This window comes from Amblyomma americanum, chromosome 1 (assembly GCF_052857255.1).
Source record: "Amblyomma americanum isolate KBUSLIRL-KWMA chromosome 1, ASM5285725v1, whole genome shotgun sequence".
NCBI lineage: Eukaryota > Metazoa > Arthropoda > Arachnida > Ixodida > Ixodidae > Amblyomma > Amblyomma americanum.
The window spans coordinates 533,477,597-533,549,685 of record NC_135497.1 but is presented as its reverse complement, the minus strand read 5'-3'; the positions used below and the strand labels follow the sequence as shown (position 1 = coordinate 533,549,685).

At 46.9% G+C, this 72,089-nt stretch overlaps 1 protein-coding gene and 1 pseudogene across 1 annotated transcript; both read left to right on the top strand.

The window, feature by feature from the left end:
* Positions 1–22,789: 22,789 nt before the first annotated feature.
* Positions 22,790–57,252, top strand: LOC144129150 (uncharacterized; annotated as a pseudogene).
* Positions 57,253–57,303: 51 nt separating this feature from the next.
* LOC144129145 (uncharacterized) lies at positions 57,304–60,862 on the top strand. Its single transcript, XM_077663089.1, has 4 exons — positions 57,304–57,424; positions 58,805–59,088; positions 59,193–59,314; positions 60,149–60,862. The coding sequence occupies exons 1-4, from the start codon at positions 57,304–57,306 to the stop codon at positions 60,279–60,281; spliced, it is 660 nt and encodes a 219-aa protein (XP_077519215.1). The 3' UTR covers positions 60,282–60,862.
* The last annotated feature ends 11,227 nt before the right edge of the window (positions 60,863–72,089 follow it).

Sequence of the window (72,089 nt, the reverse complement as noted above, 5' to 3'; positions counted from 1 at the left end):
AAGCCTGGCTGTGGCCTAGGTCACCTTTAATTGTTAATAAGAGTGCCCTCCTTGTTTTCCCATGAGCATCCCCCCTTTACATCTCCTTGCTGTATTGCAATACCCAAATCCCACAAGTTGATAGTCTATAAAATACCTGGGTATTACCTTCGATCTGCAGTTAGACTGGTGACTACAAATTAAAAAAAAAGTACTCGAAGGTGAGTACGCCCTTGGCATGTTGGTGAGAATCAGCCACAAAAAATTCCGCATGTACCGTGACACTTCGCTCTTTTTTTTATAAATCTTATGTAAGGCCACTACTTGAGTCTGGCTTTGTTTTTTTTTTCTGGTTGTCCAAGGTGCAAGCTTCAACCTTTGATTCTTTTAGAGAGACATGCTCTGCGTCTTTTCCTTGGATGACCAAAAACTGTGGCCAATGCTGTGCTGCTCTTGGAGGTGCGAATACCTGGTTTAAACTCATGGTTTCAGCTTATTACTCTGCAAACTTTCCTTAGAGCTTTAAAGCCTATTCCAGGATTGGCTAGCCCCATATATTTACGATATCCCCGACTCTGTTCTCCTGTAGTATTTGGCCTAGCTATAAGCTCCCTCAGATTAGGTTCACAAATTCTCTGCTATCAAAAATTTCCGTCACATTCAGTTTTGTAGTAAAGGTTCACAACCTGTGGACCAATGCTGGTATATACTTTGAGAACACCCTCCTAAGAATTAAATGCAAAGAATTTTCCTGCAAATGTTTTAAATGGGCTTATAGAAGAGTGTCTGGACAAATTTCCTGCTCATACTGCAATTTTCACAGATGCCTTTCAAGAAAAGGAAACGGTAGCTATTAGCTCTAGATTGCAGTTATTCGTTTCGGGCCTTTGATTATACACCTATATTTGCTGTTGATCTTCTAGTGATTCAGTTGGCCCTAGATAAGGTCCCTTGCATCGTTACTAATGTCATAATACTTGCTGACAGCATTTCTGTCCTGACTGCACTCGAATGCTCGAGGGACGCTCTTCTGGGCCATTCTCTAAGATTTTTCATTCCACTACATGTTAAAGAAGTGGGCTTTCACTGGATAACTGGACACTGCGGCAAAACAAAATCTGCCCTTTGTGGGCCTCTGGTACCATTTACTCCAAACACTGTGCATTGACAACAGCCTGCTTCCAATGGTTCCTGCATCTGCATTCCTTCAGTCATGAACCTCTCCTTGCTGCAGCGGATTTTCAACATTCCCTTGGAGTGTGCGCTTATGTTGTTCATGGCAGTGCGAGGTGTCTATCAAGTGGGATTCCAAACGGCCCCACTTGTTTTCAAGTGGTGCCACTTCAAAGCAAGTGGTTTCGCTATGTGGTCTTGTGGTCTCACTATGCAGATGTTGTTGAGCATCTGTGCAGGCTATTGCGACACTACGTTGCTTTCGCTTGGGACTCTGAGGCACCTGAAAGCTTTCATGAAGTGAAGCAACTACTTTCAACTTGTGAGGCAATGCACTTGTTTGATCCGGCTCTACCAGTGGCCGTGGCCACGGATGCTTCAGAGCATGGACTTTCTTTCCTTCTTTCTTTCGTTATCTCTTTCTTTCTTTCTTTCTTTCTTTTCATTTCAGATACTACAAAACGTTTGCAAAAACTGCTGGGCCAATAGTTGAAGCTAGTATAGGCCCAATGTACACATCTGTTATTACAAAAGAAAGTTGCCAACATGAAACTTGGTTGTAAATGATCTGTGAACAAAGCAACAGCAAACAACACTCAACAGCAGACATAAAAAGATTGACACACATAACCCTCAACCTTCGAAAAGTAGAACTTATTAACAAACAGGAAAATGTTAGCCATTTTGATATCAAGTGGTACACTATTCCATATTTTCGCCCCGCAATATTGAATTAGGTGCTGACCATAGGCGTTTCGAGATACAGGGTAATTAAAATTATTATTGCTTGCATTTCTAGTATTCCTGTTAGGCAACAGAAAAATATTAATTGCGGGTAATTATTTTTTATAATGTTATTTACTACCATTTCGATTCTCATTTTATATAACAAAGGAAACTGCAAAATCTGTAACCTATTGAACAAAGGAGCACTGGGCTGATACCTGTTCGAGTATATTATTATTCGCAGTGCTCTTTTCTGCAAAGAGATAATTTGTTGAATCTAAGATCTGTGTGTACTAGCCCATGACTCGCAGCAGTAGGTCCAATGACAATGAGGAAGAGAAAAATAAATGATCTCCAGCACAGATATTTTCCTCGTGTTCTATATAGAATGTAACAAGCTGAAGCAAGCTTGGAGCACAGGGGATCGATATGTTTGTGCCAATTAAGGTTCTAATCTAAGATTACGCCGAACAATTTAATGGCGTCAACTTGCTCAATTAATACGTTATCGAGGCAAATATGTAATCGTGTATCTGTGATGTGTTTTGCCTTGACCTAAACAGGATGTACATTGTTTTCATAGCATTTATTTTCAGCTTGTTAGCCTTAAACCATGCAAAGATGTTACTTGACTAGCGTGTCTTAGCCTCAATTTCAGTTAGTGTTGCCTGTAAAAACTATTGCAGTGTCATCAGCGTACATCACCGTTTTGAATTCTGCAAACAGAAACGAAAATTGTTAACATAAATAGAAAACAGCACAGGACCTATAGAACTGACCCCTGGGGGCACTCCAGCACAGACTGGCTGTTGAGATTATTTTAAGTGTTTTATGTGGACAAATTGTTTTCTGTTAGTAGCGTAGCTTGTAAAAAAATCAAGGACAAATTATTTTCTGTTAGTAGTGTAGCTTGTAAAAAAATCAAGAGTGGAATGCGTAAAACCATAGTGCTCTAGCTTCTGAATTAAAATGTTATGACTGACAGTATCAAATGCTTTGTTTAAGTCGAGGAACAAGGCTACAGATATTTCATTATTATGCAAAGATGAACATACTCTTGATCGAGACAATTCCATTACTGCTGTAGATGTAGACCTCTTATTACTGAAGCCTTATTGGCAGTGAGATATGATTCTAGTTCTCTCCAAGTAGTCATTTAGTTGCTTTGCGACAAGTTTTTCGAACACAGTGTTAATGATACTCAAAACCGAGATTGGACGGTAACTGCCTGGATCATTGCTATCCTTTTTTTGTAAACTGGTATAGCTCTAGCAATCTTGAAAATATTTGGATAAATACCTTCGTAAATTGTGTGATTCATTTTTGTTGCCAGGAGTGGTGCAAGATAGTGAATTTTCTCTTTTAATGCTCTTACAGTAATCCCGTCATGTCCGGTTGCCTTGTTTGCGGCGAGAGTTTTCACGATTGCTGTGATGTTGCAATCGGCAATGGCTTGCGGTAAGAGCTAGGTGTCATGAACACGTGGGTCATTAACAAAGCACAGTAGATTAGGGATATGAGCGGCAAGCTCAGGGCCAATGGTTGTGAAGTAATTATCAAACTTATCAACTGTGTTTTCATCAATGTGTTCAGGAACTATGTGCTGTTTTAATTGTCGACCAATTACGCTATTTACCACGTCCTAGATTTTACAGGAGTTTCCTTGTGCTTTCTCTATTAGCATACAGTTGTCTTCTTTCTTTCTAATCTGTATTAATGCCACTCCATAGTTTCTGGAGGACCTGAACTTGTTTGAATAATAAATGTTTTCTTTTTGACGTTTCCACTTATGGTACCATTTATCCTTCTCTTGTATAGCCTCAAGTATGTTCTGATTCATCTACAGGAACAAAGATTGTTCGTACCTACGGGTAGTGTATAATGTGCATTTCGATATGAAATACTCAAGAGCCTCAACAAAATTTTCAAATTGAGTGTGAACATTGGTATGATATGTGCTGCTGAAATCTAAATTGTATATTTTCTCCTGCAAGAGTTGATAATTAATTCACACAATTGGTGCAGAACTCATTCAAGCTGTTTTGTAACAAAAATGCAATGGACACCTGCGTACTGCTGCATTCGCATCTCAACTCTTCCAGGCTGAGTGTAAACACTCTGCTGTACAGAAGGGAGCACTTGCATGTGTATGGGCATATGAATATTGGTATTACTTTTTATGCGGGAGGAAGTTCGAATTGAAGCAGGTCATGAAGCACAGTTCACCCTACTTTCATCACATGGAACAAGTCGTTGACCGACACGTAATGCAAGATTGTCTGCACACCTGCTGTACTATGACTTCGATGTGCATTACCATCACGGATGCGAAAATGTACGGTGGCAGATTCGCTGTCACGCTTACCACTGCCTGCATTACAGGAACAAGAAGAGATTGGAAGAGATTGTCTCCGTCGTTTCATTATGTATCACTAAAGAACAACTGCAGGAAGCTGTACAAGCAGACCCAGTGCTGCAACATGTAATTTTGTACATAACAACCAAGTGGCCTGCTAAAAGTGCCCTCTGCTCTGAGCTGTTGCCATTCTTCAATGTATGGGAAAAGGCGGCAGTAATGAAAAATCTGTTCTTACAAGACGAATAAGAACATTGACGCCAGCTTAGCTGACAGCTGAAAATGAGTCACGCTGTGATATTGTTCAAACAAAACAGAGACTATGCAACCAGTACTGGTGGCCAGGACGTGATAAACAGGTGGAGGATCTCGTTCACTCTCGCCATGGTGCGAGTGAACATTTGTACATTTGCAAATGTGCACATTTGCTAAGCTGCAGATAAATCTGTTAAGCCATCGGTTGCATGGCTACAGCCAATTTCACTACCAGAACATGCCCAGCAGAAATTGCCAGATTGTTGGTCTATTTGCAAGGCTAAGGATCGAAAGTTGCAAGTTTGCACTGACCGTGACTGACTTCTACTCCATGTGGCCAGAGGTCTGCTTTGTTAGAAACGTAACCTCCGAGAGTGTTAAGCTTCTAACTGCGATTTTCAGTCACGAAGGATACTGTGATGAGGTACTGACTGATCATGGGCTATAGCTTACATCTGAAAATTTTGAAGACTTCCTTCAGCAACAGGAATCAAGCACACTTGCTCATCTGTTTACCACTCCCAGAGTAACAGGCAGGTAGAGCTCTCCAACAGAGTACTCAAGGACTTTGTCCAACTTGCAGCAATGGAACAGCGTTCTCTTGCGACTGCAATCTTGGAGTACCTGGCTGTTTACTGCAGCGCGCCTCATGCGACAACTGGAACTGCACCAGCTGTATTGCTGCACAGTTGCACTGCAAGAACTATGATGGACATTGTTGGTTGCCCGAGTACAGGGTTCTCCAATCCAGGACCACAACTGACAAAGCTCCAGGAAGGAGTGAGAAGCAAAACAGCATTTCAGCGAGAAGTACACTGACAGAAAGAGGGGTGCAAAGACTCCATCCTTTTGTCGTGATGACTGTGTGGGTGAAAAAGTCTCTCATTGCTAATAAGGGTGATCTGGTCTACAGCAAGGCATTGAAGGTTGTGGGACAGAAGGGGCCTGGTTCATTGCTCCTTGAAGATCACCATACATGCAACGCATCCAAGTTGTGTCAGGTGCTGGAGACATCGGCCTGATAAACGTGTTGCAAACAGGTATGCATGTCAACTCTCCCAGTTGGTATTCCTGGGAAGCTATAAGCCCTTCCAACTTCCAAGGACTAGATGAAGATAGCGCAACAGGCTGAGAGTTTGGAAGCTGAAGATGGGGCATCAGAACACGCAGAAAAAGGTGAAGTCCAGTAGCCAGACAGGTGTCCACTTGAGTATCACGACTGCCTACATGATTGAATGATTATGTTGTGAAATAGGACTTTCATTCTTAGCATTGTCCAATTTTTTTAAAGGTTGAAGAATTAATATTTGTACGTGACGAAGAAAAATAAAAGGGAAGCGGGTACAAGATGTGATGCCATAGCATCACGCATCCGGTTCGTCATTTGATCTTATACTTACTATACAGCGCAGCACATTATGCACGGTGGCGTCTAAGCAGGAATCAACTTTTTCCCCTAGTATCACAGTTGTGCACAAAGTTCTTGGGGTTCATTCTGCAGATTGGTCACTGATGCTTGCAATAAAAAATTACTTGTCAAATTTGTAATGCCGTTTTTCTTTGCACAGTTATTTTCCTCTCACAGTTACCTTTGTGAATAATACATCCGTAATGTTTTGTAAAGACCACTCACTGGAGTGTTCTTTTGAAAAAGTGCGTACTGTCTTTTGAGCACAAAATGTGCCTAAATGCATAAATATCACCTGAAAGCCACATAACACGTCACTAATCATACTGAATTTCCTTTGGAGAAACTAGTAGCATAGCAAGCAATTTGGCTGAATGGTGACTTTTTGGTTAGCTGTGATGAATTGATAACACTCAGCAACAGACTATTAGGTGTCGAATTAACCTGTGATATTATGGATCTTGCAATACAATTACTTGAAATAGAGTAAAAAATTATCCTGACAACTTCTAGAATGCCATAAAGCCAAACCCCTACATGGACATAATCGCTTTGAATGCCTACAGCACACCAGCCCCCAAGTTTCAATGTGATCATCTACTCAAAATTTTTGTAGCAGTGTTGACTTATATGGACATTACTTCTCCTCCATTAGGTGCATTGCACAGTACAAAAACACAAAGTAATCATCACCTCCATTTCAATGAAATTGTAATGAATACATCTTACAGTGTGCATTCACTGCTTTCATCTGCGCTCAGTCAATATCAAGAGGTCTAGTTCATCTTAACCAACACTAGCAAGCCTGATTCTAATCTTAAAATTTAGGGATGATTTATCTACACTCAATCATCACCACATCTCATTATTGAGCACTGTTTTAAACTTCAGAGCATGGCATACATATGCAAATAATTAACTACCTCACGGAACACAGTTTCTAAGCACCGGCTTTTCATAATTGCTATGTGTGTAAAATGCTGCTCACCAGAATTGTTAACGGCCGGGTATTAAATACATCTTAATATTATTTCTGTCTACATTTCAGTTCCAAAGCTGACACATATTTTAGATTTTATGGCATTTGACTGTGTTTCCCACCTCGGGCTGTTTTTACAATCACCCTGACGCCTTTGCAATGATACAGTTTTCTATCATTTCAAATTACTTTAATTATTTTAGTTCTTCCCAGGAAAATTAACATGTAGACTCTTTCAAGGTTGTCTGAGTGAAATTGGCCTTTTACTGTTTTTAATCTAGATATGAACAACTTACTCATCTGTATGAAGTCACGAGCTAGATTATTCACTGATGATGCTTTGATTTACCTCAGTGTGATTACTCATATGGACTGCTAATATTAAAAGTCACATCTCGAGGTAACAATTTCTTGTTCCTTAATGTCTCTAACTGTCACTGAAGCTGAATTCATCATTCACACTGTACCCGAATATCCACCAGATAGTTTCCAGATAACAGTAGTGTGTACTTATCACAAGATATGCATATCTTGGTGTTTATCTTCAGTCATATACCTGTCATGGAATCAAAAGAATAACTGTTCTGCTAACACCTCTCTGGGATTTATTGAACATCTAGAATAAGCTCCTGTAAATGAAAAAAATGACTTGCGTACATTACACTATAATCCTAGCCCAAAACTAGGACATGCATCATCATCATCATCATCATCATCATCATCAGCCTTACTACACCCACTGCAGGGCAAAGGCCTCTCCCATGTCTCTCCAATTAACCCTATCCTTTGCCAGCTGCATCCACCCTTTGCCTGCAAACTTCTTAATCTCATCCGCCCACCTAACCTTCTGCCGCCCCCTGCTCCGCTTACTTTCTCTTGGAATCCACTCCGTTACCCTTAAGGACCAGCGGTTATCTTGCCTTCGCATTACATGCCCTGCCCAAGCCCATTTCTTTCTCTTGATTTCGACTAGGATGTCATTAACCCGTGTTTGTTCCCTCACCCACTCTGCCCGCTTCCGATCTCTTAACGTTACACCCATCATTTTTCTTTCCATGGCTCGCTGCGTTGTCCTTAACTTAAGCTGAACTCTTTTCGTTAGCCTCCACGTTTCTGCCCCCTAGGTGCGTACCGGTAAAATTATGCTGTTGTACACTTTCCTCTTGAGGGAAATTGGTAAACTGCCACTCATGATCTGCGAGAGTTTGCCATATGCGCTCCACCCCATTCTTATCCTTCTAGTTATCTCCCTCTCATGATCCGGATCAGCTGTCACTACCTGCCCTAAGTAGACGTATTCCGTCACAATTTCTAGGCTCTCGCTGCCAATTGTGAACTGTTGTTCCCTTGCTAGGCTGTTGAACATTACCTTGGTTTTCTGCATGTTAATTTTTAGACCCAGCGATCTGCTCTGCCTGTCTAACTCATTGATCATGATTTGCAGTTCACCTCCTGAGTGACTCAGCAAGGCAATGTCATCAGCAAATCGCAGATTATTTAGGTATTCTCCATTTATTCTTATTCCCAACTGTTCCCAATTCAGGCCTCGAAATACCTCCTGTAAACATGCGGTGAACAGCATTGGCGAGATCGTGTCTCCTTGCCTGACGCCCTTCCTTATTGGAATTTTATTGCTGACTTTATGGAGGACTATAGTAGCTGTGCAGTTGCTATATATATCTTCCAGTATTTTGACATAAGGCTCTTCTACCCCCTGCATCACACATTTAATTTTGGATCATGATCAATGTAACCTAATTAGTGACGTTGAAGGCTTGCAAAGCGTAATGCTTGTTTAATCTTTTCTCATTATTCAAAACACTTCAGCATCTTAGTACTAAAAAACTTGGCTGAGTTGCATAAACTGGCATATCACTGAAAGCTTGTATAAATTTAACCCTTCATACATTGTATCATTCATGTTTTCCTGCAGGTTTCTGTCGGCTACCACCCCTCCCCCCATCCCCCAATTCATCTTTCTGCATAGTGACCACCCCTGCAAAGTTAAATGCACCATTGTGTCTCGCAACTTATTTTGCAAAATCATTCGATCATGCCGGCCAGTCATACACTAGTAAAACTTGATGTTACACATCACAGCAAACACAAGCCTAACTAAATTTTAAGGTCAAACAGATTCAGACATTGCCATGTGAACTGTATTCTTTATATTGTGGGAACAATTTTCGTGGCTTATGTTTACCTTAGTAAACTGTTCTTTGCTTGTCTTGGTGCCTTTACATGCCACATCCCTTTGTTCCGCACTGTGCTTAACCTTCCTCTTTTATCAGCACACCACTTTGTTTTGCAGCTTGCAATTCTGTTCTATTGACGTTACTATTCCTTTGTCAGCCGGCTTTTTACTGCATCGCATGAATGCGGTTTCTTTGTACCTTAAATCTCTTTTTTCAATTTATTTTTCGTACTTTTACTGTATATAATATTTTAGTCGTTTTTGTGCTTCAGCTACCGCCTCCCCCCCTCCCCACGTGAAAATCATTGCAATGAGAACCTTCGGGGATACTTTGAATGAATGAACAAATAAAAATGAGCAAAATGGCTACTGTGCAAAGCTGTCTTTGTGTGCCATGAAGTTCACATCAATAAAACTGACAGAATGCCTCCATTGCATTACTCTTAAATGAGAATGGGTCAGAAAGCAATGCTAGATGCGAACAAACTAATCATGCCATGACATACCATGAAAACAACACGGATACGTACTGCACCAGCCTTCTTGCATACAATGAAACATAGCTGGACTGAAAGCAAGTTGTATAATATATGGATATCATCTTGAATACTGAAAATATGCATCATGCCAATGACACATTAATGAAGCCTTAAGCAGTGCCTGTAGCTGCTGAAACAGCATGCTCCATTAAGCAGTATTGTGAGGGGGATAAGATTGTGATGCATGCTTCTGTTTCACTGAAATATTGGCTTTCTGTGTTGCGTAGCTACTAACCTTTTAATTTTGAAGCAGTGCGGGCATCAGATTTTTGCGTTTTAATATTTCAAATAATGTGTTGGACATTAGTATAGATGAATAACCCTCTTGTATTCCCCTTCCAGCTAGCATAATTTATAATTGGATTTCTTCTTGATGAATTTTTGGTTCTGGTTTCAGCTACCCAATGATGGCGATGACATATGTAAGGTGTGTTTAGGTCATGTCAGGAATGAAAAAAAAAGTACAGTATAAGCACTAAAGTAGACTTTTACTCCACTACAACGCTTAAGCCAGCCTGCTTCAATAGCTGAAATTACAGCGAACAATGTATGAGCAATTATATTACTTTTCTTTCATGCCCGACGTAACCTAAATGCACCTTAAGTGCCGGAACTAAAACGTTGTCAGGAAGAAATTTGTTGTAAATTATTTAGCGGCCGTAGGCAAAAGTCAAGTGATGACCCGTCTATACTGATGTTTGATGCATCATTTCAAAGATCCAAGCAAAAATTTTGTGTCTATACCTCTTTAAGCTCAACTCTATACGCATATCAGAAGATGATCATCCAAGCTTTTGTTACCAATGTAGTCTATTGTAATGTAAACAGTAAATATTTGTGCAGTGCTAATGCAATAATTATTTCATAAAAAAAGGCTGTGACAACTTGCATGCATTCTTAAAGAGTTTGCCATGCAGCTGTTCTAATGACTGTCACTATGAATGCAGGCTAATCCATCTTACCTATTCACTCAGTGAAATGCTGTGTGGCCCATTCGGCAGATTCTACAGTACTGCAACAACATAGCATTTTTAACAGTGTTATGCATAGTGTTATTGTGGTCCCTTTGTCTATTTTGTGCGCTCACTTAACCATATCTCAATTCACACATCAGTTCAGTTGTCACACCTCAGTGTATCTACTTTCATTTATATGGGTGCTTAAGAGAATAGGTAAACAAAATCTACAATGCATCAATTGTTTTTATTGGAAAAAATAATTTACGAGAGCTTGCGGTGACAACTTGCATCTTTAAAATGTGTTGCAGCTTTGTTTATTTCTGCACTGCATGCCGGACAATGCTGGTGATAAATTCAAAACTCTGGATGCATATACCTGCAAAGAGATTGGACGACAACACAGCTTCAGGAACAAAATAGATATATGTTTATTTCAGTGCTATGACAAGCAGATTGCAATATACTAGAATCTGAAGAAAATGTAAGGCATAGTATATGTTGCGATCTTCTAATTATTTCAATAACTGATGATAATGACATCTTCAGTACAATCATGAAAGGCCACCAATGTTGTCTTCACGTCTCTCTTTGGTTGTTTGTCACCTGAAAGACATCACAACAGCACAAATTAGAACAGTCATGACTTTTAGCTCTGCACACACTTAACTCTTATTTGCCACCGCATAATAGTACCATGTGTCACTTAGAGAGTTGTTCAGAATATGTCTACATCAAGTTGCACCCGAACATCAACTTTGTGAATTGCCAGCAATGTGCAACTGTAGACCTGACGAAAAAAGAAGCATGTACAGGTGAGGAATGTGTCAAGGCAGTGAAACCCCTGTTGGTCCGCGGGTGCACGCACCACTCTTACCAAGCACCTTGTACTTATAAGACACACCATGCCAGAAGGTTCCCTCAATTAAACAAACTTATTGCGCCTTTTGCAAGCTGTACACTTCAGGTGCTTGGTTAGAGCCTCCCTATCCGCCACCTGGGAGACGCGCTCTCTAGCAGTCAGGTTCTGCCGAGAGAAAAAAATGGTCTGGCTTAGCCAGATGTAACAAAACCATTGTGCTGCAGTTGTTTCAGTGTGCAACACACTGCGCTGAAAGGAAAATATACTTACCTGCAGCATATATGGCCGGTATGGAGGTGCCTCTCGCGCTCTAACACACACACCATCCTACTGGTACCACAAAGCTGCTGCTGAAAGGAAAATATACTTACCTGCAGCATATATGGCCAGTATGGAGGTGTCTATCGCGCTCTAACGCACACACCATCCATCTGTTTCCAGACAGCTGCATACCTCATAGGTGAGGTCTATAAGTGCACAGATGAACTTGTAGAAGGGTTGTAAACCTGAAGAGAATGCCATAGAGTCGATCCCATTTTTCATAAGTAGTTGTGTCCTGGAGATGTTATTATAACAGTTGCCTCAGCATTGCTGTTAAGGATGTGCTTTTTTATGTTCTCCTTCTGAAGCTCAGTTGGCTTCGAAAAACTTGTACCTGAGCTGGAAAGCCTCTGCTTCTTAGTGGAATGAAACCTGACTTGGTGTTCGATTTTCTTGTTTGCTGGCTCCCTTGATGCGTGGGGCATTTCTTCCTTCTTAGTGCCTTCATAAACCTTCAGTACAGGGTCCAAAAGCTTGCTGGCCTTGTTGTGCACTTCTTGAGGAATTTCTTTCTCTGCGACATACTCTTTGAGCACTTCCATCTTGGCCAAGATCAAGTCAGAGTTTATCATGCTTGTGGAGGCTTGTGCTGTTTGAACACTTTCTAAGATGTGGAAGGCCTCGCTTGTCTTTGAATTGGATGACACTGCTTCAGTAGCTTTCAGGATCTTCTGATCTCTTCCTTCAGGTGTGCCAGCGATGACCACACAGTGAATGGGTTTGCAGATCGTCAAGCACATTCGGTGCTCCTCACAATCACATGAATAGCTATGCACACACACCATGCACTCGCTGCACTTCAGAGGGCAGCAGGCACTACCTTTCTCTTTTGAGGTCCTGTATGTGAGGCCTCTTGTGGACTGGGATTGCACAGTCCATGTCCCGTCTTCATTCCTCTTGGCAGGCGTAGTAATTGCCATAGCAGATCTGTGGTTCTTCTCGATGCGGCTCATCTTGCTCGTTCTCTTTCCTTTCACAATGTGTTCTACCCTCTTCATCAAAGACTCGTATGTCATGTCCATCAATGCAGTGATGAGCCTGTCAACACGATGATTCTTCTTACCTTCCAGGAAACTATGCTTTAAAGTCCTGTGCATCCTTTCAAGATACATGTTTGTGTTGATGCCAAGCCCAGTTCGAAAACTGTAGGCCCACATCTCCAGGCGGTGAGCATAGTTGCCTCTGAAGTAGTGAAGAAATTCCGGAAGCCTGGGGTCTTTGTTGGCCAGAAATGACTCGAGAAGCTCAGCCACCTCATCCTTTTCGGGGCACTCTAGCAGTGTACGAACAGCATGGTAAACATCTACTGCGAGTTATTTTCCTTTTATCTTCTCAGTAATCCTTCGCTTCCAATTTTTATCCACATGCCATGTGCAGAGTAGTCGATGTTGAGGTGGACCCATGACTGTTGACCAGGCCTTGAAGTATTCGGATGCATCATCTGTCATGAAAGTTCTAGCTGAGAGGGCTCCTGTGGAGGACTTCAGGGATTCAAAGAATGTTGCCAGGGTTTTCTCATTCATCGTGCTGCAGGAGAAGCCATAGGCAATCCTGCTCCATATTCATCCAGCACCAGAACAGTCACCAGTTCAAATTGGTACCCTGTTGTTCCATGTGTGGAATCAACACAGACTGTTCCTGTACCCAAAACTTTCAGCAGCTCTTCCTGTGGCTCCGTCATTAAGGCAAGAGCAAAGTCTTTTGTACTAAAGGTATTCGTTGGGTCAACAACTCCCTGCTCTTTGTACAAGCGAAGAACAGGTTGCCCCTTGTTTCTAATGCCTTGCACCCATATGGTTACACTCACAGCATCATTATCGTGACATCTTTCAGGAACTGTGAGGTTATATTGCCGCTGGATGTTGTGCAAGTCCATGCGATTTGTCAAATGCAGAGGAGTTAGCTTGCTTGTCACTGATTCCCTTATTTTCTTCAATATTGTCCTCATGGGCACTCCTTTCGAAAGGTCATCCGCAATGCTTGCTTTTTCCTGGTCAGTCATACTCAGGTGTTCAACATCTGCATCATGCCCATAATGCGTCCTTTGGTACGAGACCTTGACAGTACCCTCGTCTCTTGTAACGATCATAAAAGAAAGGCATGTCTTGCCGCACTTGCAGCTTCCCTGACTTTTCATCGCACGAGTTTTGTTGCCTCGGCCTGGTCGTGCCACTCCTGACCTATGGCAAGTGTAGTATGCCCTCGTACATCCGTTGGCGAGCCTTTTTTCACCTGTGGATATTACGAACTTGCACAGCTGGCTCGCTTCCTCCTGTCCATTCCAATCATGGAACTCTGTAACTTGCATAAAAATATACGTTAGAAAATATTGCTTAGAAAGGTGTTAAAACTGAAGGCACTGTCAATGTCAGTGACAAATGAACAATGCTTGAAAAATATTTGACAAACATTGAGGATTATGTGTAGCATAATTTCATGTTTACACTGTACATACCAAAAAGAGGAACTTTGTACCTTGCAGAATATACAGCATTCAAACGCCCAATGCAACTATATCACGAATGTTCGCGATACTTGCGCTATACGCTTCTGTTGCCATCACCTGGCTCAATATCTGCACGCGTGTTTGCTAGGTGGCCCTAGTTACCCACTCTAACGCTGAAGTATGCAATTGGGTGGTGGAATCCTGGAATGCGATCCCTTCGTGTTATCGTTTGTGGACGCGTGCGCCCCATTAAGAAAGTAATAACAAAAATATTAAAGGCAATGATATCAGTCTAATTTTAAGGGGGTGTGGTAGGGTAGCCCCCCCCCCCAAAAAAAAATCTAATTTGGAATTTTGGCACAGAAAAATCGACTGCGCTATGCGGAACAATCCTGCGGAAGCGCGGCCTCGAGCTCCCGCTCAAGGCAGTTTAAATGTCGCGCCGGAGTGTGCCGCGCGCCCTGGCGTTTAAAAATGACGAATGGAGTTCGGAGTCCGGTTTGTTTATCGTTGTCTTTGGCGGTTTTCTTCATTATGGCGTGTTTCTTTTTTTGCTTGTGTGTGTGTGTGTGTATGGCAAGTAAATGGTGCATACTAAAAGATAATATATTGTTGTAAATATTTACTTTTATAGCATATATGCCGATAGCGGTGCTCTTGTAGCGTGTTTCGTCTTTTTGTGTGCGAGTGTGTGTGTGTGTGTGTATGTATGTGTGTGTGTGCGCCTGTGTATGTGCGCGCGTGCGTGTATGTGTGTGTTTCGCGTGTTTGCATGACTACGGTCGTGATCGCTTCTGCTTCTGTTTCGAATCACAAATATAGTACTTGCCCAGAAGATGGAACGATCAAAAATGGCAGATGGCAAAGGGAGCATAAAGAGAACATTAAAAATAATCGCCTCACTAGCAAGAAGGGCAGTGATAAACCGGCACGATGACGCGCGCAAACTTCACGAAACCTGATCCTCTCGGTGGTGAATCCTACGATGTAGAAGGCTCAAGTACGACTGGCTACCGTCTAATCGACTTTTCTCTTCCCTGCAGCTTCTTGCAAGACGTTGCTGTGAGCAATACCTCTGAAACACGTGGGGCAGGGGATTCCTCCTTTCTGTTTTGTTCATATGCTTCGATCAGTGATTTGATGCTCCCCTGCTCCACGTGTTTTAGAAATAGTGGTGAAAATCGTACTCCAATATCACAACTTCGAATTCAACAATGAACACTGTTTACAAATTAACGGCACAGCCATTGGTACAAGGATGGCCCCCACCTACTCCAACATCATCATGCATAGTATTGAATCTAAATTTTTGAAAGATTGCCCCATTAAGCCAACCTTATACAAACGCTACTTGGATGACATCTTTTTAATTTGCACTGACACAGAGCAAGAACTCATACATTTTATTGAAAACTTCAACCTCGTCCACCTCAATATATCTTTCACTTACACGTACTCCCGCACTACAATTAACTTCCTACATGTTGAGATTTCGGTAAACGAAGGCTCACTTAATTACCACTTCTGTACATAGAAAAGCGACGGACCGTCAACAATGCCTACACTTCCAAAGCTGCCATCCTCGTCACTCTAAAACAAGCATCCCAAACTTCTCAGGCACATTGATTTAAAAGAATCTGTTCTCATGATGAAGACTTCGTAAAAAATTCCAAACGCATATGCGAGAAGTCCTCATTAAGCAACGATACCCCCCCGCCATTGTCGACGATGCCTTTGAAAAGGCATGCATCTAAACTCAACCGAGAGCAAATACTGGAGGGACGTCGATCGATACAGCGAGCAAACAGATCACCGGGAAAATCTCGTACTTGCCTTCACCAGTAACCCGCCTAACGTAACAAAATCCTGAGAAAACATTTCAACATTTTCGAACAAAGCGAGCGCCCCGCCGAAATTTTCACTACTCCCCTCACACAGTCTACACGCGACCGAAAAACATTCTAAACATTCTAATACACTCAAAAACAATAACTGGCCAGTTTTGGGGTGTCGACCCTGTGAAAAAAAGTAGATGCCAGGTCTGCAAACACATGCAAACATCAAGCTGTGCACAGCTTGAGGTTTCAAATGGAAAATTAATGGAAAATTTGATTGTGATTCCTGCAACGTAATACACCTTTTAGAGTGCAGTGTGTGCAGTATGCACTACATTGGGCATACCGTTAACCCTGCACGAATTCGCTTTAATAACCACCGCGCGCATATCTTATCCCTACCCAACCTTCCCTTGACAAAACATTAATGAGAAAAACCACCCGTTTGATGCTTAACAGTCTTACAGGGTGGGTTCCACAACACCCGAGAAAGAGAGCAACGCGAGTCGTACTTTATTTACAAATTTGAGACAATTCCTCACGGCACTAATGAAAATCCGGGCGTATTGACCTTAGGAGCGCCGACTTGACCAACCTCGGTCGTTTCTCGCCAGCGGAATCTTTTTTCAAGCTGCGCCGCCCATCCGCTTACTCAAAGCTGTTTAACCCCCCCCCCCCCCCCCAACCCCCCACCCCATCTTCCCAGTTCAACCACCTTGCCGAGCGGGGTGCAATTGAAGAACCCTTGACTAAATGCTCCCGCCATTCATATCCCCCCCCCCCCCCCACGATACTTTCCCGAGCTCGGATGTTTTGCCGCTTTTTTCTTTTGTGTGTTTGTGTTTTCATGCACAGTGCACATGTCTCTAGTTAAGCTAACTGCGCCGCTTTCCGCCTTGACTATGGGTGCCGATCGAAGAGGCTCCAGGGAAGTTCCCTGCTCTGTCTGCGTTTGGTTCTGTTAATTTGTTTACTCGTTATGGCCAGCGGCACCCGAGTACGTGCATCTATAATTCTTATCTGTTTCGCGTATCCGACACCGTCTGTTTCTGTTCTGTAGTCGCCGCCGCTGTGCCTTGAGAGGTGCCTTTTCTCCCCTCCCGCGCCTTTTCCTTTCTCTTCTTTTTCTGCCCGCTGCCCGCGGCTGCTTGGTAGACAGGGCCGGAAGCGGGAGGGGAGAAAAGGCACCTCTCAAGGCACAGCGGCGGCGACTACAGAACAGAAACAGACGGTGTCGGATACGCGAAACAGATAAGAATTATAGATGCACGTACTGGGGTGCCGCTGGCCATAACGAGTAAACAAATTAACAGAACCAAACGCAGACAGAGCAGGGAACTTCCCTGGAGCCTCTTCGTTCGGCACGCATAGTCAAGGCGGAAAGCGGCGCAGTAAGCTTAACTAGAGACATGTGCACTGTGCATGAAAACACAAACACACAAAGATTCCGCTGGCGAGAAACGACCGAGGTTGGTCAAGTCGGTGCTCCTAAGGTCAATACGCCCGGACTTTCATTAATGCCGTGAGGAATTGTCTCAAATTTGTAAATAAAGTACGACTCGCGTTGCTCTCTTTCTCGGGTGTTGTGGAACCCACCCTGTAAGACTGTTAAGCATCAAATGGGTGGTTTTTCTCATTAATGTGTTTTGACAAGGGAAGGTTATGTAGGGATAAGATATGCGCGCGGTGGTTATTAAAGCGAATTCGTGCAGGGTTAACAGTCTGCCCAATGTAGTGCATACTGCACACACTGCATTCTAGGAGGTGGATTACGTTGCAGGAATCACAATCAAATTTTCCATTAATTTTCCATTTGAAGCCTCAAGCTGTGCACAGCTTGATGTTTGCATGTGTTTGCAGACCTGGCATCTACTTTTTTCACAGGGTCAACACCCCAAAACTGGCCAGTTGTTTGTTTTTGAGTGTATTAGAATGTTTTTCGGTCGTCTGTAGACTGTGTGAGGGGAGCGCTCGCAAGCTTTGTGTACAGTTTCACCGCAAATGAGCCAGCGGCTGAGGCCGGGAAATTTTTGAGTCTTCACGATAAAAACGCACAATACTGTATATGCATTCGCACAAACTTGCAAAAAACATTAGAGCAAGACAAAAAATGGCCAAAGAGGCATTGCAGGCAAATTCATGCACGTCGCGTTGCATACATGTCTCATTACCTTTGTCGTTCCCAAAGGACAGTTGCAGATTTTCGGCTGAGAATTTGTGCACCACGTTGCAGTGATGAACCAAATTTTCGAGCGTTGATAGCTGGCTGCTGCATTGGTCGCAGGGAAGAAAAGCTCCTTCTGCCTCCAACTTGTGGACAATCCTCATATGCTGCAGCATGTTCTTCCGCTGAGTGAAGACTTTGTCGCAGACGCCGCAACGTCGACCATGATCGTCGTGATGCAAATCATGGTCACCGTGCTCAGGTTGACGTTCACTCTGGTTTGGAAACACTGACGCCATTCTGTTCAGAAGTGCGCATGCAGTGTGAAAGCGCAGCGCATCAGATGCGCGTTTTTTAATCCCGCGCGCGCTGTCAAAAACCTGGGGAATTTCGAGAAAACTCGTAGGGAAAATGTGTCCGTCCCCAACCAGAAATGACGTCATTAAAAGTCACGTGATTATGACGTTGCAGGCGTGACGTCACATTTTTTGTACCAATCAGCGTTTCCAGCCTACCGACCCGCAATCGCTTCTCCGCGCGTCACCATGTCAGCCATTTTGTTTGTTTACATTTTTCGGATGTGTGGTTGACTTTGTACTTGGCTTGGCTTTTGTTGGCTGAAGTGCCGCAGAATGGCCAGAAATATTATTTTAAGCTTATAATATTGCACAGAAATGTTCTGACCCGCTTTTAAAACACTACACAACAATTTGTAACATATTTTATGGGCGTTAATGTGTTAGAATTGTACTATTTTTTTTTCATTGATCGTCACTGCCATCATTTTCGAATGACTATTTTTTACCGTGTAGCACCGAAAGACACCGAATGACATTCGATTGGAATGACATTAAATTTGCTAGTGTGACAGGGGTATTAGTTTAGGCAAAGAAGGGGAAAGCAAGGAAGCTAACAATGCCGTATTTGCTGTCCGGCACACGGGGAGAGGAGTAAAGCAAGTGAAAGAAAAAAAGTTAAGTCCGATGTGAACGTGGGGGTGACCGCGGATATCGGTCCGGTTGCTCCCTACGCGATTGTTGTAGGGCCAGCCGTTCGGGTGGGCGAAATTATTTTCAAACGACCTTCTTGCATACGTGCTGTTCTCTCAGGCATGCTAAAAACTGCGGTAAGGCATGCGAATCCTAGCACTCACGCTGTGAGACGCTTTCGAGGGTGTGTTCCTGTCACCGACTGGTGCGGAGGATAAGGCGCAAGCACCGTGACCGCAACCGACCCCTTGGCGAGTTGCGCCTCTTTCGGCTAGGTCATTAGCCCCCCCCCCCCCCCCCTAAAAAATGCTCCTAAACGGGGAGAGGGCCTTGCCGGGGGGCGGGGGGGGGGGTCGTATGGCGGATGGGTTGATAAGTTTTTGTGACCTTAGGGCAGGGCGCTTTCAGGCGGCGCCAAGTTCCCGTCCTCTAGACGGCGCCGGGCGCTGACGGTAACATATTCTCTTCTGCGCAACCTGCCTGACGCATACAAAGAATCGCTGCTCTCCCACATAAAAAGCGCAGTGCCCAGTTCACTAATGGAGTGCCCGTGTGAAGCGGCAGCTGGTTCTTGTGTTTAATTTACATGGGTTGATCAGCCGTAGGGCAGCTTTTGCTACTGCTTTGTTCTGCTCAATGCTATCCAGAAAACATGGCACACAGCCTTGCTGCCCGCTTGCCTGCAGCTTGCTGTATTGTGTCTGGAATACGGTCAAGGCAAGGTTCCATATTGGTATGATGTATTGTCAGGGTATTTGGGCGCTTTTTTTGTGCGCTAGCACTTACAGTGACCATTGCCTGCATTTTGCCATTGTATGTCTGTCTGTCTGAAGCCAGTTTTGTGGCAGACTGCTCACCTGCCCACTGAATGGTGGGCAACCTGCCTATGTTTGTCTCTCTCTCTCTCTCTCTCTCTCTCTCTCTCTATATATATATATATATATATATATATATATATATATATATTTAAGAGAAGTGGGCACTTCTACAAAGACACTTTTATTTATCAACGTTTCGACCGCGGTGCGGTCTTCTTCAGGACTGTAGTGGTCTCGCGTCGGATGGACGTTTTAAGTTTGTGAGCTCAAGAGGAGGGAGAAAGGAGTGTAACACGCAAATAGCAACAACGGTTCAAAAAACTGAAAAAAAAGAAAATAAAGATGGGGGTGCGGGGAGCAGACCGGGACAATATTGGGGGAGGAAGCAAAAAAAATAGAAATAAAATAAAAAAGGGGGGAAAACTAGTATAGTAAGGAAGGGTGGGGTACAAAAGGGGATGGCGAAACGAGAGAAAGGGAGAGGAAGACGGTGCGGGGGACATGGGCAGCACGGAAACAAAACACAAACAAAATGCACAAACACAAAGGGCGCCGCTGCAGATGCGTGGCCAAAGAGGAGCCGCTGCGCAAATGACACTGGCAGTGACGAACAGGCCAAACCAGGCGCCTTTTGGGGGTCTCACTAATTTCCGGTGAGCCGAGGGCTAGAACGTTAAGGAAGGAGTGGGCTACGTTAACGAGCACATGTCTAAGAACTTACTCACGGGGTCTGGGTTTCACTGAACGGTGCAACCCTCTCCGTGGGTGGGTCGTTGAACCGACCTCGCCGGGAATACTTGTTTGTAGGGGAGGAGGGCTGGGCTAGCTGTGTGCAAAGATTTCAGATTGTCGGAAAATGTAAGGAAAGAACGTCAAAAACTTATCAATACTGCACGAGGCAGGATAGTGTAAGTAAGGAGGGGTATGATTGCCTGGGATATACACTAGGAGTTATAAAAGGTATATCTGAGTTAGCCAATTAACGAGAAGTGTAGTATTATTTTGTTTGGAGGTCGTGAATAAAAGAAAGGGTACCAGGCTTTTCGTTAAGACCTTCTTGAATAGTATTAAACTTGTGGATAAAATAGGACTCACGCTGTTCACGTTCTCGCCTGTTTTTGAAGCCCCCTTGAATAATTGTTACTTTTAGTTGGTCAAATGGGTGTCCTTCTGCGTTTACATGCTTGGATAGGGGAAGGTTTGGGAGAGACTTGGCGTGTGCGCGGTGATTGTTAAATCGAATGCGGAATGCAGTGTTTGTCTGTCCTATGTATTGCTGGTTACACAAAGTGCATTCAAGAAGGTAAATAATGTTTGATGAGTCGCAGTCAAAGTTACCGTTGATTGAATGCTGGAAAACTGACCTCGTACTAGTTGCGGAACACGTAGTCTGCATGTGCTTGCAAACTTTGCAGCGACCCTTACCACAGGGCTGGCATCCATATTTTGGGGTTTTGTGTTCCTTGGAGTGGACTAGGTGGTTCTGAATGTTTTTGGCACGCCTGTAAATCACGCGGGGTGCGCATATATATATATATATATATATATATATATATATATATATATATATATATACATACCGGGGACAGGTGAGCAGCCTGCCCACTGTGTCAGGCGACAGCTCAGTTAATCGTGAGAGGCTCCTCGGGAAGAGCAACCCGGGTCGCAACCCAACCCAAGTCCCACCTGTCATAGAAGGGCAGTGGTGCATTGCTTGACTACTGCACCAGGAGGGGTAGGAAGTCTCCCAAGGATCTATGAATGTAGAAAATGACCAATTCTCCATACATGGATGTTAACCTATTATCGCTATCCAAACAACTGCCATCCGTGAACACTGGATTTGAACAGAGAAATCGAAGTGAAAAACTGAACTGGTAGCACAGCTTATTCGCATTTGGCCTAACTGTGTAAATCGACTATCATTTCCTTATTGCCACACAAGTATTGGCACTGAGGGCAACATATTCAAGTTCTTCCGGCAGTAATTTATACAAGGTCTTTTGCGAATATAGAAGAGCCCATGTCCAATTGGTGGCTGTTAAATAGGTCGACATTTCAGCTGTGAGGGTCGCGAAGTCTTCACATTATGGAATTGGCTTGGTTGGCGGTTCCCTCGGGGGGGCTGAAGCTGTCGGTCCACTTCCCCTTGACCACTTGACACATGCAATTTACACAGGTGGGGTTCCTGGATGCCTTATAATACTTTGTGCTGAATATGCCAAGGTTTCAACTAAGCGCCATCAGCAGATTAGTCTCGACAGCCAGCATGCTGGCTCGCTCGAAGGCATTCTGGTTGTCAGCGCCCTCACAATTTTCTGCGAGGGCTTCCGGCGCCAGCTCCATCTTGCTGGCATTGTTTCTGCGCTGTCGCAGCCTGCCATAAAAATTTTTCCTGTTTCTTATGCCCTTGTGTCTGATGCCCCTGCAGGCGCAACTGAGTGTTTTGGTAGCTTCAAAGGCTTCAAAGTGCCAAGCTGTACCGCTACAAAAAAATTCTTTGCCCTTAGCACTTCTGACTATCCCTGTACGCATTGCCACATGTTTATGGAATGAAGCTGTGGTAGAGAGGTTTAATTTCGTCGCATTCGAATCTTGTGTGTTTGTTCCTATTAAGGCAGTGAAAAGGTGCAGCTGTGCTGATTTGAGGCAAACGTCCTTACTTGGCTAGTGGAAAGCAGCCGGTTATCTCTGTACTGTGTACCTCATGGCAGGCAGTGTAGCTGTCTTCAGTCTCTTTGGTTGCTGTGTGTAACGCTATCCTGCTTCCTTTTCAGGCTGGAAAAGTCATGCACAGGCCCGCCCGACCTTATGAAGACTCTACAGAGTCTGCTCAACTTCCCGAAATGGAACCCGAGCTTCCCCCGGTGGAATCGGTGTGTCAGAAGCTGGATGCAGCCCTTGTTGCCAGTGAGTTCTTCAAATTTCTCAGACTTGGAGGCAGTGCACTGCTGCAAAAAAACTCGTAAAGCATCATTGTATCGAAAGTGAAAACATCTGCTCAGCTTTTTCCCATAGCTTCTCCCATAGCCACTACGATGGGCGAAGCAGATCACATACCGCCTTTCGCAGCGTGGCAACTCTGCATTGGGGAGGACGTCTAATTTTTAACAGTGCTAACTTTGGACGTCTTATTGTGTTGTTCAGTCGTGATGCTGGACAAATAGGCAAGCAATGCAAGGAAGATCATTGAAGAAAAATGAAAAATTTGACAAGTGATCAATGGGTCGATCTGCCTCCCATTGCATTTTTGAATTTGATTTCACCGTCGCTTTTTAGTTCCACTGCTGCAGGGGCTTCTGGGAGGTGTAGGTGTGTGTATGGTGGGCATTGGCTTTCTGGCGGAATGATGGGTAGTGGGCGGAGGCTCGTATGGGGCAACTGGATTGTTACACTGATGTGCACCCACCAATGGGTGGTTCAAGAGGGAAAGGCTGACACATGCATGCACGCACATGCACGCAAAGAGGGCTATATTGCAAAGTAAAAGAGAAATACATAATTTCAACCCGCCTGCAGAGTTGCTGCACAGCAAAAGGCAGCATGCAATTTGCTTCATCGATCACATGGCTAGAGCAAACACTAGCCGCAGCCAGATACCAAAGCGGCACCTGCCGCCGGTTCCAATTTATGTATGGCACGTGAAGTAGGTGTGACGGTACAGATGTGCCTGCGAGGGAGAAAAAAACGCGCGTGTGCTGTTAGGGGGCACAGAACAGCTTTGCCGTGCTTTCCCATGTCTCGCAATATTGTGGTCGCGACAGTACATGGGTGACATTTCAGCTTGACAAGCAGACCTGCTCAAAGTGCAGGGTCATGCATGAAACTCTGAAAGAAGATACTGAAGTGCTGCAACATTGAAGCGGCCTTTTGTCTGCAGGCTCTGCACTCAAGGTGTACCTGCGCTTGCGACCACGTGTGGGCGGCAAGCCGTTCAAAAACCCGGCTTTTGAACCCCACAGTGAGACAACTGTGGCATCAACAACGGCCACTCTGGAGCACCAGCAGCAGAAATGCTTCAACTTCACCAAGGTAGGTTCATTGGCAGGTGGGTTGAGCACTGAGCAGGTGGACTTGGGGAAGGCAGGCAGCTTCTTCACCTGCCTGAGCGGCAAGAATGACTGGCCGAGGCTATGGTAGCTGCGGGACATCTGCAAGAATCTAACCAATAGCCACATCTTAACCGGCATATGCAGGAGCATGAGAGGGGGAAGTGGGGAGGTTGCAAACCTGAAAAAGTCCACGGAAAAAGCTCTCGAACTTTCATGTGAAACGGTGAGTTCTCTGCTGCATGTAGGAGTGTATTATTTGGCTCAGGTGTTCATGGAAACACAGTGTATGTAGCGATTGAGTGACTTGATATACTCTCCACAGGATTACACGATTGCATTTCAGTCTGTTTAAGAGCGAAGATGCGAAAGCCTTTCCTCTTTTTCTACCTACAATTTTATTTTTGTTATTTTTATTTATGATGATAGTGTTATCATTATCTATCTATGGCACTGTCAGGAGCTATCACTACCACTATCTACCTCTAGCACTGTCATTATCAGTAGCTATCATTATCACTGTCTGCCACTATATTTTACTATCTATTTACTAACTGCCCCTACTATCATTACATATATGTTGCTTATCAAGTGTTGCTTAATCAACTTTTACATTTTATTTTAATTACCATACAACATTTGATTGAGAGTTCGTGCAGACAGTCTTGTGGACAACTTCGCTCTACAGCTTCAGTCTTCAACTTCCGTGCACAAGTTGTCCACGTCATTCATGAGCCGAGAAAGGCTTACGCCATAAAGGGGTTGTGAAACACATTTTCAGTCCATTCTTTTGCCTGTTGGTTGTTATAGTTCTGCTATTAGCATCGGTCATGCCATGTATATTCCGGTTTTAGTATTTTAATTAGCTCGCAAAGACAATTTCGTGGCGCTGATGGAGTCGCCATACTAGCGATTTTTAGCAGTGGACATGACATCATCAGATGGGAGCTTGATGATTGGACAAATAGTAAATATACTGCAAAATTGTGTTAATAAATGAAGATATGCTTCATCACGTTTTTTGGTTTTATATTAGAACAACAAATCCAACAAGTTTGCCTTGCGTAAAGGCATTGCCGAGCAAACAGAACAAAAAAAAACTTCCACCAGAGGCTCTGGCTATTGTTTTGCATCTAGGGTGCCTATTTGCATCGGAGGACTTGGAACCTTTCTGTACACAGCGTTTACGGCTACTCTCTGTGTATCTGAGAACAGCTTGATTGAATATGATCGAGCCATTCCATTCTACAAGCGTTCGTTTCAGTCCCAAGGAAGGAAACAAAGAAAAAAAGCCATTCGTTTCATCATCACGTCGATGGCCATTCTGTGCCGTCGACGCGATGAGGAAGCATAGCTGGGCCAGCTGGGCGTCTGCATGGTTGTTGTATCTATGGAAACGACGCTGCCGGCTTTGCCAAGAATGAGTTATGGAGCAGTTCCGCTTCGACACCCCTGATAGTATGCACGCAGAAATGTAGTGACAGAAACAGGCGAAGTAGTCATTTTTGCTCTGTTTTCATCTCAAAAGCAAGCAGCCATTGCCCACTCTTTCACTGAATAAATGTGAATTTTTCAGGGTCATTCGATAATTCGATCTTTTTCTAGTCCTTTAGAAGTTCCAATTAACGAGCTTTTACTACTGATGATTGTGCATCAGACTGCATAGTTGGCAGTGTGATACACTTTCAGCACAGCATACCTGGACGACTGGTGAATTCTCTTTCAGGGTCATACTTCTGACAGGCACAGCCTGCAACCAGTGCAAGGGTTTCATCGCCCACAATGTATTTTCTATGAGTACATCCCACACAATGTTTAAGCATTAAAATGCCAATGCCACGTTTTTCCTTGTTAATTTTTTTCTTGCTCAGCAATGTGCACTTCAGGGGCGGTCAATGCATAGTAAGATGGCAGGAGAGTCCACTTGTATAAAAACTAGTGTGCTGAGGAAAACTTGAAAAGGTTGCAAGCCGAATCCAGCCTGCACACTGAAGTACTAATTGTGACTTTTGAGCGAGTATTGCATCTTACCCCCACTGTTATGCGCACAAATAGTCAACAGCCTTTTGGAAACGGAAGCAATCTCAATTCAGGGAAGTTGTGTGCAAGTTTATGTAGAGTGTGGTCATGCATTACTGGGCCACTGGCATCTCTCCACCAAGATCTCGGCAGACATGGTGCAGTGTTAATATTGCCTCTAGCCTAACTTTTGCACGGGCTTAAACAAATTGAAGCCTCACCATCTTGCTAACCACCAATATGCATCTGTACCCACTCGGCTGACAGTGACTGAAATGAGACTTTCGGCTGTAGAGCTATAGACAGCTTGGATAATTCGTGCAATGCGACAAATTGCAATGCGTCCCAAGTTCGATGCTCGACGTCAACATACATGGAAAGCATGTCGGCTAGTGTGCGGTTGCGTTTCTCTACCAACCCGTTTGTCTGTGGGTGATAGGCCTTAGCACGTCGATGGCTGGTGTGCGTCAGTCATCACGGACTGGGTTAAGCGGGCAGTGAAAGCAGTTCCCCAGTCAGTAACAAGGGCGGGGCTCCATGATGCAGGACAATGTTGTGGACGAAGAACTCTGCCACTTCAGCAGCAGTGCCTTCGACAAGGGACGTGGTCTCAGCATACAGTGTCAGGTAGTCAGTGGCAACGATGATCCAACGCTTTCCAGACGAAGACTTTGGAAAAGGTCCAAGGAGATCCATGCCCACTTAGTGAAAAAGGGTCTTCTGTGGATCGACGGGGTGAAGAAATCCGGCTGGTTTCAACGGAGGAGACTTCCGACGTTGTCAGTCACGGCATGTTTTTACGTAGGCCCGCACAGTAACCTGGGCCAATAATACTTGTTTAATTCGTGCGAGTGTACGACTTACTCAGACATGGCCGGCAGAGGGTGCATCATGACAGGCACTCAAAATCTCTAGCCGTAACTGCGATGGTACGACAAGCAGGAACGCTTGTTTGTTGCTGGCAAAGTTGTGCTTGTAGAGAACACCAGATTGTAAAGTGAAGGTGTGGAGCCTACGACGAAACACACGCGTGATGTGAGGATCGACGCCTTCGAGGTAATCGATTAGTGGCGCGAACTCCGAGTCCGCCCGCTGAAGCTGCACCATTTGGGTAGTACTAACAGCGCCCAGGGAAGGAAAATCATCGGCGGGTTCTTCGGGGCCGATTGTGATAGGCGTGCGCGACAAAAAACAGTCCGCACCCTGATGCTTACGGCTCGACTTGTAGACGATTGTTAAGTCATATTCTTGCAAGCGTAGGCTCCATCTAGCCAAGTGTCCTGATGGGTTTTTGAGGCTCGCCAGCCAGCATAAGGAATGGTGGTCGCTTACCCCATGGAAGGGTCGCCCGTAGAGGTACGGTCGGAACTTGCTGATGGCCCATATCACTGCAAGGCACTCCTTCTCCGTCGTAGAATAATTGGTCTCAGGGCGCGTAAGTGTTTGGCTCCATCTTGCCACTGGATCAGTACCGCACCAAGGCCGACATTGCTGGCATCAGTGTGGATGTCCGTGGCAGCGTGTTCATTGAAATGGGCGAGTATTGGAGTACGTTGTGGGCGGCTTCTAAGCTCGACAAATCCAGCCTCTTGGTCGCTTCCCCACACGAAGGGCATATCGTTGAGAGTCAGTCAGTTTAAGGGTTCGGCGATTCGCGAGAAATTTTTCAGCAAAGTGCCGATAACACGAGCACAGACACAAAAAGCGGTGAACGGCCTTCTTGTCAGTTGGGCATGGAAAACCTGAGACAGCAGCGGTCTTGTCAGGGTCCGGCCGAACACCTTGTGCGCTGACAACGTGACCAAGCAAGCAAAGTTCCTTAAAGCCAAAATTGCATTTCTCGGCTTTGATGGTGAGTTGTGTGGATTTGAGTGCTTGTAGCACAATGCGCAACCGCTCCAAGTGTTGGTCAAATGCGGTCGAAAATATAACGACATCGTCCAGGTACACCAGGCAGGTCTGCCACTTCAAGCCAGAGAGAACGCTGTCCATCATGCATTGGAACATGGCCGGTGCTGAGCACAGACCAAATGGGAGCACCGTTAGATCATGGAGTCCGTCGGGCATCACGAAAACCATCTTCTCCCGGTCTCTCTCGTCGACTTCGATTTGCCAGTGCCCTGGCTAGAACCCGCGTTACACCAGCGTCAACTCCTTCAGCTTCGCCTTGCTCTCTGTTTCTAGCAGGTGTCCTGCACTCAAAGCGCAGAGAAAGAAACATCTATTTGGGATAGAGGAAGTTCTGTTTTCATCGCTGTCTGCATTAATGCGACAAAAATACAAGGCCCCAATGGGCTTGGTGCATTTTGGCACCGTTCATTGTCTGGGCAGCAGGTTTCCTTATTAAAGAGGTGTAATTGTATTAACAGGTTTGGTGCCCAGAAAAACTATCCACATTAACGAGGGTTGTGACAACGAGGCACGATTGTACATAGTGCAAGTACTTGCAGGGCATGTGCAATGCTGCCAGTTTCGTTTGGGTGCCCAAGAAGACCTTTTTTAATTTAGCAGTCATTTTCAGTGACAGCTGAGGTGGCTTGAAATTACGATGTTATTTGGGGTGTTTCATAATTTGAGTAGGCTTGCCTATTGCGCGCTTGGACCAATTCGTGATTGGCATTCTAGCCGGCCAGCCAGTGTGGTGCTTTGTCATGTCATACTTGATGTTGCTGCACCTGACGAATCAGTGCCGTATTGCCGTAACTCTAAGCGAACCAACCAGCATAACACATTCCACACGTGTTACGCCGACACAAAAACTGAAAGTAGCCTAATAGCTGTCGCTGTAAATGTGTACATGGGGTCTTTTTCGGGGATGGAAGATTTTGTACAGTTTGGTTGTCTTGCCTTTTGGCTGACCACTGATACATGTTTGCACAGCTTTGATGCAGCAGTCCTTTTGCAATGCTTGCAAGCAGGCAACAGTATACATAGTACTCTGCGTTTGTTGTGTCACCTCCTTATTGCAGAGGTGAGTGTCGGTTGTACAGTCATAACATTTCAGGCGGCAGTCGGACGCTGTATTGGCAGTAGCTGTGTGCCTCAAGGTGCGTCACTCTGCGTGCACAGGTGTTCCCAGAGAGCAGCAGCCAGGAGCAGCTGTTCCAGGGGGTGGTGCAGGAGTCCTTAGACGCATTCATTGACGGCAGAAACGTGCTGCTTTTTGCGCACGGTCCCACGTCCGGTGGGAAGACTCACACCATGCAGGGGCCACGCACTGACCCTGGCATCGTGCCCCGCACCTTGGACCGCCTCTTCCGTTTGCTTGGCACCCAGGTACGCCCCTCTTCCCTCGCAGCAGCCCAAGATTTGCTCTGCACTTAGACCTTTTTAAGTGTTTTTATTTATCCATTCTGTTGTCGCTGTTATAATGTCTGCAGCCAACGACAACTATCTTGAACATACTATGGTTGTCCTTTTTCTTTCATATTTGTTACATTGCCATGCTAAAAACTGATATTGGGTGACCCTTCTGGCCTTTACAAGCATACACAATGTTGATGACTCAGTACAACCTCTTTCTACTGTGCAGATATGCCAGGGGGCACCCGTGCGGCCAGACTGCTTTGACGAAGTGGTTCAGCTGAGCACCACAGAAGAGGCTGCCGTTTTGCAGCTCAAGAACCAGCTGCTTGGCGAGAAGAGTGCCCGCAGTGCAGCGGACTGCAGCACTTTTCACCTGCCTCACAATGGCACCGATGCTTCACTCTTCCTGTAGCGCTCCAGCGCAGGCAGCAATGACTCCGCTGGGCAGGTGCGTTCTGAATCAGCACCAAAGGCGTGCAGTGCCAATGGTGCATGTCATGGCGGGGTCGCGAAGAGAGCAACATCGCTTCCCGGTGCCTCGAGCAATTTGGCCACCTCTGCTGTCTCTGGCGCTGCTTACATGCACAGGGATGAATAATTTTTAGCAATGAGTTCTTCTTCAGTCACCGAAGTGTGCTGAAGTATTTCAAACCAACACTAACTGAAGTTTCCTGCCCCTGCCGAAGTCGTGCTTTAAGCAAACTGCATTCTTGTTTTGTTTTTACTGGCAACACCCAGTTAAGGGGTGTGAAAAGGTGCAGGTAGACGTTGTTGAAGGTGGGGATCGGGGTCGCTTCTCGACACAACCACTGTCAAGACGACGACCGCTCCGACCCGGACAGGAGTGCTGCTGAGTGACAGGGGTTGTTAGAGGAGAAAGGAGACTTGGTTTCTTTTACATATTTACAAGCATTTTAGTTCAGAAGTGAGCTGCTTCTACTGCATCTGCCGTCCAGTTTTATACACTTTGGCTTCCCTATATTCCCCAGGTTGGGGACGCCCTCGTCATGGTAGGAGTGGCCGAAAACTTTTACACGCACGCACAGGCGGACACCTCCACACACACAGACACGCCCCTGGCATAAGTTGAGCCCGATAGAGAGAGGGATGCGGTCAGGACCCCCGCCGGGCTGGTAGGTGACGTCAGCTGGTGGGCAAACTCTGCCACGGTTGGCGAACCCTATTCTTCCATCAAAGAAGCCGAGGCGCAAAGCCGGAGCACCCCGTCGGGACATAATCCAAAGTGGTTCTGCCATTAGCAGGGCCGGTGGCTGCTGTGGACGAGTGGCACCGAATACTGCTGAAAAGGTTGATTTCCACGCTTGAGCTCTTGCTCGTACAGATCCCGGGAAGCCAGGAGTAGTTGGGTCGTTAGAGACGCCGGGAAAAATCTGTAGATGGCTGAAACCACTTGCTGGCGGCGGCGTTGTCGGCAACTCCTTAAGGGGATTTTCTCTGAACCCTGATATGCCCACGCCATGCTTGTCCCCCGCCACGACCGGGCAAAACGCGATAATGGCCCCACGCAGACACCTGGTGAGAGATGCTGTCTTGGTGGAAAACCTCGAGAACCCGCTGACGCCAGTCCTAATAACGCCATCCACAGAGGAGGCTGGGGAGAGCCGGCCGTTGTGTGATTGTGGAGGTCAGTGAGGGGCATCGTGCGCACAGTGCAGCACATGGCTGACTGTCCAGGAGTTAAAAATGGTTGGAGGGGAGATCATGAATTCACAAAGAAAAACATGCACCGACATCTGCTATGTTGACTTGGAATTATGCCTTGCAAACTGTCAAAGAATTCTATGCGTTCTCGATTAAACACAGCAGATTACACGGACATTATATGTAGTAATGAGTCATGTTAGCCCTTACCAGTACTACATCCATTTGGAATTGGAGTGAGCATTCTTCACTCGCATCAGTGTAAAGGCCGCGAGCACTTTAAGGGGGAAGAGGGACTTAGAAAAAAATTTATTAAGGGGGCATTGGTCTAAAAATGACATTTGTGGAATCTACAGCTGTTATTTTTTTTAAAAGAGATGTTTATTGCCTCGGGGTATAAAAGGATATGTAATGAGGGATGACAAGGATGCTTAAATAAATGAAAAAAAAAGGTTCGCTGATCTCTCCAACCATACCAATTTATTCCGTCAGGAAATCTTTATTTTGACCATAATATTAAATTCAGATCATGGTATTGGCTAAGTTTGTGCAGGAGCAGACAATTTCACATCATGAAAATTTTGGACTCCTGGCTGTCTTAATGAAGTCACAATTATGAAATCCTCAGGGAACACGTATTTTTGCGCGCTGATTTCAAATATGTCATTTAATTTTATGTATGTACTATTCCTTGTGCACTTAAGCAATATGTTATGCAACTTCTTGCTGAGAGCTTTAAAGAAAATTTGCTGCATGGAATTTCCTAGATTGCATGCTATTGGTTTCTCTTGACATCGAGCTTTACAATAAAGGTAAAATTGTCATCCTGCCTATCATAACATTGAGTTACAGGATTTTGAAGTTGTCACTTCAGAAACAGGAACACAAACTTTCCTTCCAGTTTGTGAAGTGGAAGCTTGAAAACCCTGTAACTCAACTTCTATGATAGGCAGGGTAATAATTTTACTCTTGTTGAATAGCTTAATTTTTTTTTTTCTAAGACCAGCTTTCCTCTTAAATCAGGCATTGAGCATGCATATTCTATTAACTTCAGGATTGCTCTTCATAAATGCAAATGCTCTTGCAAGAATTTTCCAGAAGTGTACTGCTAACCATTGGGCCTCTTCAGTTATCTGCCTGCGGGCTGCCAGAGCGTGGAGCCAAGCGCTCGATTTTCTTGGGTTGCTCCGTGCACTTCCAGTGGCTGCCCAGAACGCGATCGTTTTTCTCTGGCTGGGCGGTTTCAAGCTACCAGCGGGCAGCCAGACTTGCCAGGCTATTTTGTGCTGGCAGAGATCGGGCAACTAGCAGATGACGAATAGGTGGTATGGTAGCAAGTGTAGAGATTACGCGTGCATTCCTTGCCAGCAGCAAAAGCTGGCGGCTGACAGACTACAGTTGAATGGAATGTATCCACATTCTTTTCTGATTACAGCCCACAGGAAGCAGTTCAGACGTAGAAATCGCAATGACTGTAGCAAAGTCAATCACCACGCAGGGTCGACTGCCAGCGGTTATACCACTCATACTTACTACGTAGTAAACAAACGCGCGATAATCCGAGAGTGTGGCGTGTTGTTTGATGAGCAACACACAGGAAGCTTTTCCCTCCGATGTGGTGTCGACTGACAGAGATTGGATTGTGATTGCTCATCGCATGCCTTTGAGGATTTCATGAAGCTTACACAGCATACTGTGCACCGAAGAAGGCACACGCTCACGTCGTCGTTGCCGATGTACTATACAGGTTGCGAGCGCGATGAGCTGTTTTCTGCAATCTGCGGTTTGCCCTCAATAACTTCAGGTCGCTGTTTTTTTCTGCAGTCTGCAGCAGCAATCAATAACTTCCGGTTGTTGTTTTCGATCTCAAGCGCGCATAGCAGTGAGATGCAGCAGAACCCAAAGCTGCGGAGAGCATTTGCCCTCCGTGATTCATGGTGCGCTTACCGTGAGCTGGTTCTGGTGGCCGCCAGCCCATGTGACGATGACGCGCTTTCCTGTCAGGGGAGAACTTTCTGGCAGCCAGCGGGCTGCCCGAGCGCGATAATTCAAAGAGGCTCACTGAGAATGCCAAAGCCTATGCCAAAGCCAAAGAAGTTTAATGCAGGCCTTCTGTTGAATTTGTGAAAATGTATCTTAGGGTGCTCAACATTCCCGTTACACATATTATTGCATGCTCGTCTTATTGCTGGTTTACCAATTCTGCCTATATGCTTATGCATGCCCAGACATTTCGAGCACTTCTGTTAAGTGCAACCAGTTTAAGAGGACCAATGAGCCACTTTTCACAGTTGACTGTAGATCTGTTCGTTCAGCAGCAGCAGTCAGGTGGAGTAGTTGACTGTAGTGATTTTTTGTTTTCATCCTTGAAGTGGAGTTGGTGTGTAGTTTGGAAAGGGGTACTCGCCATATATCTGCCATATCTGGTGCAGAATGTTGACTTCATTGTTCACTGTACCCGCAATAGGTTCTGCTGTGGCTGTCCTTTTACGAAATCTACAATGAAAGAATCTATGACCTGCTGCTCCCTTCAGCGGAGGCACCCACAAAAAAGGTGCCAAAGGCATCCGCCGCACCCTGCTCAGGCTTGGGGAGGACCATGCAAAGCGCTTCTTCATCCGTGGGCTCATTGAAGTACTTATTCACACTGCTGACGAAGCACACCGGCTGCTGTGCCTTGCATACCACAACCGGAGCATCGCCGAGACACACCTAAACCGCAACTCGAGCCGCAGCCACAGCGTGTTTACCGTGCGGCTGGTGGCCTCGGGGGCGGGCAGCCAGGACTGGCACGTCAGCTCACTCATGCTCTGTGACCTGGCTGGCTCAGAGAAGCCATCCAAGTCTGGAACCGACGGGTCGCAGCTTCGCGAAGCTGGCCGGATCAAAACCTCCCTCACGGTGCTCAGCCGCTGCCTCGAAGGCCTGCGTCGCAACAAGGACGCTGCCAAGAACGTGCCTGTGCCCTTCCGTGAGAGCAAGCTCACCAAGGTACAAAACACTGCCAACAGCTACCCAAAGGGGGCTGATCTGTATTTTGCAAGGGTAGCCAAATAGTAGGCATACGGTTATGTTACATAAAAAAAGCTATACAGCTTTCTTTGTTTGGTTGAGAGGTCATGCAGGTGACTTTTACTTTTTTTTACTTTTCTCTACCATTCTGAACTTTTTTTCCCTTGATATTTAAAGTTGTTAATGAGAACTATAGTTTGTACCTTACCTGCCTCCTTTAGTATAACGTCATGATTATCGAGCTTTTCCACAGAGAATTCATCTTGTCATGTTTTGGCTCTGTATGGTACTGTGTGCGCTATAATAGCAAAACCTTGCTGCTTCCAAGCTTCGTGAGATGGCTTCTAGAACTGAATGCATCCTTGGCACACTTGCTGCTAAAGTGCGAGTGTTACAAGAACTTGTCCGCCAAACTGCTTATTGCTTACTAAAGCAGCGGTCGGCACCTTTTGTTGATGTTGACAATAGCAGTGAACGCAGCGCTGTATTCGTTGGATGGCTCCAGGGCTAAAGTCATTGTCTGTGTCCCCGGCAGTAAACAAGCCATGTAGCTGGCCTTTATACGGTGGAACCCCAATTATGCGTCCCCCACTCATGCGACGACCTGCATTTTACAATGAATTGGCGCCGGCCCGGCGCATCTCTTATAGGGATAATGCATTAAAAGCCTTGATTATATGGCTGAAAAATACGCACGGCCCGCTTCATACGATGGCCGGCGGGAACCATCCCGAATGATAGACTCTGGCGGAGCACTTTATTGGCAGACTTTATTATCAGGACGGAGCTGTGCCTGCAGGGAATGCGAACGAAAGCATGACTGCTTGTAATGACAGTTCTGCTAACGGCTCAGACTCCGCACTTGCGACTTGCAACAGTCGGTGTCAGGTGGTTTGCCTGCCTAATTTCTCTGCAGGCTTCACTGACAAAGGCGTTAGAGAAATTATCTGTACTTTCCTACCAGCATGAACTTATTGTAGAAGCAGTAACAAGACTGCACATTCCATGATCATCGGCAGCTAGTTGGAAAGCGCTTTCCACTGTGGCTTCAGTGCAAAGTACTTTAGGCCTAGCAACACCGAGCAAGCCAGGAGTGAATGAAGTGCTGTGACCAGGTGGGTCGCACATCGCTGCAGAAAGTGCCGCCAGCTCATTTGCATCGCAAGCAGTGTTTTTTTTCTTTATGATGCGAATTTCTCTTACAGACACAGCTGCCGCGGTGTGACAACTGTTCTCAAGGAAGCCTGAGCAGAAAGACATGTCGCTGGCACATCATAGTACTGCATACCGCAAAACAGGGTCGGAGAAGCTGTATTTCTGTCGCGTTATCCAAACTATCAGTTTATTGGAGCATGTGACGTCAATTTAACGTGAGCCTCATTTACTTAAGCCTCCTCTTCGACACAGAAAGGCCTGGCTGGGCGCGGTTCGAGAACTATATCTCTCAGAATGAAAACAGGCGCTTTTATAACGCGGGGGGGGGGGGGGGGGGGCAAGAACTTTAATGAATTTTTGAAAGCCAGAGTAGTGGACGCGTTTATTACACGAATGCATCATTTGTGCAAGATTTTCGATTATACGACGTTCAGATTATACAGCTGTTTCATGCAGTCCCCTGAAAGTCGTATTATCGAGGTTCTACTGTAGTTCACGTGCTAGTAGCTGTTGAACCTGCTGATGTATTGTCACAACTCGGGCGTTAAACACAAGTGTTTGACTGAATGGAGCATTTTATTAAAATATTTGCTGCGCATGCTCAGATTCAATGAGGAGAAGACTGAGGTCTTTATTAGGTTCGTTGGGAGCCTTGAGATCCTTGCCCAGCAAAAAATAACTGCTGAGGTTACCCAACCCACTTTTAAGCTTCTACTAATAGCCATCGTAAAATTTGTTTTCGATGTGATCACTAGGTAGTACCGATGTTTTAGGCCCTTTAGACTGCCGGTGACTTTTCAGTTGTATAAATTTCGGCAAAAAACTTTTCATATATTTCTTGTACTTGGCACATGATGGCCTTAGCTCCTTATGTGCCATAAAACACAACACACTCAAATTCACTTCTGCTTTTTTCCTACGCTTGCCAGAGTTCATCTGCTAAATAAGCTCTTTTTAATGATGTTTTCATTTTCTCCAGATGCATTCCATAAAATTGGTTTTCCAGGGTATGTAGATTTTTGGGCTGCCTAAGACTTCAGTGTAATTGAATCATTTCATCACTGTTTCTGTGGTTGTCTGCAGGTGATGCAGGCCTACTTTACAACGGGTGGCCAGGTTTCACTTGTGGTGAACATCTGCCCATCAATGGCAATGTTTGAAGAGTCTCTAAAGGCGCTCAAGTTCTCTGGCATCGCCTGTGAAGTGGTGCCACTTCAGCTGGAACCACGGCATGAACGCTGTCGGAAGGCCGTCCGTCGACTCACAGAGGTCTGGAGCAATGCCCATGCAAGTACAGGTGAAGGTGACTCTTTCATGGCTGCTGACAGCTCCGCTGGCTCTGCCATCTTGGACCGTGCCGAGACTAACGATCTCTTTGACACGGTCACTGCACTGCAGCAGGAGCTTGACAACACCCAGAAAGCGCTCAGGTCCGTGCATTGCTTTGCTTCTACTGTTGTGTCCAATGTTGATTCTGATAATCTGAACTCTCTTGAAGCCCCAATTAACGAAGGCTTAATTCTGGCAATCAAAAGAATCTTTCCAAAATAAACTTACATCCTGCTCTGGGGCTCAGAAATGTGGTAGAACAATTAAAAAAATTCTTTATATAGCAGAGTTTTTTTCCCATGGTAGTGAGGGTCAGTAAAAAGGCATCGCAGACATGACTGCCGCTGCTTAGGTAGTGTACAGTGACAGTAATGAGCATTACATTACTTGGATGCACAAACATGCTTCAATGCTCTAAGGAGATTTTAAAAACCTATCAATAAAATAAGGACGATGATGTCTGTTGCCAGCAAGTTTTCTGTTGGTAGCAGATCTGCTGCTGTCATTATTTTGGCAATCTGATTCAAAGCATTTCAAGAAATGAGCAGTTCCAAGGAACAAAACATGAATGTCTTAAATGTCTTCAAACGAAAATTACTTTATGAACAGGAGTGAGTAAAGCGTGTTATGTGTCCATTCCATGAGGCAGAGCCAGGCTGCCATGAGAGCCTTGAAGCTTGAAAACTGCGCGATAGCAGTGGCAGGTCTGGCCTGACTTTCTTGGCAATTAAGATAGCAATTCTTACCAAAACCAAGAGTATTTCTTTAGTAATTTTCATCACAGAGGAAGATTTAAAAGAATGTACCAATTTTTATACTATTCTTTGACAGTATACTGTTCTTTTAGCATGGGAACGACAAAAGGTCCGATGACTGTCGCTGCGGAATCGCATTGAAGCGAGTCAATGGCCTTTGTTTTCCTCACTCGAGGCCAGCCAGCCAAAACCAGGTCTGTTCTGCAGTCCACAAGCGCCACAGTGCCACAGTGGTTATCTCGAGAGAGCCTTTGTTAGTTGATTAACACATAATCAATGCCAACTACGTGTAGATTCTCGAGGTGGACCATTGACATTTCCATTGTAGCAGTCTGATGTGTCTCTTAGTTCTGGCTTGCATGGCAACTGGTCTATTCGCACTGCTTTCTGTGGTAGTGTGTTAGGCATTCCATACTGTTCCACTTTATGCCCCACCACTGTCTGCAAGATTGCTAATCTGAAAGGGAAGCTGAAACGCTTTTTTTGTCAAATCGGGGAGATACAAGGATTCAAATGCATGAAGCTTGTAGGTTAAGCATACCAAGTTGTTTAGCTCTAGCATGTAAAGCAATGGCATGATTGCCAAGTGAAGTCATAGCACTCTTCAGGCTACTCAAAGCATCGGAGGACGGTGGAGAAACTGGACAATGACGTCGTTGCTTGACACAATTCAAATTTCTGCCGCCTTCTTTCACATCCTGTTATACATTGTCTGGCACGCTAAACAGCGTGCAGCAGCCTTTGCCTTCAGTGGGGCTGATTTACTTCCTCCGAGCAAACATTTATGCATCAAAAATGCACTGCTACTGTAGATGCAGTCATCATCGCGTTCCCTACCAGCCCCTATGCGCTGCGGAGAAGCCTTAACGCCACTGCAGCTTTATTCATAATAATTAATAATTGGTTTTTGGGGAAAGCAAATGGCGCAGTATCTGTCTCATATATCGTTGGACACCTGAACCGCGCTGTAAGGGAAGGGATAAGGGAGGGAGTGAAAGAAGAATTCAGCGATTGTCATTTTTAACGCTAGCACGAGAAGACTTGACATGCCTTGCCTGCAGCTTTCACTTATTTCCCCCTTTAAGTTCGTCCAATTCATTTGGTTGACCTTTGAAGATAAGTTGCATCTGCCAGGCACCGGAACTCGGGGCTAATCCTCTAACCTTCCGAAGAGGGAGTTAGCCAGCCAAATTGACTGGTACTGCCAGCTATCACGGATGGACATGCAGACTGTGGGTTTCTATTTCTACTGCGCAAACGAGACTCCTAGCAATTCCGTGTGCTGTATGAAGCATGTCACAAAATACAACCTGAAAGTGCTAATTAAGCACAAGTGACGTTAGGTCTTGGGCACGAGCAAGGTGCAAAACTGGTTGGGTGACCCGCACTTCTGAAGCAAGGAATGGAACTCCATCATAATGTCCGGGGCATTAGATTCAATCCAACAGTAACGAATTTCAAAAGGTGTTAAAACAAATGGGTATTGTGGCGGTCTGTGCAGCAGCTCTCTCAACATTCTCACCAAGAAAGCTGCACTATGTTGCTCACCCCATAAAAGTACTTCATGTGTAATCCGCAACTGCCTCTGTCAGATATTGCCACTATTAAGCCAGCCATCCGTCTTGCATGCCAGTCCTTCTGGGGTGCTAGCTGCTCATCGCCTTTCAACAGCCGTGGTGTGTCTATATGTGGGACAGTACATGCAACACAGAGTTCTGATCTTTGTGGTTCAATCACCATGTGGAGTATCATTGCTCAGACAGTGTGTCAGCCAGGTATAGGGCAACCGAAGTTCCTTTTGGAAGAAAAGATTGCTTTCATGGCAGCACATGAAACTTTTTTTTTCAAGTTGTAGTCCTGCGATGTGTTCAGACGACCTTTGTGAGACGCCTTTCTTTAGCGTAGCTTCGCAGCTACATTTTCCTAGGTGCTTCAGTCTATGTTGTCACTCATCAGAGGTCTTCCTTCTGGCAGTTGTGATGTTACCTACGGATGTCACAGCAGTCTTGCAACCGATGTAGTGCCATGATGCCCACGTAAATGGTCAATTTGTTCAGTCTTCACCGCAGCTGGAATGAGAGGATGCTCAGTGCTAGCAGGGCAGAGGTCGCAGACTACAAGAATCTGGTTGCAGAGATGGAGAAGACAGAGCATGAGCGCTTGCGTATTGCAGACAAAGAGATGGCCACTCGCATCCGCAATGCGTGCGAGATCACGCGGCTGGACTTGTACCGCACGGTAATTATCCCATGTTTGGCTGCTCTCATCGCTCCTAAATACTAGGGCTGTGCGAATACTATTCGATAATTTCGAACGTTTGGTGAAATAATTAAGTATTAGATATTCAATCCAAATGTTTGATATTCAAAAGCTCGAAGTATTATTCTCTAGCGAGTAAAGTTTCTGGAATGCTTGCTTCAAGCAGTCTGTTCAGCAGGACCATGATGCATGAGCAACCAAAGCCCACGCACCATGTCTGTGCACTGGTGCGGGTCTGCGCCCGCGCTACCACAGGATGAATCTGAGCTGTCTGCAGCTGCCGCACCAATCTGTGCCTGAAATTCACCCGTCGAACCCCTTTATAAGAGACAAGTAGAGGAGTGTTTGTCTATTATATGAGAAGCTGTTTATGTGCAGGGTTAAGTGTTTTGATTCCTTATTGATCGCTCGCTGTGTTTTTGTTGCCACCCAGCCACTAGGACTTTCACCAAAGAAGTCTAGAGCTTGTTACACAAGCTTATTAGCAGGTAACGTAGCTGTTTACTTTCATCTTATTGCCATATATGTCAAGATTTTTTATGTTTTCTACTGCACTGCAGCTGCATTTGTTGGCATTCTGTGTTTACACTAATTTGCTGCAGAACAGTATAGTACACTTAGCCCTCAGTAACTTGAACAAAAAGTTTTAAAAATAAAAAGTTCAGAGATACGCAATGTACTGAAAGATTTTTTGGTCTCCTCATCGTGAATTGTGAACAATTAAGCCTTCTGTCCAGTGTTATATTATAGAGCTAACTTCGTTCAGCAAACCGGGCACTTAATAATAATAATAAAAGGAGCCCTGTATGGCAGCACTGCAGCATGCGAAGTGCACCTGCTTCGAGCATGCGATTGCATTGTTAAGGCAGCTACACTATCTGAGAAAGAGGGGTGGATTGGAGGCATGCTTTTTCCAGTGTGTCCCCACCTTGGGTTAGCACGCTCGTTGTTGCCTTGAGAAACACTTTATGTCCCACTTCAGTTCTCCACTCTCTGCCATAATTAGCCCAGCTTCGAAGCAGGGAGTGAGGTGGTTCTGGTATGGCTAGTGGGTGGTGGAACTTTATCCAGAGCTCTCCCAAATGGCATTCCTTATACAGTTCAAATAGGCTGCCCTCCAAATAGTGGAAGAAATTGGGGTTGCTATTTCCTCCGCAGTGTAGTCGCTTCTTTGTGCAGAAAAAAAGCAGCTTTAATGTTCCCACAAGGTATATGGCCACTCTTGCATGGCTTCTTGTTTCCAGTTAGACATTTCTTTGGTACCCTTTGTGGTTCCTTATTGGGTCCCTCCCAACAGTGGAACATGGCCATTCCGGTGTGCTGTTCCGCAAGCTTTTTTGTGATTGAAATGCACGCATTTTTCTCGCTATGCATGACTCACCATCTCTGCCCAAATATTTTTGAGTCTTGGGGCGCATGAAGAAATACCAGAAAATGGTGGACAATTTAGCGCGGTAAGGCCGAATGTGAATTAGGTGCGCTAGCACTTCAGTTTTCACTTTGCTTTCAGTTTGAAGCTCGGTTTTAAAGGTAAAGCGGGCTTCATATAAAGGCCGGCGAAATTGTACTTCTTAAGAGTATGACGTGATGGCATGAAAGGATTAATGCCCATGCGCTATGCAGAATTGGTCATTCTCGACATTATATTCGTAGTTCGCTGGGAATCCTTATACCACTCCTGGCCCAGTGGTGCAGAAGTTAAGCGATGCTCCACTGCTTTGCGAAGGGACGTATTGGCACCAGTAGGCTGCGAGACAAAAGTTGCTCTTCCTGAGCAGCCTCAAGATCACGGAGAGGCTTCGGACACACAAACATTGGCGAAACCTGAGATTGAAGGCTTTGTCCTCACACACTAAGTATTTTGTATAGCTGACCTATAAACCCTTCTTGCAAGTTGCCCACAACATGGCGGCCGGGTTGCCACCTGCCAGAGGCTCCATACATAGTGACATGCATACATTGACAGCAGTAAACATTCCACGAGTTTTTGCATACAGTAATACCTCGTTATAACAAAATCGCTTTACTCAAAATTTCGTTTTATTCGAAATTTCTTTCGGTCCCGACCCAAACGCATGCATTTTAGGTCGCATTACTCGAAGCGCACAAAGAGCTTGACCCGCTTACAGCGAAGTGGCGAGCGGAGGCATTGCCGCTGCGGTGGCGACTCTTTTGCGCATGCAGTGTGAAATTAATGCAGCCGACGAATGAGTCTCAGGCAGGCACAGAACAGGCCACAAAAGTACCAAAACTACGACCGATGACCTGCCTAGTAACGAGTAAGCGAGTGCCAAGTGCCCCAGCTGTTAACAGCGGATGCGAACGGAAGCGCGCCCGAACCGGTCACAATCGTGTCTCTGGTGTCCCCCGTGATAGAATCCAAACGAAAATGAAATTTTCGTGATGCTTTGCGATGCCAGAAAACCGTGGTCTCTTGGATGCCGAAAAGTGGCCAAAAGGCCATGAGCAGACTTGCGACGTAGCATTCTATGAGGTATGCTCGGTGAGCAAAATTTTTTTGCTCTACAGAACATTTCTGGTGCTGAAATGGCCCAAAAAGCACAAAAGAAGTGTCCCTCCGATTAGGAGCCCATTCATACTTGCGAGTAGCGAGCGAGGTGAGCTTTCGGCAACGAACTTAGCTGCTCCCTGGCTGTCGTAGTCGTCGCTAAGCCACATCAGCCACATCGTTTCACATCGGCCAAAGCAGACGAAACTCTCGAAAGCGCGCGAAAACGTCATTCCCGAGAGTTTTGCTTCAAACGAGAAGGTGACTCGCAGGTCGCACTTGCAAGTGTGAACAATGGTGTTGTCGAGCTCCTGCCTGGTCGCAAGCGACTGCTGGTCGCATGCTCTTTACCGTGTTCAATGCGACGAGCTACGTTAACAAATCGGGCAGACGACTTTGGTGAAGCCGGTCTAGAAATCTGTTTGCCGCTCGTCATAATCAACCTGCATCACAATAAAACACTGCCCCTAGTTTCGTTGCACTTTTGACGGTGCAAATAGATTGATAACTTGCCGAAGACACAAAAAATCCGAGCGTCGCCAGCGGCGAGTCAGGCTGTCAACATGGCGGGTCAACGCAACCACTGCGTTTCTCTGGCGACTTTCGCCAGAGATAGCGATTCGCGCCATCCGACTAGACAAACGGTCTAAATGCGTGGTAGGGTCATTGAATTTTGTTCCTAGAAAACTGTCAGTGGCGCGGACACGACGCTGCGTGAACACTGACGCTGGAACCGTAGATTTAGCTTAGTGTCGTCGACAACAGTGCGCCGAAAAACTCAATTGCAAACTTCACAGCTCTACACATCAGGAAAAAACTGCCCAATAATCATGCGAAGCCCCTATTGCAAAACAGTTCAGTTTTCATGATTGCGCTGCGTATCTACAATGAGCGGCTAATCGTTTTTTGAGCACAACAAACTCAACCTCAGACTCGAGCCACGGCATTTCCGTGACCCCCCCCCCCCCCCCCCCCGCATGAAAGCGGCCATTGCCTTCGCGATTCGAAATACCCCGAAGCTTGAATGCATGGGTGCGGCGACCGCGGCCTCGTTCAATGCTTGGCCAGATTAGAGCGGGGGTTGCACACGCCCGGTAAGAACTTGAAACAGCCAAAGCTCACTGCCTTTTTTGCACCTGAATAAAGTTTTGCTTCACTGAATACATTGTATTTTTGACTTCCTCACCGTTGCGGCGCAATGAAAGCTCGACTGCTTTAGATTTTCTCGGGTGGTCGTCTATATAGAATTACCGCTTATAAAGAATTTTTTCGCCATCATGCTGATTTCGTTATAACTAGGGATTACTGTAGTTGTTCTTTCGCCGTGCCCAAAACTGGTGATGTACCACTGCAGAGGGTACTCCCAATTTTAGTTTTTGCGCAGCAGTGTTTTGTGCTTTTTGGTGAAAACAGAGTGCAGAAGGCGCGTTAGCAGCACTGAGGCACTACCTGTTCGCTGTTCCAGGCAGACTCCAGGCAGTCCAGGGAGTGAGTTTTTGTACAGAATGTCGCAGGCTGTTATCGTCTATCAGCTCCCTGCGTAACATACCATATCAGCAAAATTGTCCTTGTGGCTGACTTTTCTTTTTTTTTAAAGGAGACACTTGTCTTAGACCTATTTTCCTTATTTTGCAGCCCATTCCTAATGAAACTGTATCACCTTGCTCAGTTTTTATGCTGATTTCAAATATGAAGTTGCTTTTAAATTAATTTCCTAGTTGCTAAGATAATTAGCTTTAGTCATTTATTAGTACCTCGGTAAAAAAATTGGCTCAATAAAAACAGTTTCTAACCCATGGCTACATAGTATGGTGAGTAAACAGCGCAATAATCAAAGCAGTTTTTTCATTTCACCCTCATTAGTAATTTTGCAGCACTTAGAATAGTAGTAGTCAAGGTGTGAATATTATGCATAGATAAACTTTGCAAAATTATAAATTCTTGAAGTGCGATTGAACAATTGTACTTCAATTATTTCATACATTGTGCCTTCAGCTTCTCTTAGCAAGCAATGTGACATGTCTATCTGTCCTAGACGTTGAGATATTGACGTACTAAGACAGCCAGGTGTCCAAAATTTTCATGGTGTTAAATCGCCTGCTCCTGCACAAATTGTGTCAAAAATATTCATGGTGTTAAATCGCCTGCTCCTGCACAAATTGAGCCCACACAGTGATCGGAATTTAATATTATGGTCAAAATACCGATTTCCTGGAGGACAAAACTGGTAGAGTTGAAGAATAATAGCTATAGGCTCTAAAAATGTCATTTTATAAAAAATTGATTTTTGGGCCATTTTTTGGTCCCAAAGACCAGTGTCCCCTCTTAATGCACTAGCACTTGTAGTGGCCATCTCCTGCATTTAGTGTTTGTCTGAAGCCACTTTTGTAGCAGGCTGCACACATGCCCACCGTGTTAGGCGGGAGCACAATTAATCGTGAGAGGCTGCCTGGGAAGAGGAACCTGGACCCAGGTGCCACCGATGGTAGCACCTGCCGTAGAAGGGCAGTCGCTTGACCGCTGCGCCACGAGTCGCAGGAAGACTTCCAGGGATCTAAGAATAGAGAGAATGACCAATTCCGCATACAGTATAATCTTTGATATGAGCACTGTTGATATGAATTTCGCAATGATACGAAATCCTAAAATTTCCTGCCTTGAGTGCATCGCGTACAATGTGTGGAATTTCGGACGTGGCGATACGATTCGGACGGGTGATACGAACGCACGAGCCGCATCTGCATTGTTGAGCACTAAGCGCTGCCCGTACATCGCTGAAGTAGCGATCTATAACCGCACAGTACTCACCGTGAGCAGTGAGCGGCGGTCCGCGGCCTGCTCATTGCTGACTTTGCGATTTCTTATCGTGCGTTATGCACCGTGAGTAGCGACCTGCAGCAGTGAATAACTACCATCAGCACTAAACAGATCTGTGTGAATGCATGTTTCATGCTCCTGCTTATGAATTTTGTTTGTACGAGTGATACAAAATTTCTGATGACATGAATTTTTCCACGACCCCGTAAGATTCGTATCACAGATTCTGCTGTGTATGATTACTAACCCACTATCCCTGTCTGGTCAGCTTCTATTTATGAACAGTGGATCTGAACACTGAAATCGAAGTGAAAACTGAATTGCCAGCACACCTAATTCGCATTTGGCCTAACTACGCAAATCAGCAATCTTACTTTTTTTTTAATTACCAGTTGCAAAGTTCGGGGTGTGGCCATTACATGAGTATATACGGCATTCACTTCAAAACTGTGATTAGAGTTCTTTTCAGTGTAGACGTTGCAAGTGAGGGGCAGGAAAATTTCTTCATGCGATTTCCTCTGTCAACGTACCCGGTGTTACGTTTCGTCTGCGACGCGCGGTATAGCCGGCGCGGATGCAACGGACGCCGGGGCTTCGTTCAAAGTGGCGGTCATTTTGGGCCCGTTCAGTGCTGCCGTAACGCCTCCCGCCAAGCGCGTCCAGGCAGGTTTCAATGCCACGTGTCGTCGTGTGTGCGTGTGTGTGTGTGTGTGTGTGTGTGCATGTTGGTGCCCACGCTTGTCAAAGCGCGGCAGCCGGGGAGAGGAGCTCCCCAACTGGGAGGCGAGGAGGTCTGACCGGCGCCGGCCCGGCGGACGCGCACGTCACGTCTGAACATGTCAGAGCGTCGCCGTATCGGGCGCCTCATCCCAAGCCGTTCCTTCTTGCCCTCGACTCCGTGGGTATAAAGGGAGCTGCCCCGGACGCCGGAGAGACTTCGATTTCTTCCTTCGAGTAACGTGGTCGCCCTGACCGGCTGCTCTTTTGCGATGCCAGAATAAACAAGTTGTTCTGTTGCCAGTCGACTCATCCTTTGCCGGGACCTTCGGATGTTCCCAGTTGTGCCCCAGGCCGCCAGGCCAACGCTACCCTTGGGGCTTGCAACCCATTTGCAACAACTGGTTGCCAGCGGTGAGATCGCGACAACGGAGGCCAGCAGCGAAGATATGCGGTCAACTGTATGCTGAGCAGCACAACGACCATCCGGGAGCAGTGCAACGAGCCCTGTGTGATGACTGGTTGCCTGCAGCGGAACGACTGCGCTGAATTCTTGGCTGCGAGGTTTGGTGAGTGCGGGACTTTCTTCTTCTGAGTTTTGCCAGGCTTTTGTTAGTGTCAGAAACAGAGCTGGTAATTGTGGTTGTCGTTGCTGCCGGGTTAGTTTGCGGCAAGACAATAGTAGGCAGTAGAGAAAGCAGCATTCGGAGCAGCCATGGATTTGAAGTCGTTGCGCAAACCGAAATTGCTGGAGCTTGCAAGAGAGTTGGGTCTGGATGTCTCAGACAAACTCACAAAACCAGAACTGCTAAGGGCTATTCTTGAGTTGGAGGCTGAGGATGACGAGCTGTCGGAATGCCTTGAGACCATTCAGGAGAGGGAGCAAAAAGAGGAGCGCGAACGTAAAGAGCAAAAAGACGAGCGCGAACGTAAAGAACAAAAACATAAAGACGAGCGCGACCGTCAACACGCTTTGGAAATGAAGCGTCTCGAGGTAGAGATGGAACGTGCTCATAATGGAAGTCAGGCACACGGTGCAGGAGAACGGGTATCGTTCAAAATGACTGACCTGATGCGGCCGTTTAAGCTTGGAGAGGACATTGGTTTGTTCCTGGTTAACTTTGAGCGAACGTGCGAGAAGCAGGGGTTCTCTCGGGAAACGTGGCCACAGCGCTTGCTCACTTTGTTACCCGGCGAGGCGGCCGACGTAGTCGCTCGCTTGAAGAGAGAGGAGGCAGAGGATTTCGACCAAGTGAAATCGAGTCTGCTAAAAAAGTACAGGCTGTCAGCGGAGGCGTTCCGTCGGAAGTTTCGGGAAAATGAAAAAGGCCGAAGTGAGTCATATACAGAGTTTGCCTACAGGCTTATGTCAAACATGCAGGAGTGGCTCAAAGAAGAGAAAGCGTTTGGTGACCACGAGAAAATTCTGCAGTGTTTCGGGCTAGAACAGTTTTATAGTCGGTTACCTGAGAACGTGCGGTACTGGGTCTTGGATAGGCCAGACGTTAGTACAGTGGCTAGAGCCGCCGAGCTACCCGAGGAGTTTGTGACGCGTCGGGCTCGCGGAGCTAAGGACGGTCAAAAGGGTGAATTTGGCTCCAAGTCTGAGAGGCCGAAGTTCACACCCATGAGAGCAAGGGGGGACACACGTAGTACGGATGCGAGTGAAAGCAGTCCGACCGAACGTAAGGAGACGGCGGCAGCCGAAGCCGAACGCAGAAAGCGGTTCGAGACGAGGCAAGCGCGCGTGTGTTATACGTGCCAGAAGCCGGGTCACTTTTCGGCGCAGTGTCCAGAAACAAAAACAAAAGTCGTGTTTTTGTCATTATGCAGCACTGACGAGAATATGAAGCTTCTCGAGCCTTAAATGCGAGACTTCCTCGTGAACGGGAAAGAGTGCCGAGTGCTTCGTGATTCCGCAGCTACAATGGATGTAGTTCACCCCTCTTACGTAGAACCCGATATGTTCACGGGCGAGTGCGCATGGATCAAGCAAGCCGTGGAAGCTCACAGCGTGTGTCTGCCCGTAGCAAAAGTGCTTATTGAAGGACCTTTCGGAGCACTTGAGACGGAGGCCGTAGTGTCATCTATGCTGCCCCCCCCCCCCAGTACCCGTACCTATTTTCGAACAGGTCCGATCACCTCCTGCGCGAGAAGGGGCTTTTGTTTGGTGAGGCTAGCGTTCAGGCCTTAACCAGATCGAGAGTTCGGGAGCTCGCTGCAAAGGCGGTAGTTGCGGGGCCGACGTTGTCGAACAATGAGAAAGGGTCGGAGGCGCAGCAAGCTGATATTCAGAGCACGTCCGAACTGAATAAAATTGAGCCTGTAGCGTTGAAGGCACCAGGTACTGGAGAGGAAATGCCCGACACGGGCAAGTTAGAAGAGCTTCCGGTCGAGCTTCCGGGACTAGGCTCAGTGACGAACAGGGAAGACACTGATCAGGTCATTAGTGACTTAATCATTAATGCACCGCTGTCGGCTGAGCAGAAAACCGAACTACACCAACTCTTACAAGAGTTTCAAGGTCAGTTCTCTGAGAGGCCTGGTAGGACTTCTGTCCTTACTCATGATATAGAACTTACCTCCCCAGAGCCAGTACAATCCAAGGCGTACCGGGTGTCACCCCGCCAGCGCGATATTATGGAGGCTGAGGTAAAGAAAATGCTACAGCTCGGTGTTATTGAGGCGGGTGAGAGTGATTATACCTCCCCTTTGATTTTAGTTGAGCTACCGGGCAAGGAACCTCGTCCTTGCGTCGACTACCGCAGGCTTAATTCCATCACTAAGGATCAAATTTATCCGATCCCTAACATCGAGGAGCGCCTTGAGAAAGTTAGTAGCGCTCAGTTTATTTCCACCCTAGATCTTGTCAGGGGTTATTGGCAGGTTCCACTTACAGAAGAGGCTAGTAGGTATGCGGCGTTCATTTCACCAATGGGAACATTCCGTCCTAAAGTTTTGAGTTTTGGTTTGAAGAACGCGCCATACTGCTTTTCAAGCCTCATGGACAAAGTGTTGCGGGGAAAGGAAGAATTCGCTTTACCGTATTTAGACGACGTAGCGATATTCTCCGCATCCTGGTCTGAGCATATGGCACACTTGCGGGCAGTGCTAACCCGCCTGCGCGAAGCGGGCTTGACAGTCAAGGCTCCCAAGTGCCAATTAGCACAGGCCGAGGTTGTCTACCTCGGTCACGTGATTGGACAGGGTCGTCGCCGCCCCTCTGAAATAAAGGTGGCCGCTGTGCGAGACTTCCCGCAACCGCGCACGAAGGTACATCCCCAGGTACTCCGATATCGCGGCTCCCCTGACGGATGCTCTAAGAAAAATAGAGCCCCAAACAGTCGTCTGGAGTGAGACAAAGGAAAGAGCTTTTAGCGCCTTAAAGAGCGCCCTAACAAGCCAGCCTGTGCTACGATCGCCAGACTACACAAAAGGGTTCGTTGTTCAGTGCGATGCTAGTGAGCGAGGCATGGGCGTTGTACTGTGCCAAAGGGACAATGGAGAAGTGGAACACCCCGTCCTGTATGCTAGTCGTAAGCTGACCTGTCGTGAGCAGGCGTACAGCGCCACCGAGGAAGAGTGTGCGTGTCTCGTGTGGGCCGTTCAGAAATTGTCATGCTACCTAGCCGGCTCGAGGTTTATCATTGAGACGGATCACTGCCCTCTCCAATGGCTGCAGACCATCTCTCCCAAAAATGGCCGCCTCCTGCGCTGGAGCCTCGCTTTGCAACAATATTCCTTTGAGGTGCGTTACAAAAAGGGGAGTCTCAACGGTAACGCCGATGGCTTAAGTCGAAGCCCCTAACGTAGGAATCCGCCTCAAAGTTGTTTGTTAGTGATGTTTTCTTCCTGAGGCAGGATTTTTAACATATTGCTTTTGTTTAGTGTTTCAAAGTGATTATGTGCTTTCTAGTGCAATTTTCCAATTTGTGGACGCGTTCTGAGTGCTGCTTGGCTACTGTAAGGAACTAGGTAGTAGTATAAAAGGGGAAAGAGCCTGGCAGAGCTTAGTGAGGGTTGTCTCGTGCTTGCTGACTGAGCGGTTGCGTTTCGTCGTAGTTCTAACGCTTGCTGGGAACGAGAACAAAAGTGGAAACTCTCCCGAAGTCACTTTGCAGTGTCCTGTGTGAACCTGAACCTGAGAACGAGGCCTTCTCTGTGCGCTGCGCTCAAGCAACGTCGAGGGACGACCGGTTTCGATTACGAGCATAATCGAGCGACATCCCTCTGGGCAGCGGATGCAGTCCCCTGACCATCGGGATCTCCTTCTCCCGGCGGGGCGGTCTGTTACGTTTCGTCTGCGACGCGCGGTATAGCCGGCGCGGATGCAACAGACGCCGGGGCTTCGTTCAAAGTGGCGGTCATTTTGGGCCCGTTCAGTGCTGCCGTAACGCCTCCCGCCAAGCGCGTCCAGGCAGGTTTCAATGCCACGTGTCGTCGTGTGTGCGTGTGTGTGTGTGTGCATGTTGGTGCCCACGCTTGTCAAAGCGCGGCAGCCGGGGAGATGAGCTCCCCAACTGGGAGGCGAGGAGGTCTGACCGGCGCCGGCCCGGCGGACGCGCACGTCACGTCTGAACATGTCAGAGCGTCGCCGTATCGGGCGCCTCATCCCAAGCCGTTCGTTCTTGCCCTCGACTCCGTGGGTATAAAGGGAGCTGCCCCGGACGCCGGAGAGACTTCGATTTCTTCCTTCGAGTAACGTGGTCGCCCTGACCGGCTGCTCTTTTGCGATGCCAGAATAAACAAGTTGTTCTGTTGCCAGTCGACTCATCCTTTGCCGGGACCTTCGGATGTTCCCAGTTGTGCCCCAGGCCGCCAGGCCAACGCTACCCTTGGGGCTTGCAACCCTTTTGCAACACCGGCTAGAGCCATAAAAATTTTTACTAACAAAATGGCATGGAGATTTTTTCAGCCCCTCTACCAATTCAAGCTCATACTTATGTGATATGACATTTCACATCTGTTGTGGCATTATGCCAGGCCTATTGCAGTTATCTGAACAGCCCTTTGCACCACAGGCTCACCAGCAGGAAAAAAATGTTTCTCACATTAATGCTGCTTGCAGGACGGTAATATTTCTTTTTCTGGACACTCCTAATGTATGTGTGCAGGCTGAGGCGGGCTCCACCATGGAACTCCTTGGGCGTTTCGAAGAGGCAGAGCGGCGCATTGCAGAGCTGATGAAATTGCTTGACGAGGGCAGTGATCGGGACAATGCAGAAGAGCGGCATCTCAGGTAAGTCAGATTTGATGAATCGACATTGCAGTCGCAATATTTGCTATTATATTTTTCATCGCTACAGGTTTGGAAAAGTGCTAAATGTGCATTTATTGCTCATGCTTTCTTTTTTGAAAGTGATGAAATTGGCACAAGTTGGACACACGGTGTACCTGGTATTCATACAGGCAAAATGGCAAATGGCTCTGTATGCTTTGGAGGGGTGTATCTACAATTCCTGAAATGAATGGGAAGTTTCTGGCTTCATCAGCAACTCATTTCCAAATTGTGTGCACTGTTTGAATGTAACTGCGTGTGATGTTGTCATCCTAACCACTTTGTAGACACCCTGTCATTTGCTCTTTCAAAATACCGTAAGTTGCCGTTGACCCTCCAATTCGTTGCCCTAGCTTACAAAATATTCGACACATTCCACCTTGCTTCTCCCTGCCACTGACACTGTTGTTTAGTTTCACACGAGATGACAGCGCGTTGCCCCTGCAACTTAAAGCGATAAACTGATAACAATGTGATCACCAAGCCAGCAGGTGGAAACAAATAAGGATCAAAAGCAGGAACACTGCCCAATTGGCTAGTGGCATACTGAATTACGAACAGCCCTGCAGTTCGGGATTCCAGCACAATGCACATTCCCTTGATTATCCGAAGTTTTGTTCTCTTGCCACCTTCTCTTACCACTTGTTCTCTTACCACTTGTTCGAGGAAGAGACTGCCAACACAAATGAGCCAGGTAAAGCGGCATGCAGTTTCAATTTTTTTTAATGGTATCGATTTGGGCATGAATCAACAATGTTTCTTTTTTTTGTGCTCGGAGTTCGAAGTATTCTACTAGGAACAGGTACCCGCATGAGCCATGTATCCATGTATACAACTCTCCCCCCCAACTTTGGGTAGTCGTTTTTGTGAAAATTACGTGGCACTGTGCTGTATTTACCCTCTTTACTCACGTCCACTTTTATCGTAGAAAGTTGTTTGTTTTTAAGCGTTTTAGCGCAATCCTCAGTTCTGTGCCGTCTGCAGCATGGGCCATGGCAGCGCACCAAGAGGATGTACGCTGATAACATCACAGCGGAGTATTTTTTCCTTTTTTGACCAGAGCTCTTGTGGGAACTGCCCACTCGGCATACTTGGCAGAGCACAAAGATGCTGCTCGCCCTTCACAGGAGCACCAGCGCCAGTGGCTTGCTCAGCACGCTGCTGCGCATCCAGCTGCACCATTGTACCATTGCATGCTTGGAAAGCAGGCGAGCGTTTGAGCTTTGTAGAGGAGCGTAGCAGTTTCAACCTGAACGCTGAGGAAGCAGGGCCTTCGGCTCCCAAGCAATCTGGCGAGCTCGAGATCAGGGGCAAAAAGGCCTAACCTCTCTCGCGTCCCAGCTAACGGTTAAACATTCGAAGTACACACTAGTAATCGTCCGTACAGTTTTTTAACCTCTCGTAAAAGACATGCACCTGTCCTTCAGGGCCATGTTCAGCATGTTCACTTTATCTCGCCGTGATTAACTGGCGCCGTTGGCTACTACAAAATTGTTGAATTGTGCCGTGATACAGCAAACACCTTTCGAAGCAATGATGCTAAAGGCAGATTCACAAGATGTACTGTTCACCTGCAGACCCGTAACGTCCCACTTCCCCTTTACTATTAATTTACTATTAACTTGTCTAACATGTGCTCTTTGCTGAAATGCAGTGTTGCCGCCCTGATGGATGACAAGGCAGTGCAGACAGACGGAGGTGCTGCAGCGGAACGAGAAGCAGAGGCTCAGCTGACTGCTGCAGGAGTAGAGCTGGAGAGTCTTCGCTGCTTGCTTGAAGAGATGTCATCCCAGCTGGCATGAGAAGTACAAGCACGTAGTGATGCCGAAGACTCTGCCCAACAAGCGCACGAAGAGCTGTCTACTGTCTCGGAGAAGCTTGCGGAAGAGGTTGCGCACATCTCGAGTCTGCAACAGCTCATCGAGCAGGTAGAGCGGGGCGCTGGAGAAGTGCTGCAGCCTGCCTCCTCTAAACTGTGCCAAAAACTGGAGCAGCTGAGGTGCCAGATTGAGAAGCACGAGCTCTCCCTGCGCAAGAAGCTCAATGACAAGGATGAGGCACTCAGGGAAGCCGAGCTGAGTTTGCTTGCCCTCAAGGAGGACCTGGAAAGGGAGGTGGCAGTGAGGATGGCTGCGGAAGAGCGCTGTTCCAAACTGGCCATGGAACTCGAGTACACCACCGAGTCGGCTTGTGAGGCCAAGCAGTTGCTGAGAAAGGTGCAGTCATGTCTAGAAAAAGGAAATGCCAACCTGCCAGACTGTCGGGAGGATCTGGCGGCAAGGTGAGGACATGCCGGGATTGCCATTGCATTTGCTCATGGCATCCATTTTTAATCGTTGCCCTGCAGCAGAGTACCGTATTTACTCGAATGTAACGCGACCATGATTGTAACGCGAGGGCCGACTTTTTGGGTGGGAAAAGGGGAAAAAAATACTACGATTGTAATGCGAGGGTAGACTTCGGACGTGCGATAGAAAAACCGAAAGTGCACGAATGTGACGCGAGGAACGGACATCGTACAGTTCTGAGGGTCAAAGACAACTTTATTGAAATACAAGCCAAACAGGCATTCCTATACACCCTCATCCGCATGACAGTTGTCGCCGCCACTGTCATCATCACAGCTTGAATCTTCTTTGTCACTAGCTGCCTCCCACAGCAGGTCGTCCTCGCTTCCGTCTAGAGCATTTGAAATTGAGCATTTCTTAAATGCGCGGTAGCCCAAATCATGAGGCAGCCCGTACCAGGCTGCTGAAACCCAGTGGGCAACGATAGACGCGCTTGGGCATTTCAGCCTACCTACAGGTGTTGTTGATCCGATTTCAATCCACTCCCAGTATAATTGTCGCAAGCGATCCTTCTAGGGCTTGTCCATGCAAACGTCCAGAGGCTGCAGAATGGAGGTCATGCCATCCGGTATAACAAAGAGATGCGTTTGGTCACGCTGTAGCTTTTATTTGACGCTGGGTGTCAGGTGACCTCGGAAAGAGTCCAGAACCAATATTGCTTCTTGATGCAGCAATGCGCCTGGCCTTCGGTCCCACCCGCTTTGAATCCAATCTATGACAAGATTCGAGTCCATCCAACATTTTTCGTGACAGCGCACGATAACGTCTTTCGGGAAAGTTTCCTTCGGGATCGTCTTCCGGCGAAAAATGATGAATGAAGAGAGCTTGCGGCCATCAGCCAAACATGACAGCATAACGGTAATCCGATTTTCTTCGTTGCCTGTGCTTCTAAGGCGAACTTCATGCTCACCAGACTTGTGCACTGTTCTGAACATAGGCATGTCCAGATACACGGGGGTCTGGTTGGCATTGCCGATATGTCCAAGTGGCATGTTCGTAGAGCGACGAAGATCGATGACGTAGTGCTGGAACTCTCGAAGTTTTGATTCGAAGTCCCCGAGCAGATTTTGGCAAATAGAAGTCGTGCGTCGAAGAGAGAACCCGGCCCTTCGCATAAACTTCTGCACCCAGCCTCGTGATGCCTTAAACTGGTTTTGGGTCAAACCCATGTCCCACGCAAGGTCCTGTGCTTTGCACTGAAGCATATCAATGCTTACTCAAAGTAGTTTGGAATCTTGCTCGCTAATGAATTCTGCAAGGCGACGCTCCAACTCCGGGAAGCGGCCTTTCTTGGGCCCCCGGAAGCCTTTTCGCAGGCTGTTGCAGTTAAACAATTCCTCGCGATGTTTCTTCCATCCCCTGATCGTCGATTCGTTGACATCCAGACGTCTTGCAGCCCCTGAATTTTCCACTTTCTGAGCAAGCAGAATAGCGTTGCACTTGAAGCCAGCTGTATACTGAGTGCGTGAGCACGCCATTCCGCTTGAAGACAACTCGACCGTTTGATGGGGATAGGCCTAAGACTCGAAGCACGGAATGCAGAACTACACGCACTGACACAAAACACGAGAAAGAGCGAACAAAGCACGCTGCTCCATGCCCTGCTGCCTGTTAGTCACATGGCCACGTCTTTGCATCAGTTGCAAGGATTAACAGACAGATGGCGGTGGGATCGCTCGCTCCTTTGCTGGCGTCTTGGCGGCGATTGTGAGCACTCGGTGCCTTCGAGATGGCTGTTTCATTTTGCGGTCACGGAGGCCACACAACCTCGCTACAGGTTGCGAGCATTCGTCAAGAGGTGGCGCCCTCTCATCGCGCCAGTTGGTGAATTGCTGTGGAGACAAAGGAGACAGTCTAGGTTTCAGTTTTAGCGCAACTAAGTCAGGTGTGATAGTTTTCAATGGTACAACTGATCAGGAGCTTACAATACAAGGCCATGAAATACCGCAAGTGGCCGAATACAAATATCTCGGGGTATCGGTAAACAAAGGGCATATGTACATGAAAAAGCACGGACAGTCTCACATAGAAAAAGGGCGAAGAGATGCCGGGATAATGAAACATAGGGTATTGTGGGGGTACAACAGGTATGAAGTCCTCAGAGGTATTTGGAAAGGAATAATGGTGCCGGGGCTTACTTTTGGGAATGCGGTTCTATGCTTAAGGGCGGAAGTTCAGTCGCAATTAGAAGTAAATCGGAGAACTGTTTAAAGATTAGCACTAGGTGCCAACGGAAAAACCACAAACGAGGCAGTACAGAGGGATATGGGCTGGACAACGTTCAAAGCACGGGAAGCTCAGAGTAAAGTACGATACGAAGAATGCCTGAGGAAATTGAACGATAGCAGGTGGGCAGCTAAGGTATTTAAATACCTGTACAGAAGGGGCGTTGACGCACAGTGGCGGAAACAAACTAGAAAGCTGGCCAATAAGTTTGCCAGAGACGAGGAACGAGAAAGAAAGAGCATTAAACGACAGGTTAAAAACATCGAAGGTAAAAATTGGACAGCTTCAATGAAAAAGAAGCATAGTGTAGAACTATTTCGATGCTGGAAAAGGCAGATCAGGAAGGAAACATTTTATGATAACTCAAGAGGCAGTGCCGTCCTCTTTGAAGCAAGGTCAGGGTGTCTTAGAATGCGCAGCTACAAAAAGATATTTAACAAAGATGACACATGTGCTGTGTGTGGTAAATCTGTAGAAACAATAGAACACCTCATTCTAAAATGTGATGGTATCCATCCCGATGTCGATGCAGGCACAGTCACTCTTCCTGACGCCTTAGAGTTTAGAGATAACAATAGTCATGTAAATAAATCTGCGGTGGAAATTAGCAAAATGTGATTGGAGGATTGGTGGCTCAAAAGCAGAGAGGTGACACAAGTTTTAAAGTGTAGGAAGACGTATTTCAAAGAAAATGGCGAATGTTATTAACAACTTACAGCAGAGTTAAACAAAAATAAAGGGAAAAAACTGAGCATGGTGGCAACTACCACTGCCCCGTTTCAAAGAGGACGCTCCTACCTTCCATCTATCCATCCAGTGACTCTAGCTGGCGTCGACTCTTGTTGACTTGTTCTCACTGGCGTCGTTTTTTGCGTTTGCGATTAGGTTGCGTTTGCGATTAGGTTGCTGTACCATTGTACCATTGTATGCTTGGAAAGCAGGCGAGCGTTTGAGCTTTGTAGAGGAGCGTAGCAGTTGCAACCTGAACGCTGAGGAAGCAGGGCCTTCAGGCCCCCAAGCAATCTGGCGAGCTCGAGATCAGGAGCAAAAAGGCCTAACCTCTCTCGCGCGTCCCAGCTAACGATTAAACATTCGAAGTACACACTAGTAACCGTCCGGAGAGTTTTTTAGCCTTCCGTAAAAGACATGCACCTGTCCTTCAGCGCCATGTTCAGCATGTTCACTTTATCTCGCCGTGATTAGCTGGCGCTGTTGGCTACTACAAAATTGTTGGATTGTGCCGTGATACAGCAAACGCCTTTCGCAGCAACGATGCTAAAGGCAGATTCACAAGATGTACTGTTCACCTGCGGACCCGTTACGTCCCACTTCCCCTTTACTATTAATTTACTATTAACTTGTCTAACATGTGCTCTTTGCTCAAATGCAGTGTTGCTGCCCTGGTGGATGACAAGGCAGTGCAGACAGACGGAGGTGCTGCAGCGGAACGAGAAGCAGAGGCTCAGCTGACTGCTGCAGGAGTAGAGCTGGACAGCCTTCGCTGCTTGCTTGAAGAGGTGTCATCCCAGCTGGCATGCGAAGTACAAGCACGTAGTGAAGCCGAATACTCTGCCCAACACGTGCACGAAGAGCTGTCCACTTTCTCGGAGAAACTCGCGGAAGAGGTTGCGCACAGCTCGAGTCTGCAACAGCGCATCGAGAAGGTAGAGCGGGGCGCTGGAGAAGTGCTGCAGCCTGCCTCCTCTAAACTGTGCCAAGAACTGGAGCAGTTGAGGCGCCAGATTGAGAATCACGAGCTCTCCCTGCGCAAGAAGCTCGATGACAAGGATGAGGCACTCAGGGAAGCCTAGCTGAGTTTGCATGCCTTCAAGGAGGACCTGGAAAGGGAGGTGGCAGTGAGGATGGCTGCGCAAGAGCGCTGCTCCAAACTGGCCATGGAACTTGAGGCACCACCGAGTCGGCTTGTGAGGCCAAGCAGTCAAATGCCAACCTGCCAGACTGTCACGAGGAGCTGGCGGCAAGGTGAGGGCACGCCGGGATTGCCACTGCATTGGCTCATGACATCCATTTCTAATCGTTGCCCTGCAGGAGAGTAATCAGCACTATGTACATTAAAAATTAGATCATACGAATCTCATGGAATCTTGGAAAATTATTCTTATTGTACAAAGCAAACAAAATTCGTATGCAGAAGCACGAGAAATGCGTTCACTCTGATCTGTTTGTGGCTCACCGCACATCAGCGATGCGCGGGTAGTGCTTAGTGCTCTAAGGCGTGGTTGCAGCTACCACCCTCGCATCAACTGTAACTGTGCTGTCCAGATTCTACCTAATTTCTCCAGCCACCAATTACTAGAAATCATGCATGTGGATGAACTCCAAGCACATTTTGCATTGTAGTCACTGGCTTCAGATTCTACTGTACTTTTATTTATGACATTACAATTGTGCAGATTCACTAAATACTCTAGTGAAAGTGCATTGGGTTGTTCAGTGTTTTCTGTGTTGCAAATTTTCTGTGTTGCAAACACACTCCCGCGCCTCCAGGGATGGTGTCGACACAAGAGCAGCAGCTGTCGGTAGTCATATGGTGAAGAGGTTGAGGTATTCAGGATTTTGGCGCCAACAGTTTGGCGAGCTCGAGACAACGTGGCTGAAAAATGGAGATTGTGGGGTGCATGGGGTGCCGCGTGTTCTACATATCAGCTGCAGTATATGCAGTATCTCCAGTTATACGGTATGCATCCACGAGCATGCATATCGCCACTCTGCAATAGCCAGTTCTAGAGTATGTACTGCGAATGCTAAGTGGTGGCATGTGACCTGCAATGACCTGCACTGCACTTCACGGCTTAGTCGTTTTTACTGCATCAAGCTGTGTTGATGCCAGATTCTTAAGTGGTTCCAATTTGCTCCCTCTTTACTCAGTCATACGCAGTGTAGCTGTTCATGTACAGTTTTTTATGATGTGTAAATGTCAGGTAGTTGGTGGATCTGAGAGAAAACACCACTTAGCCTATAATTATTGCATTTACTACAGATTACCACCTTTCATGCTGTGATATTCATTCTTCTCGGCAATGATAAATGCAACGCTTTTCTCTAATTTTGTTCCTATTACTCTGCGCTGAATAGCATTGCACATTAAAGCAATAAATCAATTGCAGCCAGTGCTGTAACTTGACCAGGCAGAGTTACTGGAATTACCGCAAATTGTTGCAGTCCATGACCTGGCTTATTCAAGATCCGTTCTTAGCAAAAAAATGACATTCACAGCCTGCAGATCCCCTTCAGCATCCCTTTATGAAACAGCTGATGAATAAAATGAAGCCCAAGCAAATGAGCAATGACCACTGCAGCTCATCCAAGGAATGAAATGTCCCCGCTGTGCGTGCCTCGCAGAGAGCTGTCCTCCCACAAGGCAGCCACGGAGCTTGTGGAAGCAAAAGAGGAAGAGCTGCGTTGCTTGCGGCAGTCTGCCACCGGGGGGGGGGGGGGGGGGGGATGAGCTAGCAGCTGATGAAAACTATCCGCGTCCTACTCGGCGCACCACTCGTGCCTCTCGCGCCACTCGGACGGCATCTCCGACCAGAAAAGAAGCAACAGATAAAGAGTCAGACTGCAGGACTCGTGCACAGCGCCCGCGTCGTGTAAATAAGTCCGTGGCAGTCTCCGAAGACCCACTGGTGAGCAGGGTGTCGAACCAGAATTCGGGTTCGGTTTGGGTTCACAATTTTGGATTCAGTTCCTGGCAGCTGTGTGTATCATGTATTTTTCTTGTGCTTGCTAGGACGACGACGACGATGTTGCTTGTCGTGGATCTGTTCTCGTCGATGACAATTCTGAATTCTCGCCCCTGAAGTGCCCTGGCGAAATGGTCGTTGGCATGTTCTCTCGCAGTTCAAATGATGGGTGAGTGTATGTTCCTTTCTTTTCCCTCTTTTTCAATGGATGCAGAACATGAAAATTCCCGTGTACTATGTCATGTCGGTGCACACTGCTAAACCCCAGGTGGTCTGAATTAATCCCGTCCTCCACTGCACCATTTCTCATAGCCAGTGTGCAGCTTGGAAACCATGCCATACCGCACCATTTTTTTCCCTTCTGCTGGATTCAAATAGAACTTGAGTCTTGTGACCCTGATTGGCCTCCTCCTGTGCATTGTTTTCTCTGGCTGCCAGGAAAAGTAAGGTAGATATAGCTTTTGACAGCTTGAAGAGGGGTATCCACCTTCTAGCCTGAACTCAATCATCCGCTATTCGTGATACCCTCAGTTCTAGGGTTGCAGTTTTTCTGAAACTTTAGAATAATGTGTATGGGAGCCTATACCATAGTCCCACTGGTGGGAATACTTTTGCCACCCAAAGCACTAGTCTTTGTATAGCCTGTTTCACATGCAAGCGAAAATGCTAGCGAATCGTGCCGCCGTGGCAGAAAACCCTGTTTCGAGTCATCGCTGCAATGAGCGGCGAGGTTCCAACAAGTTGGAAATTTTCGCTGCGACGCACCACTCAATCGCCTAGTCGCCTGCAGGTGAACCAGCCTTATGTTTTCATAAAACATCAAGGGCATTAGTGGCCCACTGCATTTAAATGACCCCTTCACTGAGCACAAAATACTTGCCTTTCAGTTTTTCTTCATTTTAGGAAACATTTGTCAGTTCATGAATTGACCTCCCTTTCTGGGCATAGCTCCTCTTTGTGAGAACAGCACAGCAATGAAGGGAATGTTGCATCCTATGCGCAGTGCAACAGCCAGCACATATAAGACTCGCCGACACCGGCTCCTGCCACCTGACCTAGACTTTTTCGAGGTGGAAGACGAGGAGCCGCCACCATCAGCGCGCAAGACAACTGGCCGCCGACGGGCTAAACATTGATCATCCTCCTCGTCTCAACTTTATTTAATGTTCATCTGGTTTTTAACAGATTTGTATTTTGTTATCTTTCACATGATACATGCTAAATATGTTGCATGCTAAATAGCCACCGGCATTGTGCCCCCCTCATTATCAGCATTGTCATCAGCAAGGAACTCTGTACTGACTCAGCTTTCATTACACCTGCCACGACTGCCGGTGGACTTGGCTGTGCTAAGCTTGACATCAGTCGAGATGCATGGGGTGCTTTGTACAGAAAAAAGGAAAAAAGGGTTAGGCTAGGTTTGAGACAGCCTGTGGAGACACTACTGTTTGCATAGTAGAGTGCTGGGAATGTTGTGCCAAACATTGCCATTTTGCTAGACCTGCTTTATGTTGCTACAAATAGGCATTCCTTTTTGTGTGTGTGAAATTCCACTAACAGCAAGGCTGAAATTTGGGCAAGTTGTAAAATGTTCAGCATTTTGCTCACAGCACAACACAGCACTCAGTGTGTCCCGTTCTTGTTGTGCTGTGAGCAAAATGATGAAATTTCACCAAAAAATTCTTCCATTAAAGAGCCACAGTGAAAGCGAGGTGGAAAGGGTACTTCTTGAGCAGATTTGTATTTGCTAGCTATGTTACAAAAAAATCCATCGGCTAAGGCACTGCTGAACATAAACAAATCAATAAAAAGCTGTCCTCGTGGTGGCATTTCCGGTGCCACTAGACTGTGCAAGTGCTGATCCGTCTGTAAACGTTAGCAGTGACATCTGTCGACAGTCTGGGCATTGTCAGGACATCTTTGCGAGATGCTTCCCTGTAAACTTGCAACACTCCTGAACATAACTTGCATTCATCTGGTGAAGATGTTTGGTTTGTCTGTGCAACCTAGCGGCTTTGCCTTCTATCCCACGATGGGCTGGAATTTGCAATTACAGGCACACCATACCGTGTTGGCGAACGTTCAGTCTTGCAGCCAAGGGTGTGTTTGGTGCACTCCTGCTACATTGTAACTGTGCTATGATGACATGATGGTTAAGCCCTCTGTAACAGCTTCTCACTGTAAACTGTCACCTGGCAGTGCAGGTTGGGCAGCTTTCTTTTTCTGCCCATTCTACTGTGTAAACAGTGATCAATGGAATCTAGCCCCATTGCACTTTTCAAGTGAGTTTGTTTTGAGGAAACGAAAGGGTGCAGTACCTGCCTTTCTTCTTAGTGGACACTTCAACCAGGCTGCTGCGCATGCCAGGAAGGGAGAAGGAGGGCACCATAGTGAAGAGGTTTAACATACATGACATCGCTCAACATAAAGCCTTTTGCATTTCGACGGAGCCGCAGCTGGGATTGAACCAGTGTGCTCAGGCTCGACAGCTGAGCGCCAACCTTGAGCCAATCTGGCCAGCTCCAATTTCTGTTTCATGCACTTCCCCACGTGCTCAGTTCACTGAATTCAAAATCTAGACGTATACACCTAGAAGGACTCCGCGATCAGTTATGAAGTGAATGGCGTTGTAGCCCAGCCTCGGGGACCATCCATAAAATGTCGATTCACGCAGTTTACTTTCAAAACCAGCCGGTGATGAAGACAATTCGCTGTTTTATTATTCATTTCATAGTCTTTAAAAGCCTCGTTTTGATTTGCTGTAAGATTGCCATAATTTATTGAAACAGGCAGGCTTCAATTTGTCTTCAGTGTTTCTTTATATACTAAATTTTGTACGGGCCTGGTTTTTCGCAGTTTCGCACTACAGCATTGCACATACAGGGCTGAGACAGCTATGCCATTCCGATGCAACTGATTTTTTGTGGCTCGCTGCACAACGAGTGAGCCAGACAAAATTGTTGTCCAGTGTTGTGGCTTTCTGGTACACATCAGGTTGTGCGAGTATACGAATATTTAGTTTGCAGATATCAATGCCTTCTAGTTCGACCACTTTTTAATAAAGAAGTATGCAACAACCTCTGAATGTTTGGAAATTGCGGACTTTTTATTAATTTTGCAGCCAGGCGTCACATTTTGAACTGGCGCCACAGTATCTCTCAATTGCCACTTCAGTTAACTTGCTCATTCTTCGTAGAATCTACTGCAAGCATGCGGCAGAAGCACACACACCGTCCTTGCAACAGACACATGCGGTGACTGCTGTCAGCAGCCAGTGCAGCTGGCGTGCTTGTGGGAATGCACGAGATGCGCAGCTCCACATACTGTACAGTCTTTGCCAAATGTAACCAAGCTGCATAGGTTGCTTCTCAGTTGTATACTGGGTTACTTATCACACGCTCAAGCTCTAAACCTCTGAAGCAAGGAGAAGCCTTGTCCTCACTTTTCAATATCTTTATTTTTTGGGAACCGGTCAGGGAAGCAAGGCATGCAGCCTAGTTACTTTTGGCAAAGACTACATCCACAGCATAAACCTTGCAGTGTCAAGCGAACGACCGCTTGTGCTGCTGTTGCCTGCGATATGGCAAGCCTAGAAAAAAAGGGGCTTTAATATGGAGGCTCCCCACTGACTGATCTTGATAGTGGGTTGGGCGAAACTGCAGCACACAGGCACTCCTGCACAGTGTTTCGTGGCAAGTTTTCATCCCACTCAAAAAAATTTCAGCCCATATCGTCGTCAAGAACAGATGAAGGCATGGAAATTTTTGCATTTGTGGTCTAGCACTCTATGAGGGGCCTAGTCAAGCAGATCCAGTGGGTCCAGTTGGAACATTTTCAACTAAAACCAGTTGTTTTTGCCACTCATTGGGCCATCCAACTGAGCCCAATTGGTGCTTCCTGTTGGAGATAGATTGTCGCCAACCAAAACAAATTGCTCACCAATGAACTCTAATGGCATACTCATTGAATACAAATGGCTCGAACTTGCCAGGCATAAAAAAATCCTCTGTCACCAATTGGCTTTTCTTTCACGACTACTGGGAGACTTATACCAACATTTCTACACGAGAATTGAAACAAGAATTTCATGCTTCTATGGAAATCGTGAGAGACCTACAAGAATGTTTTGCATACAAGGTACACTATATTCTGACACTATACTACCGGAAGTTCTCAACATATATCCACAGAACGCACTTTTGCAGCCACTTATCCCAAAATCATACCCCCTACTGGGACCAGCGGCACTTATCCATGAAGCGAAATTCTTATTTAGTAACGCCCGCAGTGATTATGGACATGATGAAAACCGGTCAGAAGATCAAGCTAATCTTTTACAAGAATATAATTCAGTGTTTCTAGTTTTATTGACTGCTGTATATATATATATCAATATCGGTGAAGGACATCATTGCCTCCACTGGGACTTTCCAATCTTCCGCTTGAGTTGGGAGATCACTTTTCATTTGGTTTTCTGGGTTCAAACTGGAAGCTCCAGTTGGTTCTGAATGGTTTAAATTGGGCGATCTCGTTGCGAGTTACGAAACCAATCTGAACCCTCAGGAGCCAGTTGGACATTCCAATTGGTTCTGCCATTCCAACAAACAATGCGGCTAGCACCACCCCAGTAAAACACAATGGATCCAATTGGACACTCCAACTAGAACCACGTGCACCCAATTAATTAACCTGTTGGGCTCATGAATCTAATTGGGCAGCTCATTTGGTTTCCCTAGTCCCACTTGGATAATGCATATCTGTAAACATTGATTCCAACTACATTATCCAAGTGGGACTAGGGAAACCAAATGAGCTGCCCAATTAGATTCATGAGCCCAACAGATTAATTTACTGGATGCAAGTGGTTCCAGTTGGAGTGCCCGATTGGATCCATTGTGTTTTACTGGGGTGGTGCTATCCGCATTCTTGAAATGGGATTCGTTTATGTCATTTGGCATCGCGGTGAACTTCTCCAGGTGACCTCGCTGAATTGTGAAACGAGTCAGATGCAAGCGTTTACGAGCCAATAACACAAATTTGTTAGCTTGCGGGAGAAGAGGGCTGATGTGAGCTGTTGGGTACAGGTTGACGGAGAGGATATCATCGTCATCATCGATCAGTCTGACTACGCCCACTGCAGGGCAAAAGCCTCCCGCCGTATGCCCGCAAACTTCTTAACCTCATCCGTCCACCTAGCTTTCTACCACCTCCTGCTGCACTTGAATTCTCTTGGAATCCGCTCCGTTACCCATAAGGACCAGCGGTTATCTTGCTTTCGCACTACGTGCACTGCCCAAGCCCATTTCTTCCTCTCGATTTCGACTAGGATGTCATTAACCCGCGTTTGTTCCCTCACGCACTGTGCTCGCTTCTGGTCTCTTAACGATACACCTATAATTTTTCTTTCCATAGCTCGCTGCGTTGTCCTTAACTTGAGCCGAACCCTTTTCGTTAGCCTCCACGTTTCTGCCCTGCAGCCAGCCAGACAGACATATAGTATGGTGGAGCTGCCATAAAAAGAATGTAAACCAATAAGCTATCGATGTTCAGATGTGTCAGAGACACACGCTTCCAGCCAGACAGACAGAAAAACTTTATTAAGCAAGTGAGTTTTAGACCCAGCTGGGTCCTTGGGCCACTGCGTGGTCACGCACTGCATCAAGTAGGTCATGCCGGGACATGGCGTCGGCAGCCCGAGTCACCGCAGCAAGCTGCGTTGTCGGGTCTGCAGACATGAGCAGGACCTCCCAGTCCTCCCAGCTCGAGATGGCGTGCTGTCCCCGCGGGGGAGGGTCACCAGGGCAGCCGAAAAGGATATGGGAGAGTGTGGCATGGGGTCACCGCATAGGGAGCATGCAGATGTGCCGCAATAGTGGGACGAAAGCTGAGGGGATGACAGAGAGCGGGTCTGGTGGCGTCTGAAGAGGATCTGTTGGAAGTGCGTGAGAGAGGCGTGGGGAGGAGGGTAAGTCCGACGGTCCAAACGGGGTATTTGCGTGAGCTCCGCAAAGGTGTGCGCCCGCTCCCTCGAGAATCCTGGATCGAGACTGTCCTGAGCCCGGCAAATCAAACCTCGAGCCAATTTATCGCCAGCCTCGTTTCCAGGGTTCCCAGAGTGAGCCGGCACCCACTGAAGCTCTACCCTGCGCGGTAAATTTTGGGTAGGGGTGTTCAACAATTGCCAGGCAGGGGCGTGAATCCTGCCCCTGGCAAAGTTGGACAGAGCCGTTTTGGAGTCGCTAAAGATGTATTGGGCGTCTGAATGTTCAAGGGCTATGGCGATGGCGGTCTCCTCTGCCTCCTCAGGCATAGAGCCCGAGGGAAGATGGTGAGTTGGGGTGAGGTAGGGTTGGATTGTAGGCAACTGCTACCGCTTCATGCGCTGTACATGCGGCGTCTACCCAAATGACATCGTGGGCTTGCCCATAACACTTATGGAGGGCATTAGCGCGCGCTTCGCGGCGAGGTATGTGTTATTGGGGATGGACGTTTCGAGGAAGGGGTTTCACAACGAGAGGTGTATGGATGTGTCGAGGGAGCATAAGGCTATAAGGGTTGACTGGTTAGCGGGTATGTTTATGCGAAGGGAAGGGAGTGCATGGCGGCCAGTGGCGCTCGTGGCAAGTCGAAGGTACTGTGTCTGAAGGTGCGCGTCAACTAGTTCCTGATTGGTGTTATGCATTTCTTAGAAAACATAGCGCAAAAAGGACATGGACGACACAGAAGTGGACAGGACAGGCGCTTGTTCGTTACGTTTTAGGTCACGTGACCTTGCTTGTTCGTTTCGTTTAGGTCACGTGGCCTTGTGCGTCCGTTACTTTTTAGGTCACGTGACCTTGCTTGTTCGTTACGTTTCAGGTCACGTGACCTTGCTTGTTCGTTATGTTTCAGGTCACGTGACCTTAGTTGTTCGCTACGTTTTAGGTCACGTGACCTTGCTTGTTCGTTACGTTTTAGGTCACGTGACCTTGCTTTGTTACGTTTTAGGTCACGTGACCGTGCTTCGTTACGTTTTAGGTCACGTGACCGTGCTTCGTTAAGTTTTAGGTGACGTGACCGTGCTTTTTCGTTATATTTTAGGTCACGTGACCGTGTCCGTCTGTTACATTTTAAGTCACCTGATCTTGCTTGTTCGTCACAATTTAGGTCGAGTGACCTTGCTTGTTCGTTACGTTTTAGGTTACGTGACCTTGCTTGTTCGTTACGTTTTAGGTCATGTGACATTGTCTGCCCCCTTACATTTTATGTCACGTGACCTTGCTAATTGTTACATTTTAGGTCACGTGAACTTGTCCATCCGTTACTCTTTAGGTCGCGTGACCTTGCTTGTTCGTTACGTTTCAGGTCACGTGACCTTGCTAGTTTCTCACGTTTTAGATCACGCGAACTTGCCTGTTCGTTACGTTTTAGGTCACGTGACCTTGCTTGTTCGTTACATTTTAGGTCACGTGACCTTCTCCGTCCGTTACATTTTAGGTCATGTGACCTTGCCTGTTCGTTACGTTTTAGGTCACGTGACCTTGCTTGTTCGTTACGTTTGAGGTCACGTTACCTTGCTTGTTCATTACGTTTCAGGTCACGTGACCTTGCTTGTCCGTTTCCTTTAGATCACGTGACTTTGCCTGTTCGTTACATTTAAGGTCACGTGAATTTGCTTCGTTACATTTTTGGTCACGTGGCCTTTGTGCGTACGTTACATTTTAGGTCATGTGGCCTTTCTTGTTTTTAACGTATTAGGTCACGTGACCTTGCTTCGTTACATTTTTGGTCACGTGGCCTTTGTGCGTCCGTTACATTTTAGATCACGTGACCTTGTTTGTCCGTTACGTTTTAGGCCACGTGACCTTGCTTGTTCGTTACTATTTAGGTCACGTGACCTTGTCCTTCTGTTACATTTTAGGTCACGTGACCTTGCTAGTTCGTTACATTTAGGTCACATGACCTTGCTTGTTCATTACATTTTAGCCCACGTGGCCTAGCCCGTCCATTACATTTTAGGTGATGTGACCTTGCTTGTTCGTTACGTTTTAAGTCACGTGACCTTGCTTGTGCATTACGTTTAAGGTCACGTGACCTTGCCAGTTCGTTACGTTTCCAGGTCACGAACAAGTGACCTTATCTGTCCGTTACATTTTAGCTCACGTGACCTTGCTTGTTCCCTACGTTTTAGGTCACATGACCTTGCTTGTTCCTTACATTGTAGGTCACGTGACCTTGCTTGTACGTTACGTTTTAGGTGACGTGACCATGTCCGTCCGTTACGTTTTTGGTCACTTGATCTTGCTTGTTCGTTACATTTTAGGTCACGTAACCTTGGTTGTTCGTTACGTTTTAGGTCTAGTGACCTTGCTTGTTCGTTACGTTTTATGTCACGTGACCTTGCTAGCTTGATACGTTTTAGGTCACGTGACCTTCCTTGTTCATTACGTGTTGGGTCACGTGACCTTGCTTGTTCGTTACGTGTTAGCTCACGTGACCTTGCTTGTTTGTTACATTTTAGGTCACGTGGCCTTGTCCGTCTGTTACATTTTAGGTCACGTGACCTTGCTTGTGCGTTACATTTTAGGTGACATGGCCTTGCTTGTTCGTTACGTTTTAGGTCACGTGACCTTGCCTGCCGTTAAATTTTAAGTCACTTGTCCTTGCTTGTTCGTTACAATTCAGGTCACGTGACCTTGCTTGTTCGTTACATTTTAGTTCACGTGGCCATGTCCGTCCATTACATTTTAGGTGACGTGACATTGCTTGCTCGTTACGTTTTAGGTCACGTGACCTTGCTTGTTTGTTACGTTTTAGCTCTTGTGACCTTGCTTGTTCGTTACGTTTTAAGTCACGTGACCGTGTCCGTCCGTTACATTATAGGTCACGTGACCTTGCTTGTTCGTTACATTTTAGGTCACATGAACTTGCTTGTTCGTAATGTTTTAGGTCACGTGACCTTGCTGGTTCGTTACATTTTAGGTCACGTGACCTTGCTAGTTTCTCAAGTTTTAGGTCACGTGACTTAGCTTGTTCGTTACGATTTAGGTCACGTGACCTTTCTTGTTCGTTACATTTTAGGTCACGGGACCTTCTCCGTCCGTTACATTTTAGGTCACGTGACCTTGCTTGTTCGTTACATTTTAGGTCACGTGACCTTGCTTGTTCGTTACATTTTAGGTCGCGTGGCCTTGCTTGTTCGTTACATTATAGGTCACTTGACCTTGCTTGTTCGTTACGTTTCAGGTCACGTTACCTTGCTTGTTCGTTACATTTTAGGTCACGTGACCTTGCTTGTTCGTTTCGTTTAGGTCACGTGGCCTTGTGCGTCCGTTACATTTTAGGTCACGTGACCTTGCTTTTTCGTTACGTTTTAGGTCACGTGACCTTGCCCGTTCGTGCACGTTGATTCATCTCATTGTTAGTGATATATTTAAACATGTATGATGATGCACTTAAGCCTTGTTCATCTTGTTTTAGCTTACTGTCGCAGCTTGATAACAGGCATGGTTCATTAAAACCTGATGCTCACGCACCAAGATCACATACTGCAACGGCACGGGCAAGTGTTGACCTCCGCTCCGACCGCGCGCTCTTGCAAGTTGTGCCAAATGACTGCCCCCGTGATTCGATCTTGCTCAAGAAAGGCCAGCGCTCGCAGCCTAGACTCTGCGCAGAAATCTGTCCAGAATTTGCCACCGAATGGAGCTCAACGACTGATCAACAGAGGCGCCGGACTGCTTCCAGAGGTTCCTACAACAGAGAGCGCCACTAGGCAGCTTTGGCTAGAGATAAGACACGAAAGCGGGCTCGTCGAGTTGATGAAAACGATGAACAATGGGAGATATACATCTGGAGAAGCAGCGACAGAGGAAACCAGAGTACCTCAAGCTGAAAAGAGCAGCGGATGCTGCCAACGCCTCCGTGTCGACATCGGCCGCTGGTTCGATTGCCTTTCTCTCTCCAATAAGCTTGCTCAGCCGAGTTGAGCCACAGCCATACTTAAATGCGTTAGCTCTCTGTGCGTACGTTTGTCAAAGACGCGTCTGTTTGCAATGAAGGTCAAATTAGTCAAAAAATTTACCACGTGACCACACTGTGCGCCACTGAAGCATTGCGCTCTAGTGCCTGGATTGGTGCCTGTACTTTCGTTCCGTTTATATGTCAGTACAGCGGCCATGGACGAGGCACCCCACCGAGACCAGTATTTCCAAAAAATTTGGCGGATACCAGTTTGGCATAGAGTGTTCGAAGTGGTTTCAAATTCTTTGGGCTCCAATTCATTTAGAAGTGATCAAATTACTAAGAGAGATGGAGCCCAAACTATGTTAGAATTCGCAAGGACCACAATTCTACCCCCACACCATGGATTCCGAGGACCTTCAGACGACCCTTAGGGCCGAGACATTTATTACAGGGGATTCCGGACGGTGCGAAACAATTCGCCTTCTTCTGATGCACATATTTATCAAATGTATTAACTGATATAATGAGGAAATGTACTGGGTATAGCAAAGGTGGATGTAAGTTGCAACAGTGCAGTGAAACATTCATGAGGTAGATGGCGCTGCTTATGTCTTACGAGGTGCGCAAATCAGCAATTACCGGTTAAGAAAAAGATTAAAGAAACACAGAGCTCTGTGGATTACAGGGATGCCGACAAAATCGGCACTGAGAACATACAGGATCTTTAAGCAGGAAATTACGAAAGAAAATATCTATAATAATTGTGGGGGATGCCCTTTGTTTTTTTAGGCCACGAACGGAGTTTTGAAGACTAAGACATATCGAGTCAGGTACCACGACATAGACACAATGAGCGGTGCTTGTGGAGAGGAGGAGGAAACAGCTGAACGCTTGATACTTTTCTGTAAAGGATTTCACCCTGCAGTGGAAAGCAGCGGGACTGATATATTGAAAGCATTGGGGTTTAAGGTGTGGGGTTGAATTGGGGAGATAAGTACGTTCTCCCCACTCAATCGCGGCTGACACGGTTCAAAGCGGCCCTGACCCCACCCCGTGGTCGCATACGCTACCGAGCGCTCGCCGACCACGGCGGGCCTTGCTCTGAGGGAACAAAGGAGCGACACATTGGCTGACACAAACAGGCATTTATTGCTACAGCAACAATAACGCCAGCTAGCAACAAGGTACGCTAATGAATCGAGGTCGTCCGACTCACCAGCAAGGTTCCGAGCGAATGTTCGCCCGCGCTAGGGCAAGGGATATAAACTCCGCAGGCAGGACGGGACGAGTACGGGAGCCTGTCTCCCAGTCGCTTCTTCGCCCCGCCGGCGAAGAGCGGAGCCGCGAGCGACGCGTCCGCTCGCGCCGATGATCCCAACCCAAGCCCCAGCCGAAGACCCTCTCCCGCGCGCGGGCTTTGGCAGTCTCCCGCGTAGCGATGCTGGCGCCCTCTCTTGCCAGTTAATGTAACTGACAAGGGAATGCGTTCAGCCTCGAGGTGAGAAAGCCGCTGCACGGTGCCTCGCGGGAAAGCAAACTCAGGGGGCTACAGGGCAGGTCCCCACATCCCCCCAACCTTAAATAGACCCACGCGCCTGAAGGTTCATGCTATGGAGGAGTCTCCTGGTCTTCATGTCCTTGAGGCACGTCTTGCAGCGGAGGTAACGCCGACAGCGTCCACGCAGACTTCCGCGGTATTCCGAAGGCGGCGTGAAGGTCTCCGCTGGGACGACTCGCATGGCACGCGACTACCGTGTCCGCAGGCGCGCGAATCAACGGCCGGTGGGAAAACTGCCGGCCAGGATCCTGCAGTAGTCGCCAGGGAGCAGCAGCCGGAGGTGACTGCTGACTGGTCTCGCCACAGCTGCCCCGGATGGATGTGGCGAACAGGATAGAGGCCGCTCCGTCGCAGCAGGAGGCAGCAAGACGATGTGCACCGGACAGCAAGCCTGGGTGGCTCCACCGGATCTGCAAAATTGCCGAAACGCTCTCGGCGTGCCTTTAACGTAGGTCACGGGAGGGGAAACGGCATCCGCAAGGGCCTCGTGGCACAATGCCTAACTCGCTAGCAAAACGTGTCGGCGGCTGTGCAAACGCAAAGTTCGAGTGAACAAAGCCCTTTCTTGAGTTGAACGAGACTGCTCAGTTCGTGCGAGGTTACAAAAAAAACGGGCGGGCAGCAAAGTGCGCCCCCTCTCAATGACACGGTCCGGTGGTCGCGTCTCTTTTAACGTGGTGCAGGCAGCTCCGAAAAGCCTCAGGCCTAACTACCACTCCAGCAACGACCGTGACCACAACAAAGACCCGAAACGGGTTATGTGCGCGCAGCCGCGAGGAGACGTCAGCTTTGTGGGGTGGTCCTACCCCGCTCACTGCAGAAAGCAGCTTCTGAGCGGTCGGCGCCCACCGTATAGGTCGGTGTCGGAGCGCCCGGTGCCGAGCTGCAATACCAGCGAGCTCGTAGCGGCACCCGTGGCCCCAGGCCACCCGGCTCCCGGAGCCGAGACTCCCAGAGTCGAAAAAGAGACAGCAGAGAAAATATATACAGAAACTCGGACCACCCACGCGGCTTCCGTACTCACTCGCTTCGGGCTCGGCGACTCCGCGGGCGCTAGGCCTCGCGCTCCCTCGATGCGGACCAAGTGATTCTCACGAAGAAACTCCGGGGAAAAATGTGCTGAGCATGTCGAAAAGTTCAAACATGCTGCAGCGCAATACTCGCACTCAAGAAAGCATGCCGCAGGTCCTAGCGATCAAAATTCACTCTAGGCCTAGCACTTGTCAAGTCCGGACAAGGAGCGTTCCCCGAACCGAACCGACAGTCGTCCAATGTTCCAAGAGCAGGCCCCACGTTGGGCTGCCAGATGTGGGTTTGAATGGGGAGATAAATACGTTCTCCCCACTCAATCGCGGCTGACACGGTTCAAAGCCGCCCGGACCCCACCCCGTGATCGCGTACGCTACCGACCGCTCGCCGACCACGGCGGGCCCTGCTCTGG

What these genes read in the sequence shown, in the direction of transcription:
- LOC144129145 (XM_077663089.1), top strand. Translation starts at nt 57,304, where the DNA reads ATGGCTGCGCAAGAGCGCTGCTCCAAACTGGCCATGGAACTTGAGGCA. An exon ending in CACGAGGAGCTGGCGGCAAG is followed by an intron (nt 57,425 to 58,804) that starts GTGAGGGCACGC and finishes CGTGCCTCGCAG; the next exon opens with AGAGCTGTCCTCCCACAAGG. An exon ending in TCTCGCAGTTCAAATGATGG is followed by an intron (nt 59,315 to 60,148) that starts GTGAGTGTATGT and finishes TCCTATGCGCAG; the next exon opens with TGCAACAGCCAGCACATATA.